The sequence below is a fragment of the Sprattus sprattus genome, assembly GCF_963457725.1.
Source record: "Sprattus sprattus genome assembly, chromosome: 5".
Taxonomy (NCBI): Eukaryota; Metazoa; Chordata; class Actinopteri; order Clupeiformes; family Clupeidae; genus Sprattus; species Sprattus sprattus.
The window spans coordinates 15,822,280-15,894,368 of NC_137924.1; the positions used below are offsets into that span (position 1 = coordinate 15,822,280).

The 72,089-nt window shown below is 44.1% G+C and overlaps 3 protein-coding genes across 3 annotated transcripts; 1 reads left to right on the forward strand and 2 right to left on the reverse strand.

The window, feature by feature from the left end:
• Nucleotides 1–291: 291 nt before the first annotated feature.
• On the reverse strand, nt 292–15,313 carry LOC308366051 (coagulation factor V-like; the record flags this gene model as incomplete). Its single annotated transcript, XM_080839686.1, has 22 exons — nt 292–438; nt 547–732; nt 4,380–4,531; nt 4,636–4,713; nt 5,001–5,117; nt 5,383–5,562; nt 5,793–6,009; nt 6,124–6,360; nt 7,470–7,635; nt 7,834–8,638; nt 8,824–9,036; nt 9,251–9,401; nt 9,651–9,856; nt 10,381–10,477; nt 10,962–11,142; nt 11,390–11,555; nt 11,950–12,171; nt 12,516–12,677; nt 13,313–13,525; nt 14,044–14,166; nt 14,399–14,484; nt 15,171–15,313. The coding sequence occupies 22 exons, from the start codon at nt 15,311–15,313 to the stop codon at nt 292–294; spliced, it is 4,248 nt and encodes a 1,415-aa protein (XP_080695812.1).
• A 3,150-nt stretch (nt 15,314–18,463) lies between these two features.
• Nucleotides 18,464–24,519, forward strand: slc35a5 (solute carrier family 35 member A5). Its single transcript, XM_080838864.1, has 7 exons — nt 18,464–18,532; nt 19,535–19,749; nt 19,934–20,032; nt 20,283–20,416; nt 20,613–20,680; nt 20,967–21,747; nt 23,740–24,519. The coding sequence occupies exons 2-7, from the start codon at nt 19,596–19,598 to the stop codon at nt 23,806–23,808; spliced, it is 1,305 nt and encodes a 434-aa protein (XP_080694990.1). The 5' UTR covers nt 18,464–18,532; nt 19,535–19,595; the 3' UTR covers nt 23,809–24,519.
• Nucleotides 24,520–26,706: 2,187 nt separating this feature from the next.
• Nucleotides 26,707–42,112, reverse strand: ccdc80 (coiled-coil domain containing 80). The gene is made up of 7 exons (XM_080838599.1): nt 39,662–42,112; nt 38,584–38,740; nt 34,657–34,793; nt 32,941–33,092; nt 32,371–32,474; nt 28,829–28,912; nt 26,707–27,477 (listed from the first exon to the last, which is right to left on the reverse strand). Exons 1-7 carry the CDS (start codon nt 41,372–41,374, stop codon nt 27,170–27,172), a joined length of 2,655 nt encoding a protein of 884 aa, XP_080694725.1. The 5' UTR covers nt 41,375–42,112; the 3' UTR covers nt 26,707–27,169.
• Between the last annotated feature and the right edge of the window lie 29,977 nt (nt 42,113–72,089).

The following is a 72,089-nucleotide window of genomic DNA, read 5'->3' on the forward strand; positions in this document are numbered from 1 at the left end:
GGTTACCAATAAAAGGTAAGCCTACTACTTCTTTGCTTTCAGCCAGCTGCCTGTTGACATTTTCAGACAACATTGAAGCTCGCTTCCTTTGCACAACACAACTTTTAAAAGTAAACTTTCCATTCAGAAGCTGTTTATCATCCATTTCGCCGTATTGCGCTCACCATTCACTCAAACCGTAACGTTAGCTTACTACACAGTTTGGAGGCCAAGAAAAACGTTAATCTAAAAAAAATTGTTTTGTTATTGACGCTGTTAAAATGGGTTAAACTGACAGCACTTCCTTTAATATTACTCAAAATCACACCCAAGAAGCTCAACTCTCATGGTAATGGAAGTCTGCCATTTGATGGGAACAATTCGGATGAATTTGGTGATTATGGGAGGGTATATATAATTTATCTTGTGGTTGTTGTTGTCCGTGTTCCCTTCAAATTCCTGCAGAAACAATCATTCAGAGGTTCAGATTCAGAGAACAAAAAAAATCGATTTCATCATTAAACAATAAACATTGCTGTGTAATCACACAGACCCATCAATACGTACCTTTACTTCATAATCCGGGTCATCGGTGTACTTGATCCACCTGAGTCCGTTATTGCTGTACTGCAGAGTGAAGGCGGAGACAAACATCTTCATGCCCATCTTCGACTTGGCCCCCTGGGTAATGATCCCTGTGATCTTCTTCACATCGCTCAACTGGATCTGCAGCCACTGGTTCCTGCTATTGTGCTGTGACAGATAGAGTCAGACAGACGGCTGGTGTCAAGAGGAAATGACTAGGTAATGTACCCAGGGACGCACTCCGTCATTGAGATCCGAGCTCCAAGAGATTAGTTCTGTTCTGCTATTCAAGCACTCTTAGTTAGTGTCAGATAGTGTATCCTATTAGCTTAAAGCAACATTATGTTCCCTATCGCAGTCCAACTGCGATATAACAGATGGGACATGACGTAGTCATGGGACCAATCGAAGCACTATTCACTCACGCCGGATGGCTGAGACGAGTCCAAACGCTCTCCTGAGCCTGCCCCCTCAGGCGACCGCCACCGCCGTTGCGTTGACTGCTTGGGCAGGGCCCACACTGAGGCGGTGCTAAGTGACGACGACCTGGCCTGCGACGTATGCGTTAGCATGAAGGTAGCCAAGGCCACGAAGGTGGCGCTGAGAGCGGCGAGCCCACTCGGTCTATCCCTCCCTCCCCCTCCCAGTCTGCCGACTTCGCTGCTGGACGGGGAGTTCTACACTGGCCCCCCCGTAGCAGCCCCCAGCCCCATCCCCTTCTTTGCGGAGGTGCATGGGGAGCTCACGACCACATGGGTCACCCCCTACTCAGGGCATGCCCCGGTCCCCGGGTTTGCGGCGTACCTCCACCTGGATCAGGCCAAGGAGAGCGGGTACCTCTCCCAGGATGCGCCTCGGCTAGAGATCTCTCCTGCCCACGCGAGTGGCCATGCACCAGGCGGCTCTGGCCGAGAAGGCCTATTTAGCAGCTAGGCTAACACTGCGGCGCTCCTACAGCGCTATCAGGCAAAGCTCTTGACGGAGCTGGCCGCATAGTTGGGCAGCGACTATGAGACAGTGGTGGAGCTTTGCCGAGCGATGGACTTGTCCCTCCGGCTCACCCGCTGCACCTCAAAGGGTCATGGGGGCCTCTGTAGCCACATAGAGGTCCCTTTGGTTGTCGCTGGCCAAACTCAGCGAACGAGAGAAGGCACCGCTGCTGGACGCTCTCGGCCAATATTAGATCTACGTGTACTGAACAGAGCGCTCATGACAATGAAGTTCAGAATGCTGACTCCCCGCCGGCTATTTCAGTTCACAAAGCCAGGAGACTGGTTTATAAAGGACACTTACTTCCATGTCACGATCCACCCCAGACATCAGAGATTTCTGCGGTTTGCGTTCGGAGGAATAGCGTACCAGTTCCGCGCACTCCTGTTCGGTCTGGCTCTGGCACCGAGGGTTTTCACAAAGTGCGTGGAAGCAGGCATTGCCCCGTTACGGCAGCAAGGGCTACAACTGTTCAATTATCTGGACGATTGGTTACTTTGTGCTCGTTCAAGGGAAGCAGTGATACTAGAATGTCACCTGGTGGTGTCACACTTACATCGCCTTGGCTTCATAGTAAGCAGGGAAAAAAGCGTTTTGTGCCCATGCCAAACCACAAATTTCCTGGGCATGACACTAGACCAGGGGTGGGCAAACTTTTTGACTCGCGGGCCACAATGGGTTCTAAAATTTGATAGAGGGGAAGGGGCCAGGAACAGATGGATGGAGTGTTTGTTTGAACTAATATAAATGACATGTAAAAATCATCACATGAAAGGATTTGGCCTTTAACAGGTAGCAAAGCATTAATTTGCAAGGCAATTGAACAAATTGCACGAACATGAACAATACAAAACATGTCGTAACGTGACTGATCAAACATCATGAAAACATCTGAGGCCTTCGCCCAAACCAATTACCTCACTTGAACTTCTTTATTATTCACATTAACAGGTTAGAGCAGCCACGCAGGCTCTGTGCGGCATAGAGCTGCAACGATAAGTCGACAATATCGTCGCCGTCGATTGTGAAAAATGGTCGACGTGGATTTTCATAGTTGACGCGTCATTTAATATTTTTTTTTTGGGGGGCCAGACGCTAGGGCCGGATTAAAAAGCCCAAGACTCTACCTCAATGAAGGTCAATCTGTCTCAAGAACGAATAAAGGTCATCAGGTCGTGCGTACATCAGTTCAAGCTGGGGCAAAGAGTCTCGTCTCTTCTCTGCCAAAGACTGCTGGGCATGATGGCGTCTGCCGCAATCGCCCTCTGGGGATGCTGCGTATGCGGCCTTTTCAAATGTGGTAAATCTCCTTGAAACTCCCGCTAGGAACAATCGCCACAGAATAACGGTAAACTCCAGATGCAGGAAGTCCCTGGCAATCTGGAGGACACTGCAGTTCTTCTCAGCGCCGGCCCCCATGGGCATAGTGACACGTGGCATAGTGGTAACCACAGACGCCTCCACAATGGGGTGGGGCACGGTCTGCAAAGGGAGATCTGTGACTGATCGCTGGTCCGCAGCGGAGGCCGAGTCACATAAAAATTTATTAGAACTGCCCACGTTAAGTGGTCATCATGTGCAGGTAAGGACAGACAACACTTCAGCCCTGGCGTACATAAACCTACAAGGAGGAGTGCGCTCTCTGTCGCTGTATCATTGGGCAAACCGCCTGCTCCTGTTTGGCGGCGGCTCACATCCGTTCCCTCAGATCAGTTCATATTCTAGGCCACCTCAACTGGGGGGCGGACCTGTTATCGAGGGGCAACCCTCAAGCTGGAGTTCTCTAGGTTCTATATATTAGATGTGGTTGAGCCTAGTTTCTTACAAGGTGTTCTACAGGCAGGCCATCTCTGAAACCCCAGAGCCTAAGAAAGGTTGAGTGATGTATGTGTTTATCAGCTTCTATATGTTAAAATGCAAATGGACCGATTTATGGGTTATCCCCTTGGCCTATGTGCAAAGTGAATGCCCTGTGATGTTCACCACCAGCTGCTGTATGAACCTCTGAGAGGGCAAAAGCAACATAAAGTTGGTGTGTGTTGGCTGCCACTGTATTTCACGCGTGAAGGGATACGGTCCCTTCTGTTATATCGCAGTCCAACTGTGATAGGGAACGTCTCGGTTACTTACGTAACCTCTGTTCCCTTAGCAGGGGCAAGATATAACAAGCCTGACGTTTACAGGGACTTGCGCTTGGATTTTGTTTCTACGCTCAGTTTCTTTTCCAACAAGGATGCGTCCTCCCTATTTAAGGGCTCCTGAGGGGGCGGGTTCAGGAGAGCGATTGGACGCATCTCAGCCTTCCGGCGTGATTGAATAGTGCTTCGATTGGTCCCATGTCTACGTCATGTCCCATCTGTTATACCTGGTCCCTGCTAAGGGAACCGAGGTTACGTAAGTAACCGAGACGTTTTTACTGCTTGTTAAGGTATGTTTTTGAAGCGAGTTTTGATAATGTCCTCAAATTCATTGTGATGGTATATGACCAAGTTAACGAGACAGAGATTCCTACTAGTTGCCCAGGCTTTTCATCATGTTGTTTTGTTCTCAGGGTAGCAAACCCCATTAAATTGCAAGAAATAAGCTTATAGAACAAACTTCCTAAATACATCACTGACATGCATTTCTTAGCCAGCTAGCTTTTATTGTTGTGAACTGTGACATTGTTGGGGTTCACAAGGCAAGGCTGTTGGATGTTAGTTGGTAGTTAGTTCATTAGTTTGAGACAAAAACGTTGCAATGCCTCTTAAAGCATTAATGAAATGTTACAGGCATGTGAAGGCCGTTAGAGGCATGACACTCCAGGCATGTAGAGCTAAAGCTACCTTTGCTTGCCAGGCGTTGTCATTCCCTTGTCTGTCCAAACGGGCAAGCCAGGCATCCCAGACCCCGGCATACCCGCTACTCGCCGTAGAGCTGGCGGTAATCTGCTGGTCTCGGATACCTCCACTCTTCATTCCCAGTGGTACAGAACAACCTTCAATCACACACACACACACACACACACACACACACACACAGGTGATGCACAATGTGAAGAGGACAATAGTGATGTCTGACTAGCTAAATAAAACAAAGCACTAATCAAAATGGTGTGGGAGGCTGTGATCTGTCGGTCCTGAACGCCGCCTGACACAAGACCCAGTGGATGGCCACAATCTGCCAAGTAATAGTAGATCAGATGAACAGATGAATACATTGATTAATTATATACACTTTGAAAAAATGTTAAAATAAATAGATTTCATGTTATTATTAAATTATTAGATTATTAGAGTGACCTCATGAACAATTTTGAATTCGCGGTTGTATGATTTGATACCACTGTCTGAAGAAGACTCCATTACATTGTACTTGAAACAATTCTCTTTCAGGAAGATTGTATTAACATTAGCTGGACAAAATGCAGTCGACAGTGAAATTGTGGTGGCCAGATGGTTTGATACCGTTGTCTATCACAAAGAACAATGTTTGCATTCCTCGTTGTTGAGAGAGTCCAACCTCAGACTCCAGAAGCCAAAGGCCTGGCTTAGACGGCCACATCTGTAGGGTGGCAAATCCTCCTGAGGAAATCAAAAACAAACACAAAAACCACATCAAATTTGTCTATGGTGGGGACGCAACATGTTTTCACAAATGAATTCCTATAAATAAATACAAATTGTCTTTAGAGTATAATATAATTACAAGAGTAATACGCTAGAACATGTGCATGTATCGCTTGGCCTACAAAGTAGATAGGGACAGGTGCATTGTCACAAAGCAAGTAGCTTTTCAAATCTACATTCTGCAATCTACACAGTGCAAGGAAATCCTGAGAAGACCGACCCGGCAGAAGAGGGAATACACCTTGCCGATGGAGTTTTCCTTGGTGGTTCAGGAACGTCTGCCCATGGAAATGGATGCTCTGCACATCGTTTGCCTCTCCCATATTGAGGAGGTGCCAGTTGGCGAGTTGATTGGTGTACATTCTCAGGCCTTTCAGGGCGTATATTATGCCATTGATGGCTTGGATTGGAGAGATCAGATTTTATCACTTAGTGTTCACAAACCTTATGGTTTATTAACATGGTTACAGCTTCTTATTTTACGAGAACACAAATTGAAACTTATGTAAATAAAAATACACAGTCATAATCACAGAGACACATATATACACATATAACACAGATATACATGTAGCCTACACATTGCACTGGCACACACGCTTAAAAAAGACATAAGTCTGGTATAAATACCTGGAAATTTAATGTTCTCTTTGAACAAAGGATCCATGACAGTGAGATTGTTCTTTCTTTGAATCCTCTCATAGTTTTTCTCATAATACCAGCTTTTGTTTTCATCAAATGTCATGAAAAGAAGCACAAACTCTCTGGTGTCCAGAGGCTTTTTACCGAGGGTGCCACTGCGACAGATCAAGAGAGGGCCAATAAGCCCCGAATGTATGTCTCTCTCCTGTGGAATATTCAAAGCAAACAAACAAACAAACAAATACCACATGGCCACTTGGTTAATAAAACAATATTTAATTTGAAAAATCATTCAATAGTGAGAAGCATCATTACTGACTGGATTCACTCCAGAGTAGTATGCCGAGGTCCGACAGTCAGGTTCGCCATCCTTTGGTCCCACTTTGTGGCTCACTTTCCACATGTAAGTGTAAGTCTGGTTGGTTCGCACTGCGTTGTCAGCTTGGTACCAGTATGGTGTTCCGTCCACGTAGCTTAGTCCCTCCATTTGCTTGCTGTATCTGACCCCTTTGGCATGAATGGAGTAGGGCCTGCTTCCCAGGTTTCTGAAGACTACCTGGCAAATGAATTACAGAGTGTATTTAAGCTTTTATCCACTGCCCGAAACGTTGTATTATTTCTATCAGAGACATACCCTATAGATTCAGAGAATAGTGGGCATCCCCAGATGTTTTTGTCAGGTTTCCTCTGACTAACAGCTAATCTTGAGGATAGTCTAGTTCAACCTTACTATGTGACTGGCTATGTGGAAGTGTTGTACTTCCATAGACATCCACCAATATTACCTCTGAACCTGGAACGGCCTAACTGCCAACTCTGAGGAATTTGGCCTTGTTCTAGGCTATGATTGGATAGGTTTTTTTACTTAGGAAGGTTTTGTAACTAAGTGGCAGCCATGATAAGAGCGTGTCGAATCCACTAAATGCTTAGTACGGTTACAGAGTACAGAGTTGTAAGCAAATGGAAGTGAATATTTCCAAACTACAGCCTACTCCTTCCAGTTTAGTCCATATTGAACTGTTTTATTTGTTTGTATTTTGGGCTACTTGGGGTGCAGTCAGTTCAAAAACCTTTCATTTAGCAGTCAATTCATTCCAGCGGTTTTAGTTCCAGGTGAGCACCACAGGATCCAAATTTAAACCCTTATTTCGGCCCCAATTTGTGATCTTCAGACCTTGTATTTTGATGTCTATTTCATTGTAATAGAGCAAACAGTAGATCAGCTAGAGAAAGGAAAGTGCTCCTTTCCAGGCTAATCAACATTGAGCTTCACTCTCAATGGGACCCCTACAGACCGTGACTCAACTCACTTAATTAGGATGGGTGCAGTCACCATTATGTCAAATAGTGGAGTTGGAGAGCTCCCTCAAATTCTCAGCTGGTGGTCCTCAGAAGCTGTCCTATTCATTAAAGCTGCACTCTTCCTTTTCTGAGCACTGTTTGCTGGTCTTGGTCAGGGAATCCCTTTCGCCCAATCCCTGAAAGGCCAGAGACCTTGCCTAACAAACTTTTTTTCTGGCATACTAAAAGCAAATTTGAATGAATGAGTAAAACTGGCTGGGTAAATCAATTATGAGAGCAAAAGGTAATATATGTATTCTCTTCTCGTGTATCTTTCATTTACAGCAGCATCTTGAATACTACAGTATTTCTTCATGAACATACCATGATTGTGTCGCCCACCTCGGCCCTGATGACAGGGCCAAGTATTCCCAGATGTTCATCAACCTCTCCTCCAATGTTGGGCGTTTTAAATTTGGGGTCCAGATACCCCCGATATACCACCTTAGTGAATGAGGTGGACCTCCCGTCAGATTTAATGTCAGATCGCCTAATTTATAAACAAGAGGGACAAGACGTAATGAAAAAGCCGTATGAAAGCTTTTCAACAGGACATTTGAAATGAATGTTGTGGAAGAATCATATTAAAAACTATATTGAGAATCACATTTCCCATGTTAACTGTACTCATTTAATACAAATGAGCAAATCTGTGATACTTTCCAATCCACTTCCTCTGTGACTTTACCTTTGTCCGTATCCGCCATATTCCCACTCGACTTCCTCTGCACTCAGGAAATACTGTCTCACGTTGGTGCCCTTTTCCACATGCTTCAGAAAATATTGTGTTGTCTCATCCAGTGTCATACCTTCCTCATGCACTGCTTGGCTGTATGGGTCCTTGTATTCAATGTTTTGAGAAGGCTGCGTGCCATTCTCTGTGTAATCTAGAACTTTTGATGAGTTTGAAAGCAACATATTAGGGTCCAAAAATGATAATGATTCATTGTATTCAGATCCAGCAGTGATGTTTGTTTGTGTGTCTGACGAATCAGAGGTGTTATTACTGGAAGCGTAGTTACTCGTTGCGTTCACTGAGGAGTGGACTGAAGAAACTGGATCACCTTGTACAGGTGCTTGGACATCTATCACAGCCTGGGAAGGGGTACTCGGCTCAGTATCAGAACCGTTTCTCACTTTCTTTGAGGATTCACCTGGTAAGTTGTCCACATAATCAAACTGGCTGAGGCCCACCAGCTCCATGCCAGTGGTGGACACGTTGCCCGACTCCTTATGTGATCTAATGTCGAGTAAGACATAGTCATAGTCTGTCTGTAGATCAGTTACCGGGTTCACCACTTCCTCTGTAACATCCTTCTCTTCTTTTGGAGTACCGTTGTATTCTTCCTGTTTCCACATATTGTATAGTCCTTCGTCCTTGTCCTCGTTCTCATATTCGTAAACATAATCCCGGAAGCACTCCACGATTTTAAATTTCACTCTCATGCCCTTGGTTGTGTCGTGAGAGTTCAGAGATGACAAAAGCCAATCACCTACAAATATTGAAAAAAATATAAACACACAATTTACCATTAAACAACATAAACGAATAGTAGTCGTATAGTAGTTCTGCGGATTTCAGATAGGAAGATTTTTTTTTAATAAATGTTATCACCATCAATAATCTGAAAGACTCTTGATCTGAAAGAGTAAGTTGGTTAGTGTCTGTCCTTTTTACCTTTACTGTCCATGTCCATACTGATGGTCTCCCCTGTCATTGGAAACAGTGTGAGAAAGTCCTCCTCCCTGTTGTTCAGTTCAAAAGTGTGGCCATAGAAAGTGACAGTCTGGATGCGGTTCTGTTCCCCAATACTGGAGACGTGCCAGGTGACAATTTCTCCGAAGCAGAAGCCCAGGTCTTGGCCGCTCTCATACATATAGCCGTTGATTGCTTTAGAAACGTGGAAATGGTAAATTAAATATGTCAAATTAAACTTTGGGTTGCAACATTTGGATTACATTATTAAAAAATTGTCAAATATTTGTATTATCATAACAACGGTAGTGTCTCATACATCTAGATCACTAAATTGTCACTTAATCTCTAACTGGAGACCTAATATTGTCAAGCTACAGTGTTGATGAGGAACAGGTTTGATACTGACTGTGCATAACATTCGATGCATAGAAGTCTGGGGCATCTTTTCTGACTCTTGGTGGGTCACCGCAATATTTCTGAATATTTTCATCCAAGTACCAACTTTTGTTTTCATCAAAAATTGCAAACATGGCATGCTGCTCCTTGCCTGCCTTCAACTGCAGCAAAAACAAAGTAAGAATATTTTTTGTACTGTTAATGTTTCAAATCAATGTCAAAGATCCCTATCATTACTAATCACTATTTTTTGTGACCAACCACCAGATAGACAGACATATACATTTATACATATATACAGTATATATAGAGAGAGAGACAAAGAGATGCATAGATAGATAGATATATGTATGGATGTATGCGTGGATGGATAGACAGATAGAGGAAAACAGAAAATCTCAGAGGGTTACCTGAACGTTCCTCTTGTTCAGAGACTGGCTCTTACAGATGAGCAGCGGGCCCACGAGGCCAGATGCGATGTCTCGCGGGGTGTTAACCGCGCTGTGGTACATCCTGGTCAGGCAGCGCGGGTCGCTGGGCAACGGCCCGTCCTCCTCAATCACATTCCACACATATGTGTACGTCTCTCCCGGCTGCACCGCGTGGGTCTGGTTTCCTGTGAGAGGACAGATGCATATCACGCTGTCTGTCTGCTGGAACCACACAGGCCTACTGCAACGTCTTATAATGGTTTTCTACAGTTACGAAAACAAGGGAGGGGTATGCGAACATCCTAACTGTTTATATCAACACACTGTTCTGTTGTTTCTTTATTGCATTTAAGCTTTTACCTCCCTTAACAGTGGCTCAACTGTGATTGATGCTCATCTTAAAAGGAGTGGGAGACTGGCTTGTGAAAGTGGATGGTTGTAATCTAATCAAAATTACAATGTAATTACAAATACAATTTGAAAGTCTGGCTTATTAACATGCACCAAAGAGAATAACATTTATGACAATCATAATAATAATAATAGACATAGGGATGGTTGATACGTTTTTAAGAGAGAAACAATATAGTTGAGGGTGCCAGAGAAATTCAACCAATATCCCAAGTGTCCATGTTTCTCAGCAGGTTGAGACAAGGTGGAGTTGATCCACAGCTGGGAGTTGTAAATTCAGAGTTAAAAGGTGCCTTACCTCCCTGTGGATAGTTCGCTCCCTCTCCTGCCTTGTCTATGGTCAGCCCGTGAGGGTAGATGCTGTATGGCTGGGTGGCTTTGTTGTTGAACACAATCTGTAATAACAGCATCGTAATTGTGTTTAGGAATAGGAGGCAAGCCTATCAGTCACAGGAAACCATAACCGGTCCTGTCTCAGGGATGGCAAAACTATGATAGTAGCAGCTGAAAAAAATTATACATTATATATTATGAATGATATATTATATTCGTTTTCAAAATCAGAATAGAATTTTTCGGTCAGGTGGAAGCTGTGATGGCTCAATCATGAAATCTATGAGGGCAACCTGTAAGCACCTGTATGAACATGTATGAAGAGGAAATCGTATTATACCACATCAGCCTCTTTGATGTGTAACTATTCCCACCTCGGCATTCATTTGTGTTCTATGTTGTCCTATGTGTCGTTACATAGAATGTAATTTCATACAAAAAAAACGATATCCAAACAAATAAAAAAGAGAACAAGCAACACAGCATAGCACCAAAGCAAAGATAAATGTATAAATAGGGAAGCATATCTGGTGAGTCTCAACACACCCTTATCTGATCTCTGATTTGTGCCCTAATGACAGGGCCGATGATGCCTAGTTCCATCTTCCTCTGTTTGTTCTCCGCCCGCTTCGTGAAGGTCTGGTCCGTATACTGTGTGAAGACGGCCTTCTTGTACTTTTTACCAACACGGTCGGGGCCCTGCTTCAAGTACTTGGATCTGAAATCCCTGGATAAGAAAGAAGGAAGCGAAGTATGGGAATGGAGAAGACCATGATTCTCCTCTGTGGATGATATTTAATTTCATTTTTTGTTTGTCTTTTGTCTTTGAATATCTATTGATAGGCACATAAACTGTGTTAAGCACAGTAATCTGACATAAAAAAAATTCTAAGCAAATCCCTAAACCGTTGCTTATACAGAGCTAACTGTGATGGTGGAAAGTGTTTATGAATTGTATGACGTTGAACACGAACGCATCAATGTAGTCAGGCATGTTCGGAGTGTAGTCCCAGATCACTTCCTCGGCGGCAATGAAGTAGGTCCACATCTGACTCTCTTGCCCCTGTTGGATCGTGAGATTGCGCTGAGGCTTGCTGAAGCCCTCGCATGTTTCCACCGTCAGAAAACCATGCATCCCCGCTGGAGGAAAGATAGGCAATAGAAACCTTGAAGGCCTTTATGACCCTCAAATAGGTATCTTCATGGCGCTAAAATATACTTTGTTTGTTTGTGTTTGTTTTAAGATCCAATATAAGATCCTATATAAGTGAAGGGAATTGTTAATAGTGAGATTAAGTTCAGTTCTATCATATCACATAAAAAAACATTGCTCTTGATGATTTCAGACAATATTCCTGACCTACAGTCACCAGGCCACTGGTTAAATAGCCATATATTTGTACCACTTTTGATGAATTTGAATTAAATAAAATTGCGAGGTCAGCACAACTTATCAACACTAAAACCACACCAAATGTATACGAGGGCATCACCAAGCGGCATCATGAATGCACTGTGCGCTTTGCCAGCTTACCCTCCAAGTGTTTGCTAATGTGAGACGAGACCAGCCAGCGACCGGTGTGAACGGCCGTCATGCTGGCACTGGTGGTGGAGCCACTTATGATCCCCACTGAGGAGACTCTGTGCCCATCCTGTGTTAACACCTGCCCGTTGAAGTGAATAGAAAACAGCTCTGGTGTGGAACTCATGCTCAGGAAATGCCAGCTGACAGAGCTATAGGCACAGACGTTCAAACCTGTGGAAGAAGGGGAAATGGGAAAGAGAGTGGGAGTGTGATTTAGACCGAATACTGATAACACTGCCAGAGATAAAAAATAATAATAAAAATAATAATAATAAATATATATACTAATATATAATAAATATAAATGTATATATATCAATTCTATGCTGCCAACAAAGGACATACCATTTCACCTTTTTTTTCTTTTCATGGTGGCATCATTTAACCCTTTCCCTCATCTGATTATTTTGATAAGTTTTGCAGAGGGGGGTACTTCAGGTAGATCTTGCAACACATTTAAGTTACACTAAATGATATAAAAAAAATCGCTGTTCTACGTAATATTATTGACTAACCTGGCACAGTGCCATTGGTATAGCCGTTGATGGTGTATTTCATGCGTTCGTCAGAGGGGGGGGCTCCTTTGCTGTACCAGCTGAAGCTCTCATCAAAAACGCCGAAGAGGAGAACACTCTCCTGGTGGAAGTGTTTCTGCTTTCCAGAATCATCTAGACTGCCTGTGAGGACAAAAGCACAGCAGGATGGGCTACGAAGGTGAGATGCCTATCAAGCAAGTTGAACTTAAAGCTCTGTTAGATTTCACATTTTCTTTGGCGACATGAACAGGACATTTGCTCTGTATAGAATGAGAAAGAACAAATGCAATGAAAATCGAACCAAGACAGTCAGCTGATTCATTTAAAAAATACTGCTAATAATATACATGTTAATGTTTTCTCCTCAATATTAGTGTTATGTGTACCATGGACTTTACGGTAAGGACAGCACTATTCCAGAACTGAGGGAGGTATGGAGATATAACCCATTCACAAACATTCTGAGCAAACGTGGTCCACAATTAAAAAATGTGAATCTGTAAGGTCGCAGCAAATGAGTGACATGGAATTGCTGACCTTTCTGTTCTGACTTCTAGGGAATGTACTACACCATATATATAACGCTATGTGCCCGTTGTGCAGATAGTCTGGAGACTTTCCAAAACAAAACTCAACTTAGGAGATTGTGTAACTACAGTGAGTGACCTACAAGAGTGTGGCCTCACGGTTCAAGTCGCTCAGGCCGTGATAAGTCCTAGGGAAATGAATGTCTCCTCCTCATATGAATTGATGGTCATGCCAATTCTTATTTTTACCCGGTTTGCAGATCAGCAGTGTGCCGATCAAGCCTGAGTTGTAGTCCTTGACCATGTCGACATGGGAAAAGTACGTGTATGTGAGGCAGGGGGGGTCATCAGCCGCCGGTGCCACCGCTGACGTCACCTCCCAGTGATACGTGTGGGATCCACCTGAGTGGATAATGTCGTCCTCCTTCTCTTTTTGTGAAGTTTTGTCGAAGTAGAGAGCTCCTGAGATAAAAACATATAACAACAAATATCATCAACATGTTAACATAACTGTTGCCTTAAACATACTGTATATGGGCAAATTCATACCTACATTGTAATTTGCTTTAGATTAGTGTGATGTAATAGAACGGAAATTTTTATTTAACATATTTCTAACTGTCAGTTTGTCAGTTTCAGGGACAACCAAAATGACACTTCTTTTGGGTTGGGCCTTTGGATATTGATATGGTGTTCTGTGGTGGAACCCACTGGCAGTTCCTGACACTGTTCCTTTTCAGTGGACTTCAGAACTGGCTGTGATTACACTCAGTCCATGTTGTTAAAGTATCCAGAAAAGTCAAACACAGCTGCTTGTGTAAACTAGTCTGTGTACTTAGCGGAATGAGTAACATCATCGTCTTTGGTGTCTCCTCTCTCTCTCTCTCTGGGCATCAGAAGCAGCTCAGACAACAGGCATTTCCCAACAGCTCTGAGGCTGGCATTACTGTAACCCACGGTGAAGATAAGCAGGAACACACCCTCTGACTGTTTGCCATAAACGACACCATGTGTGTGGATGTTGCAAGGCTGATCCACCATGTTCCGGAACGTCACCACGATCACATCGCCTTCCTGTCCACGTAATGTTGGCCCGAGCAGACCTAGAAAGACCCACCCACATAGAAATGTGTAATGTTATTCATATACAAGCATGCATTTGTACACATGAAGACTGCATAAACTGAGTGGCCGAACTGTTGTATCATAAGACAACGTTGTTGCGTGTAAACTGTAATTATTAGTCTGTGGCTATTGCACACAGCCTATTCACCAGCTGTTTTTGACATGTGTTTGTGTTAACATTATTGCTGAAATATTTTTAAGACTGTTTACCTAGCCTCGAAGGGTGGGGCTTGGCCTTTTTAAAGTTGGCATCCTCATATTCTCTGTATACCGCTTTCTTGTAGATGACTCCCGACCTGAAAGAGTAAGAGTATTTTGTTTACATACAAACACAATTAGAGTATTTGTTTACGTATGTAAATCCATTTCAATTACAGGCCAAAGTCTTTATATTTTTCTAAAACATATTCCGACCTGAATGTGTAATCATAGTACAAGTTCAAGTCCAATGAGAATAAAAATGAGAAAAATAAATGTACGCATCTTCAAATATACCTGTGATTATACATAACACTTTCAATAGGCTGAAAGTGTAAAATCCGTCAGAGGTCATGGAAAGGGCCTTGAAACATGTCCTCTCATGAAACAGTTGATTCACCCTCTTTTATTAGCATTTGTCTTAAAATGTAATTAAAACTTTTCAGCGCATGAATATAGTAGATGACATCAGACCAGAATTTTAAGGGATCGTGTTGGAATTTTCCTCTGTTGTCATGGAATCCTCATACTAAACACATATGACTTTTATAATATGGGATGTTCTGTTCTCTCACAAGTACATACTGTGTAGGGAACCATCATGGAAGTCATCTTCAAAACCACACTCTCTGACAACAACATCTAGAATCTTCCCTATCACAAAATAAATCCCAAAGACAAAACTGTCCAGCAGATCCATGACAGAGGGATGACAGCCAAAAGACTTGAAGTTTAAATGGTCTAGTTAATTGTCTAATTAATCTAGTTAAAATTCTAAATTTACCTTTGCTGTCCAGGAGAAGAATAATCCCAGTCAATGTTGACAGCGGCGATGTAATAGGGCCTCTCCACGGCTAGCGCAGCGTTGCTTAGAAGAGTGAGAACAAGCCAAGCAAATGAAGTCCCCTCCAAGGGACATAGCTTCATGTCTGTGTTGAGCACTGCAGGTACAGACCGTCTGTTCAGGAGAGAGCACAGAAAATGTGGTCTCCAGGTTACATGGGGCAGCACACTTTATCACTGCCACACACCCACACACCCATCCACACACACACACACACACACACACACACACACACACACACACACACACACACACACACACACACACACACCCACACTCACTCATGTCCCTCCAAACCCACGTATAAACACACACATAGACAGGGCCGGAGTGAGGCCACTTTTCAGCCCGAGAATTTCAGGCCCAAGACTGGCCCACTTTTTCCATGGTAGTGGAATTTGGACAAATGAAGCAACAGTTCAGCTCTTACTATCCTGTGTTTTTTTCATTTATACCATGATTCAACAAATAATGTAAAGGTTAAATATTAATCGATTTAAGCTGAGAAGTTAACAAAAAATATTCCACTATACCACAAGGATAGGTTGATAAATTAACAAAAGCAGAAATAAATAAATAAAGCATTTGAAATGTATCCCACTCTTCAACAAATAGGCATATTGAACTAATGTTCACAGTACAGTATACTGTTACATTGCGAATAGCACCTACAGCATCTACAGAATTAGTAACCGCCTAAGCAGTGCACTGGTTTCAGCCACTTAATCTATACTGTAACTGTGTCGTTGCTTTTAGAAATGAGGATTTCCTTCTCTCTGCACATTAACATGAAAGCCTCCAAGTTGTCCGGATTCAATGAGCTTCGTAGCCTATTCTTCACAAAGTTTAAGGTTGAGAAGCTTGTCTCACATGCAACCTGTGTAATGGACAAAGTCAACAGAAACTTATATGCTAACCCAATGACATGAATGATAAGCATATACGGAGGTTGTACTGTGAGAGTTTTAAATGGACACAAATGGCACCGTTTTTGTAGGAGGAACAGGTCCTGCTTTCAAGCTCCATCTCCTGACCTTCCTGTGCCACATCACTACATGCCCTGTATAACCTTCAAAAGAGGACTTTTTCAGTCTCTCCCACTGGTATGCCAGGCTAGACATCTCAGTTTGTTATGTGCTAACAGTAGCTCTGTCATCAAACTTGAAAACTATTTTGGAAAAGACACACACACACACACACACACGCAGACACACACACACAGACACACACACACAGACAAGTTTACACAATGTGAACACATTTACATTAAAAGTTAAAAGTTACACGTCATTGAAACCAAAAGAGGATTTCCCACAATCATGATGTAAGTGCATCTCTAATAATAGGCTACTGTGTTATGACAGTCATTTTGAAATTTCAGTTTACATCATCATCTCACTGTCAGTCCGTCATACTACATACATGCCTTACTTCATGCACTTCAATGTGGAAAACTGATTTTTTCATTCTACTACCACACAACATAAGATTGTCTGTTTTTTTTTACCAACATTTCCACAAATGACACTTGATGACATTTAATATCAGACATTCCTATACACATTCCTATACTGTAATTAATAATAATAATAATAAATGATTCATCATGACACTTTATAAAACAACCAACCACCTGCTGACATTTACCAGAACATATATTGTCAATACAGCTACCTTTGACGTGAGACATCAAATTTTGCCCTCATATTCAAACTAAATAAATAGGATTCAATAACCTTTGAAGGTGGGCTCATAGTGTACCCTCCAAGAATAATGTAATTGTGTCTGTCAGATGCAATCAGATGTTTGCCTCATAGGATTCTATTGTAATGTAAACAATTCCAAAGTGTTCCTTTAACGAGACTTGATACAGTCAATCATTACAACATACTTTGGGAGCACGCCAAATTCGTTGGAATTTCGTCAACAACACACAAACTTTAAATTTCTCAAGAACTGAACCTAAAAAAGTGAACATTTGGTGTGCTTATACTTGGGGACGATGCCCCACTGTGAGGTGGGGAAGCAGCTGCAGGACACGGTTCCTTCTCAGGAATGCGCGTCTGCAAAACAACAGTTATTAAAAATATAGCCGCAAGCAGTGATCATTGGGGTCCAAGAAGGCTACAGAGTATTTGGACATTTGCTCTGTATGAAATGTGAGCAAATGGGGCCAAGTATAAGCACACCAAATGTTCACGTTTTTAGGTTCAGTTCTTGAGAAATTTAAAGTATGTGTGTTGTTGACGAAATTCCACCGAATTTGGCGTGCTCCCAAAATATGTTTTCTAAAACTGAGTCAAATCCTTGATTGTGATTGGCTAAAAGCCGTTGTAAAATCCAGCATTACCTTACAATTTGACCTCATAACATTCTATGATAACATTCCACATTACTGCGCAGCGAGCGACTGGCAAGGCAAGGCTGTGTATTCATATAGCGCATTTCATACCCAGTGTTCCATGGCTGTTGCGTTGCTTAAAGAGTTGCGTAGCAACGATTTATTTAGGAACTATATTTTTTAGTGGCGGAAGAATGACGGTTTATCATTAAACTATTGTTTCTTAAATTGAATTGTCTTTATTTATGAAACCATATCAAATATTTGTGGTAACAGTTTTAGAAAAGCAATAAGCCCCGCTTCGCGTCGTGCCAAACAACTCCCCTTACCTGTTCTAAAATCAGCGCAAACAACGGCCTCTAGTAATGATGATGATGATGACTGTATCAAGTCTCGTTAAAGGAACACTTTGGAATTGTTTACAATACAATGGAATCCTATGAGACAAGCATCTGAGTCCAAATAAACCGGTTCTTTACGCTCGTAAATGCTCGTAAATGTTATTATAAATGTCTGACAACATGGCCAGGATCCCTACAGAGAAGCACCTGCGTCTGCTTACCTCAATAACTGTAAAGAAACGGTTCCCTTAAGATCCAGAACTTATTTTAGAACTCTTATTTTAGAAGACTGCAAGTATAATATTTGTCCGTTTCAGATTTAATTAGAAAAGAGCAGGGCAAATATTAACAGTAGTAACTGTGATCTAAGAACTGTTTCTCTTTAATTGTCTTTCTTTCAAACGAATCCATTTCAGAGATAACAAGTCTGTTTAGTTTGGCAATCAGCGCACACAAACGCACATTGTACTACTCTACGCTCTTGAACATTTCCCCGTGAAACGATGACGTTGCCATTACATTCCATACTGCGCATGTGTGTACAGCTTTCAGGAAGGTGGACCCGGTTGCAAATTAAATCAGTCTACCACAGCACTGTACAAAAAAACATGGCAAGACAGGTAATATGCATAATAAGATCTGTAACTTATTAATGTTCAAACTAAATCACCGTTCCTTCTTGTATTTTCTCGTCTGAGTGACAGTTAACTTGAGACTAATATTCTTTAACCCTCAAATTACACTGACTGCTGTGCCAGTTTACAAATCAGGCTAATTGAGATAGTTAGCTTGCCGATACTTCGTTTATAACATACTAGCGAGCATCTCTGTAAAAACAAAAAAACTAAATCGAAAAGAATATAGTTCTTTTCAGAGAAGAGACGTGTCTCTTTTGAGCAACGCTATACCACATTCCTTTCAGCTTGACACTCCTGAGGGAAAATGTTTACCATTGCGACATGGCAGCTGTTTGCCTGTAGTGTATCAATAAAGTAATTAAGCTTGTCCATATGATACATCTTGATTTGGGCTATCGGTGTTTTGAGATGCTTCTCTATTCTACGTCTAGATTCTCTTTTGGGATAGTCTGCCAGAAGTGTAGCTAGCTACCAGGAACCTGATTTCAATTGATGCAGCACTTCCCAGACCCTTGGAATGACATGTTTTGTTTGTGGTGGCTTGCAACTGGTAAACACTGCACGGTAGCAACAGTTAAAGATAACTCAATAATGCGTTTTCTACACAGAAGAGACTATGTAGCTTGTTCCGCTCCAAAGCGTTTGTCTGTTCATGACCCACATGATTCTCATTCCGCGCATCAAGGAAGCTAAACAGCACAAGTTGTCGCTTTTGTTCGTTACTTTTTGTTACAAAGATCAACATCTGTGGTTCAATGCTGTTAGCAGTACAGGACTAGGCACGACATAATGGAGCAAACAAGAAATAATCATTAGCTTGATTAATCGTTGCGTGGTATGTGCTTTGTTTGTTTTGACATAGAATTGACTACTACACACATGTCAGCGTTGACTGCATAGAGGATAGGGGATGTGTCCGAACAGTGCTAACAAAGTAAGTGAGCTAATTAAGAACGTGGTCTGTGTATGTTTGTTGTTTTTCAGTGAGTTGAACCGCTGTTGACCCAGGCTGCCCGTCGGGACAAGCAGGCTTTGCCCCATCATCATGGCTCCCTACTCATCCTCGCGCGCTCGCTGCAGCTGCTGTCCGAGGTCATTGCGTTGTTCCCGCTCCTCCGTCTGTACTCTGGGCCTCGGCTTGGGGTTTGTCGCACTGGGGACCAGTCGCATCATGCTGCTAAAGTTTTCGGCTAATGCAGGTATGATTACAGAGGGAGATGTCATTGCCTTTAAAAAGGCCACCTGTTTTCAGTCTGTTGGTTTGTCAGGGGATGTGTCCATTTAGGTGTAGTGTTGTGAAATTGAGAGAATAGCTGATACTGAAATCAATAAAAAGTTGTTTGCAGTTTGTTGTCAACTTGTTTTCACTGTTTTCATTCACAGATAACAACTATGACTTCCTTCCTGCCTCTGTAAATCTGTTGGCAGAGGCCATCAAGCTTCTCTTTTGCCTGGTCATGTCTATTAGGGTATTGATTCGAGGTGAGTGTGACACAGCCGCGTATAGCATTTCAGTGGTTGACTAGATTATAATGGATGTGTTGTATTTACATTTTAAAGGAACGTGTTGCATTGGATGCTCTTTCTTATGCTTACCCAGTTGTGGTTGTTACACACATACTTTGCTAAAGTCTGTATTGTTTGTTAATTAGCACCCACTTTCCCTCCTGTCGGTTGTGGCGTGGGCTCACTCTCAAACTCTATTGTGTTTGTCCCTGTTGGCTTCCCGTAGAGGGCAGATCGTACAAAGATCTGTGCTGCTCCTCGGGCTCCTCGTTCCTCAGCTGCATGAAGTGGTCTGTTCCAGCCTTCCTCTATTTCCTTGACAACCTTATCATCTTCTACGTGATGACCTACCTCCAGCCAGTACGGTTCTGTAAACACTAATCATGTTCTCATAAAGCCAGCAGACTTGTAACTGGCTAAAGACATAACTGTTGTTTTATGTTCATAAGGTAATGTGAACATTTGAAATTTGCTAAGTCATGTCAATAATGAGAGTGAGAACAGCGCTGATTATTGATTGTTAATTGATTGTTTATCTGTATGTTTGCTTCCGTAGGCCATGGCGGTGTTGTTTTCCAATGTTGTCATCCTGACTACAGCTGTGCTGTTTAGAGTTGTGCTGAAGTAAGTGCTTTTGTCATGATGGTTCATGTAGAGAAGAGACTTGGATGCTGTAAAAAATTATATCCGTTGGAGATTGTACGACAAAAAAATGTGTGTGAGGTTGGCTTTGCACTGGAATTTAGAGCCTGTTCAGTTGAATGTACCTCTGAAAGTCAAGAGTTAAAGATGCACATAACCGAGACTTAAAATAGACATGAGCTTCAATTTACTTGAAAATGTGAGAATTTTTTTTAATGTTGCATGTACACTGCAATATTATGTTGTTATTGCACTTCTCTGCCTGCAGGAGGCGCTTGTCCTGGGTGCAGTGGGCCGCCCTGGTCATCCTCTTCCTGTCCATCGTGTCCCTGACCATGAGCACGGGGGACAGCCAGCATGTGATTGCCGTGCCCGGCCTGCACGTGTCTCCCCTCTCCAGCCCCTCTAACAGCTGCCTGGCTTTCACCCAGCTACGACTGGAGCAGCGCAACCACACCCTTGGGGCCGCCGGCGGGGTGCCGGAACCGGCCTGGAGCGAGCCCATCGTCAGTAAGTTGCGGCACTTCGGCCTGGGCTACGTGTTCCTGCTGGTGCAGTGCTTCGTGTCGTCCATGGCCAACATCTACAACGAGAAAATCCTGAAAGAAGGCGAGCAGCTCACTGAGAGCATCTTCATCCAGAACAGCAAGCTGTACATGTTCGGCCTGCTGTTCAACGCGCTGGCGCTCAGTCTGCGGCCCACGGACCGTGCCCTCATCCTGCACTGCGGCCTCCTGTACGGACACAACGTCTTCTCAGCGGGGCTGGTGGTTGTCACGGCGGCACTGGGCCTGTCCGTGGCGTTCATCCTCAAGTTCCGCGACAACATGTTCCACGTGCTGACGGGTCAGATCACCACGGTGCTGGTCACCGCGCTCTCGCTGTTCCTCTTTGACTTCCGGCCCACAGCCGACTTCTTCCTGCAGGCGCCCGTGGTGCTGCTGGCCATCTTCATCTACCACGCCAGCCGCAAGGCCGACCCGGAGTACGCTCTGCAGCTGGAGAGGCTCCGCGTGCTCAACGGGGAAGTGCTGGAGAGGTCGCGAGGGGTGAGGAATGATGTGTTGGTTTTTAATAAAAGGCTGAGGAAGTGTTTGACAGGTCATTTAGGGTTAGGATTTATCTTGTGCAAACACAGTGGGAACATTAATTATGAGATGTCTCTCTCTTTCTCTCTCTCTCTCTCTCTCTCTCTCTCTTTCTCGCTCTCTCACACACCCACACACACACACACACACACACACACACACACACACAGAATATTTACACTGACGATTATGAGTGGTGATTGATGAAGGGGTCGAGAAGGGAAAATCACACATACACACACACATGACTCTTGACTAGTTCACCTAAAGAGAGCGGTGGGAGGATAAAATGGCCTCTCACACTGGATTTGAATGAGGTGGCAAAAGAACTGCAGACACACACACACACACATACACACACACACAAAACACAAGTGGCTCTCTGTAAGCGTCGCCAGGTCTCTTGACTAAATGTAATCTCATTTTGGGGAATGGCCGGAAAGAAACCTGAGTCCTTTAATGAAAACACAATTTAGCACCAGCCCCAGGTTACCATGAGTAATCTCATTATGCATATAGAAGGGATGCAGCCTAGCAGCCCGAGTGGTTTGAACTCTTCCTGCAGTCTTTGGTGTGCTTGTCTGTAGGGCCCTTGTTTAGTCACAGAGACCGAGACATGTTCATGACGTCCTCATACTGGAGGGAACTACAGGGGAACTTTGTAAAAAAAAAAAAAAAAAATCGAATGTGTGAATAGGACATGCCAGGGCCCTAAGGCCAGAGTTTGAACTATGAAGTGTGAAAACCTGCCAAACACTCTTTTTCTTTTCAAAGCTAGCAGGGTTTTCTGGGGGCTACTTTCTCTACTTGTTGAAATAGTGATTCACTGTTCGGATGGGAAAAGAGTCCACTTTGTATTCCAAGTGAATGAGGCTTCAATTAATTATGTTGGGTGGTGTGTGTGTGTGTGTCTGTGTGTCTGTGTGTCTGTGTGTGTGGGTGTGTGTGTGTGTGTGTGTGTGTGTGTGAGAGAAAGCCTCTGAAACTCAAACTGTAAAAGTCCTACCCTTATGATTTATATGTGGGTTTCCTGTTCTTTATCCTTGTGGCATGTTTGTATGTTTATCAGCCTGTGCTAAGTGCCAGGCCAGGGGGGCTTATAATATCATCATTGTTAAGTATGGGAGACTGGAGGGGTGAAAATGAAAGATTGGGTAAGATGTATGTCAACAGCAAGGGGAGCAGCCAAGGTCCTGGACAAAAGTGCTGAATTGAGTGTCACTCAGGTCACAAAGATCAGCTTTTAAGTTTAGTTTTTTGCACAACCATAACTACAAACAGGAGAGTCTCCAGAGTCTCACACACTCTGGATATGCAGCACTATTTAATATGGCCCCTCTGACCTTAGTGGCACCCACTCAACTCAGCACTTTTCTGCCTGACCACGGCCTCCCCCTCTTTCTTGGTATTGTGAAAGTTGGCCATGGAAGCAGATGGACTGATCCTCTCTGAGTGATATTAGGCTCCAGACAGGAAATTGGACTGGCTTTGAGATTATGCACGCATCGCTCTTCCTCAGTTAAAAACTTGTCAGGCACGGTCAGAGCTTGAGAGGAGAGATAAGTGGCATCCCACCGCCAGCTGTCCGGTCTGACAACACTGCTGCGCTAACAGCCATGAGCCTGCCTCAGCAGCACGCTGCTCTCACACACTCCTCTGGGCCTTCACACACTCCTGTGGGCCTCACACACACACACTCTCCCCCACATCTCACGCTGCTCTCACGCACACTCCTGTTGTCCCTCACACACTCTCTCCCACATCTCACGTTTTCTGTTTCAAATTCTGCAGAGGTGGAAATAAACAGCCCGTTGCATCAAAGGATGCAATGGTCTGTAATGTGCTTTCACCCAAACTATCCATGCCCTCTGACCTCTATAACTCTAAATGTGTTGGTGCTATCAGTAACCGCTACTCAATGATCCTAAAAACTGTGGTGTGTTTGTTGTCCAGGACGGCGAGGAGCTTGAGAGGCTGACGAAGCCCAACACAGACAGTGACACAGAGGAAGAGTCTCTCTAACAGAAGGGAAGCAGCAGCAGCTCTCTGTGGCAGCAGCTCTCCGCCTATGAGAGTTTCACTGGTAATCAAGCTTAACTGTAATTATTGTGTAAATTATTCAGAAATGTGCCTGTACATAATGCTCAATGCACTAAATTATAAGGACAGAAAGTAATTATGATGTGTGCGTCCGAAATGGGTTGTGTTTATTTGTCTGTGTGTGTGTGTGTCTGTATGTGTGAGTGTGTGTGTGCGTGTGTTTTTGTGCGTGCGCATAATAGGGGGCAACACTGCTTTTTCATTTGGCAGTGGATAACAGGCGAGTGGGTGTGCGAGTACAATAGACTTAATCAAATTTGATGTGATGGAGGCGAGTTAACAATGAAATCCACTGACCCCTAACGACCCCACGAAATGGTACAAAGGGAAGTTATCATTAATGTTTTAAAATTGCACAATGGTTGTGTGAAACATGCTATGATTATGCTTAATTATTTAAATGTAAAACGATGTGACATGAACAAGGTTTCAGTTGATTTAACAGTTTGGGAACAAATTGCCTTCACACCATTGCATATTAGCGCTACGCAGTGTGTGTTTGCTATGTGGGTGTGTGTTTTTTTTTTTTTTTAAAGAGCTATTACATTTCCGGTCCTCATGTTTGCGACACTCCTATTCAGTGCCTGACAAAGGTTCTGTTTATCTTAATGGAACTAGACATGTACTTGGTCGACAGCATCATTTATCTCTGTATCTCTGTATTTGTTTTCACGGTTTTCTTATTTTTGGTACCATAAAGCACAAAATAGACTGATGTACAGGCTAACTGTTGGTAATGCTGGTACTGCCTTCTGTGATATGTCTGGACATATTGTTACAATTGTACAGTTTCAATGACTGAAAGGCACAATAAAGGAATATTAAAAATGATAAACCTCTGCATGTGTTTACACACGTACACAATTTTAATTCTCGTACTAATTAATGTGTGAGGTTTGATATTATTCATTTTATACCATATATTGGAGACTAATATGAGTTATGATCAATTCAGGGACCAGGTTTAATCTTGTACAATGGTGGCCACAAAGGGAGAGACACAGACGTTTCACTCCTGCAGAGCTCAACCTAAGAATATTTTAACTTAGCCATTGGAACATTTCTGTGAAATGTATAGTCCAGGCAAAGTAGTGTTTTACAACAGAATTTTTTTCAGCATACATCATTTCTATGAGGTGTCCAGAACAACATGCTAAAAGTCCTAAGAAATCCCAGTTGAGGAAATATGTTTAATTCTCATCAATCTGAGATGTGTGCTTATAATGCATGGAAAAAATACACCTCAAAAATGTATTTTTTTCCTTTACTCCTATCATAATGAAACTTTACACAATGAAAGTACCCATGAAAAATACCATTTGTATTACAAGTTTCATTTTAAATTAATTTGAATATGCACATTACCTCTACACTCATGAAACACCAATCATATGTATGACATACATCGGCCCAATCTTCATCCAATCATCCTACTGCCAATGGGAGATGGCAATGCTGATTTTAGACTTGTCTCTTACCTGAAAACTGCCTGGATTGGTAGTACCTGCCAAGGGTATGGTGTTTCTGCCTATGCAATTAGGACATATTCAATAACTGTGACGCTCATGTGCATATTCAAATTCACTTCAAAAGAAACTTGTAATTCAAGAAAAGTTACTTTTCATGTATACTTTTACTATGTCAAGTTTTATTGCAGCAGGAGTAAAGGAAAAAATTAAGCCTATTTTGGTGTATTTTGGGCATATTCGATTAGTGTATAGCTCATTTGCATATTCAAATTCATTTTCAAAGAAACTTGTAAATCCAAAAATGTTACTTTCATTGTATAAAGTTTTATTTTGATTGGAGTAAAGGGGAAAAAATACATTTTTGAGGTGTATTTTTGACATGCATTATTAGTACACATCTCAGATTGATTAAACATATTTCCTCAACTAGGATTTCTGTTCTGTTCTGGACACCTTATAGAAATGATCTATGCTGAAAAAAATATATTTTACAAATAATTCTTTTTTTGGCCCCAAAATGGGTTACTTTGCTGGAGTGTCACCCTAGTTAATTTCCTGTATATGTGAATATACTTGGCCATTAAAATAATTCTTATTCTGATTCTCTGATTCATGAGGCCCAGGTCCATCAAGGCGCTTTGATTTGACCAAGAAGAAGGGAGTGAGACCACTTATCACACCTCACCCCTCACTCAGGTCAAACCATCATAAGTATATTCACCCAGAAATGCTTACGTTCTAGCCTTAATCCAAGTTATAACTAGATATAAGATGTATTGAATTATTGACTATGGTATATCATTATAAACTCTGGACTTTCAATTCTAATTCCTTCAGGTTGAACACATACAAATGGCAGACTGTTGGTTGTATATAAAACATTGTATACCCGTTGTATTTCATGTGTTTATACAAGAGTAGTCTGAACTCTGAAGACGTGTGTATTTCACATTTCACATTTCACATTTCACATTTCACATTTCACATTATTTACTAAGAGACCGCTCATAATCTTGCCAGAATGTCGGATACATTCTGTGTGACAATCAATTGCCAAAGACAGCAAATATCAGACGCTAGAGGGCACTAGAGATTAGCGAATGAATGATGAATCCCATGCACAGAAATGTCCTTTAAAATTTTAAATGGTCATTCTAATTGAGTATATTATAATTTTCCTCATAAAGTTTGGTAAGGTGCATGCATAATTTGTAACAAGCATAAATATGAGTGCTTAATCTGTACATACACGTAAAATGTGTAAATCAGTCACTCTAACACATCCTTGATGCAAGAAAAACAATCACAATAGGGGTGGTAATAAATTGACTTTATTGTCCTTATAGCGCAACTGCATATAAATAAGAACAAATGTGATCTTCAGAAATAGACAAAACAAAGATTTATGAGCCCTCCTCATGAGACAACTGATTGTGACCCTCAGAAACATCTCACATTGACGTCCAACAATAAATACAAAAAACAAAACATTACAACACATTACTTTTTAATATTTATTTTTGTTCTTATCTACAAAACGGAGACATCCATACCTGTGATATCATGGAAGAAACGGTTCTTAGGATGGAGACAAAGAAAAAGAACACAACCCTATGAGAGAATGAAGCAGTGTTCCAACGCAAGTCAGCCGTGACAGGACTTAAACCGCAGAAATAGGAAGTAACGTAACATGACGTGATGGTGGTGAGCATCAAAGTGGCACCCCGGCCCTGTTCACAGGCTTCATACACAACATGGAGAACGTTCACAGGCACCCGAACTCCCCCCTTTCCTCTCTTTACCGCACCCCTTTTTTAATAGCCATATCCTTGGTGATAGCCATCCTGGTAGCCGTGATGGTAACCGTAGCCATCATACTCGCCCTCTGGGCAGCGCATGCCCAGCGACTGCTGGATGGCCATCTCCTGCCGGCGCAGCTGCATGGAGTCAATCAGGTCGTAGATGATGGCCATGGACCACATGGGCGAGGGGTACCAGGACTTCACATTGCCGTCCTTTCCCACCAGGAGCATAGAAAAGTACTCCGGGCTGATCTGGAAGTAGTTGCGGATGTCCTTCACCAGCGAGGCAGACAGTCCCTCGCGCTCCACGGTGGCCGAGCCTGGGAACAAATGAAGGTTTGTGGATGATGAAAGGAAGTCGACTAAACAGATCTGTGCTAGGAACACTACGCTACGTGGAAACTACACGGGCCAGGGGAGCTAGCCCATCGCTTTATACCTCGAGGGCATTCTCACAAGATTCTCGGAAAAGAGGCCTCCTTGTAAAAGCATGGCGGGGTTGAGAGAATTTCTGGTAATGTTTAAAGACCTGTTGTGTCAACAGGATTTCTGGGCCTGAGTCTCTTTTGGGTGGAGAAGGAGATGAGAAAGGAGAAGGGTGGGGGAATGAAAGCTTTGGGTTTTTGCGGTGGCTACCTAGTCAGCACTCCTAATCCTGTTTCTTAGCTGTTTGATCTTAAAGTATAAGAAGGGGCGAGCTCAGAGACATTGCTGATACAGCCCCTGAAACACACACACACACACACACAGTCACACACACAGCAAGCCCCCACTTCACATATGTATTGGCAGCTGCACAAGCACACCCTGAGCGTCTGTGGTTTTTGACATCTTTGGAAAATATGTAAACTTCACCTCCTCTTTCAATGTTTTTTTATTTTATCGTTTTTTACATTTCATGTTCTTTTTTTTAGTACAACAAAATATTATTGCTACATGATCCTTCCAACTGCTTTCCCAAGGCTTCTGCTCAGAGCCAGAAGTGTGTGAGAGAGAAGGAGAGAGAGAGTGATGGAGAGAGATAGAGAGAGTGAGAGATGCCACCCATGTGATGTAGGTGGGGCAGAACATGCTGGCTACCGGCTGTAAAGGGGACGGACAGCTGGACGAGGCCAGCCAATGTCAACACTGCAGAAAGCTGGCCGCTCTAATTTTGCTCTCAACACAAGCATCTAATTTTTGAGGAGCACAAAGCTGCAGGAACACCTGGCTGGGTCGCCCATGTTTCTGCCCGAGCAGAGAAAAAAAAAAACTGTCCTCTGTTTATTTGAAGTGCTTATTGCTCAGGAACCTTCCCAGCATGCTTGGAGTCTGAAGCCTTTGCTCATTCATTACAGAGACATACAGGATGCTTTCTGCTTCAGATGTCTTGGACAGCTCTTCAGAAATGCGGGACACTCCACCTAACGGCTCTCTTTGTTTTTTTAGGGTGCTGAGCGGTTCTTAAAAAAGAGACCACAAACCACAGGAGGATCTATGGGGAGCCTTTGAAGCTGAGCGCGCTCTATCCTCAGAGGGATAGTTCTCTGACATAGAACACGGAAAACGCCGCCACTTGAGAGGAACTTTCCATACGGGTTTACCGTACAGGAATGATGTGTTTTTAGTACATGTGTTCTTACGGAGTCACTCCAGTGACCTTGGCATTGGATAGAGACTTAGCTAGCTTACCGTTGATTGGGTACAGCTCCAGGACTCCGCCCATGTCCGCCGCTTCGGTGCCGGCCAACTTAAGTATAGAGATGTGCCTCAGGCCTGATGGGAAAACAAAACAGACACAAAGTCCAATCAACACAGGTAAACACATCAGAGCCAGAACAAATAAAGCAAGCCTTTCGCCTCCCTCTCCATCCAAATTCATTTACAACCTTCTGCACTGTTTCTGATTTCATTGTGAGACCCAGCTGAACCTTACAGGTTACGGTAATCAGCAGGGAACGTTTCCATGTCGTTTGCCATGCAGCCAAGCACTGGTTCCCATCAGAGAAGACACGGCACAAGCTTGTGGGAAACAATGAATTTCACAAAGTGCGAGCCAGGCAACAAAACATTGTGGTGAACGTGCCGACCCAGCCAAAATGTCACCGAAAACTGAACCGAGGTCTGGCCAAACATAGCCTCTTTGACTCTGTAAGAATTCAGAAAAATGAAAATGCCTGAGAAATCACACAAACAAACAGTGGTTTTGATGGCATATGTAATGGTGGTTTGGAGGAACACCAATACCAGATGAAACGATAACAATGACTTTCAAACTTTCAAACCCCCTTTTTAAACAGCATGGTGACAGACAAAGGACGCACCCTAGCATGTTTTCACTTGTCAACCGGTGCAGGGAACTCACCCAAGGAGCTCTCTTTCTCTTGCTGAGCACAGCAACAAGGCAAGGTCATACACCTCCTCCACATCACTGTATTATTGTCTGTCTCTCTTTGTTTGAAACAAAAGCTCTCCAAACACATCAAAACCAGCAGTGGGAAAGACATTGGGCCTCATTCCGGAACGCAGTTAAGAACAAGTTAGGAAGAAATTTCTTCTGACCCCCACTTACGAGGTTTTCGTGACAAATTTGGCATTCTTGAAAGTTTTCTCATTTGGGATTCGTTCTGAACTTAGACCAGAATTTAAGAACGCTAAATAGCAGTCGTAAATCCCCCAGATTTTTTCGCAATGGCTGAATTTGTGAGAAATCGTTGCTGATTGCATTCACATCAACTCTACAGACATCCTTTGATTTAAATCTATAATAACAATAATAATAATAATAATAAATACGAGAATATTTGTTTCATTAACAATTACGTTTCACTTTTATAGTCATGATTCTACGAGACATCATGATGTCCAAAAAATAAATAAAAGTACTACTCCAACAATGAAAATGTAAGTGAAGAAATAAATAAGCACTTAACTCAATTGCGTGGATATAGTCATAGTGGAATAGAATGGACCCATCTACATTCTGCAACAGTACCTCCACCTCTGCACCTGTGAAGTTAGGTCTACGTTTACTCGACCGGTGCTTGCTTTCCGCTTTGACATGACTGTCGCTTTCAAGTTGCTTTCGCATGGATTCTGTCGATTCTGACTGCACACTACAGTTGCGTGTCCTTATGAGTAGCTGGCGGGGCATGAATGTATGCAAATCCAGGTGCACTAGAATGCGCGTTCAATTTAAAGAATTCGATGGAGCACAGCTGAGAACACTTTGGCTGCGTAAGAACCCATTTCCAGGCGTTCATGAATCTGGCGCATATCTTTTCTTACTTTGGTCTTTCAAGGTAGAGAAGAAGATATTTAAGAAGACACTGAATAAATTGTTCCTCCAATGAGGGTTTTAGACACCTCATGTTCCTCAAATAGCATCTGCCTTGCTGCTTTTGGTCCAGGCCATTGGCCAGCCTTCAGGATGCTAGACCTCAGCCTTCGCTGGCCCACTGTAAAACCGCACAGACTCAGGTCACTGTGTGCAGACGTGTGATTGAGAGGGTGTGGATCCTTCAGTGCAGAGGGGAGGTAAAAAAAGAGCAAAACATAAGAAGAAAACTAAAAGAAAAGGGACATGTAGACAGCCTCAAGCTGTGTGTTTGACACAGAGCTGGTCCCCGGTGTCCTCATCATCTGTCAAGCACATGATTTTTATTAGAAATGTACTACTATTGAGATTTACTATGTCATTTGGGCTAATTTAGTCATGCTCATTTTGAGTTATGTGTCTGTCTGGAGTGCTAAGGGAAGAAAAAAGAAAAAAAACACACGCAACACTGGCTGAGTGTCACTGCAAGTGCGTGCAGTGCTGACAGACACCTGCTTTTGCATTAGTGTTGCAGAGGCCGTCATCTACATGGAAAACCCCTGGGTCTTTTATTGAGACGAAAAAATGCCTGGTCCTGTGTGAACCGTGATTATTATAGCCAGGTTTCAATTATCACTAGATTATATTTGTCCAGTTTGACTGACAATGGAATAGGGCCGTCTGTTCTGGGAAATTATATAATACACTAGTATTAGTGTGGCACACACAGAAAGGTATACAAAGTACCATATGCACAGATGTGTGGGTGTATGCATGCACTGGTGTGTTAGAGAGTGTGTGTGCTTTTTTGTGCATGATGTGTGTGTGTGGGTGTACTTAGCTTTTACTGGGGTCAAATTTGTTCAAATGCAAATGATTTATGATTACTATTGTAATATTTTCAGTCAAAACCATGAAACATTTGAACTAAAATGAATTCCATATACTTATAGTAAAACCATTCAAAGGTATCTCTTGTGTCACTGCGGATAGACTGTGAGAGCAGCCAGTTCTTATTGGTTTTGCTGGTTTGGGGCTTGTTAAGACACCGTGACATTCAACCACATTAATGCACTATTCTGAGTTTGCACTAGGAATCTGATGACATAGACTCCCAGTCCCTGGTGTTTACGGCTTAAGTTTCATTCACGGTGGTCTTGGTGCAACTCGTCTCCCTCCATTATTGTTCCAAGGCCATCAAACTGAAAAGAGGATTTGGGAGGAACAATAGTGCAACTCAGAGAAAATAATGGGTTTGACCTGAAAACCATATTACATGCCCGTTGGTATTTTTGTGGGTGTTCTCTGATGGTCTGTAGACCCACAGGGCAGAGCTGCTTATTGGTGACAAACACAAGTCCAGATGGCTGAAATTCACACCCAGTGGCCAATACTGTCTCGGTCTGTCTTGAGGTTGCATTTCTAGCAGTTCATTGGTGGTGAGTGTTCTGAGTCAGGTCATGCTCTCGTCTGGTCACTGCTCAGGGGATCCTGCCAATGTGCTTCACCTGCCTGGTCATTGGTTAAGACTACTTTATCAGTTTCTATGGTGTGGAACTTGTTGGACACTGCATGGTCACTGGTGGACAGTACTCAACCAGACTTTGTATCTTTACTTTAATTGATGGAAAGTACTCCGGATCTGGATTGTCATTGGTGGGGACAACTCTATGACTGGGTGTTTGTTTGTGGGAGGCTGTCTGAATCGGAATGTTCATGGGTGGAAAATACTCAACCAAGTTATTCGTCAGCATGGTCATTGGTGGACAGTACTATGCATGTGGATTGTCATAGTCTAGAGAACTTGTGGTTACTGGTCACTCCTCTCTAACAAGGTGTTCATTGGTGGAAAGTCCTCTGGATTGCAATTAGTGTAGGCTATTCCCTATCTGGTAGTTGATTGGCAGAGTGTTCTTACCCAGGTTGCAGGCTTGGCTGGTCAGTGCATACAGCTGCTGCTGGTAGGACCATTCCTCATCATTAGGAGCTGAAATGACAAATAGTCTTCTCCTCCACCGGAATCTACAGACCCACAGACCAAGCGCATGGGTTAGGACAAAATGACCTGTTGTTGACATTGCCCCTGCTGACTTTCTCTAAAGTTTGAGCAGTTTATTGCATTAATAAATGACTACTAGTTACAGTATAGTACATGCAGTATGAGTTAAAGATTTGTTGAATCAAGGGGAAATTCAGTTTTTGACATTTTAGAGGGGAAAAAATGTATCTGATTAATCAAAATCCCAGACAAAGGTCACAGCTGTTGGACGAGCGTCTGCATTGTGTTCCTCCAACCACTCACGCCAAACAAAAGCCATAAAACGCCTTTAACAACCGTCAAGACAATGAATAAGAACAATATAACAGATGTATGGAGAATTCGAAAAAATTATGCGATGGACTATAAATTTGGGGGTTTGCATATTTATTTTTCCTTTCACATATTTTTTCAGTAAAAGTCTCCAGTTGGACAACGCCTCTATCTTACCGTGAAAGGAAGTTCTCTAATGATCTGGGCTTGTCCTCTTTCTTGCAAACCACGCCGTCCCGTTTCTGTTGCTCCATCTCCCGGATCCGTGAACCAAACGTATCGCAGTAGTCAAACACTGCCTTCATGGCTATTGGCACCTCATAGGATTGCTGGAAGAACAAGTTATGTGAAAGTTGTTAAGACACTAAAACACACAAAGACTATGAGCAACCATGTCATCCACATTTGCTGAACATGGTTTTTACACACTGTTCAAAAAATAAACTCTGGAACCAAATCTTATGCTATGTGTGACTTGGCGGCTAGTCACAAGAATGCTAAACATCTTTTTTTTTTTGCTCACACACAAACCTCAACAAACATGGCACTTCAGTAAAATTTCCAAAGCAACTGCAGTAGTCTGAGTTGCTCAGAGTTGCTGAAGCATTCCTGTAGCTTACAGCGTGACCCAGTCGAGTCATGACTTTGAATCAGTCCTTTATGAGATGCTAAAACACATCAGAGCAGTGGATGAATACTCGCATGCTGTTAAGGCTGTGGTCAGATGGGACAATGTTTTGGACTGTGGACGGATTGCCAGCTTAAAGAGGAAGAGATGGAGAGAGAGGGAGAGGGGGAGAGAAAAATGGCGACAGATAGACAGACATGGGGAAGTCAGATGTATGAAAAGCAAGATAAATTGATGGAGAAAGAGAGAATCTGTGTGAGACATACAGCGAGACAGACAGACAGAAAGAGGGAGGGAGGCAGAGAGAAAGAGACAGTGAGACAGGACGGGAAGAGGGAGGGAGAGAGGGAAAGAGGAATAGAGGCAAGCAAAGAGAGAGACGGAGTGAGAGAAGTTGGCCTGAACTGGGCCCTGGGCGAGTTTTAATAGACTTTACTCTCTGTCCTGTGCTGAGCGCGGACTGCACAGTGGCCTCTTTGTTTACACCATCTGTCTGCAAACAGGGCCTGGCCTTACTCCTGGTGCTCACATCATAACATGCCGCCATTTCCAAACCAGCGCCCATGAGGACCAAACAGGGGGCACCGGCACGGAAAATGTGCAAAAATGGGATGTGTGACCCATGGGTTTGTGCTGGGCCGCTGCCTGCCTTCACCCATTTTCTCTCTCTCTATCTCTCTCTCTCTCTTACTCTCTCTCTCTCTCCCTCTCTCTCTCTCTCTTTTAGAGTCCCTGATCTCCCTCTCTGTCTCCCTGCTCGCTATCTCTTGAGCTCCTTGTCTCTTTTTATTGCCTTCTGGTTCTTTCACTTTTCTGTCAACTCTCTCTCTCTCTCTCTCTGTCTCTTGTTAGGTTGGAGGGTGCAGCCAAAGCTGGATTCCCTGTTGTTCTCTACACTGCTGTCGGTTTGTAGGTGTCGCTAGTACTCCCCTCTTCCAAATGTGTGTGGGTTGGAGCATGTATGCTGCAGCCACTGACTCCGTAAATGGAATCCGTTATTACATATTCAGAGACAGAATTATTCTCAGAATTATGTTTTCACCCCCCCCCCCCCCCACACACACACACACGGACACACACACACACAAACATACACACACACATACACACACACACACACACACACACACACACACACACACACACACACACACACACACACAGACACACACAGACACACACAGACACACACACACACACACACACACACACACACACACACACACACACACACAGTTTTAAAGCTCCATAGTCCACTCTCTTACCTTCACTCTCATGTCAAAGTCAGTGAGCACCATGTGGAAGTCATTGTAGGTCATGCCCAGCTCATTCCTCAGCTCAGAGATCAGCTCCTGGTTCACCAGGTCCTCCTGCCGCAAACCCTTCATAGCTCTGTCCTTCTCTGTGGAAGAACAAAGCAAAGAGGTCAACTGAATGCAACAATAGAACAGAATATAAACAGTATATTAAACAGTACATTTACACTGCATGGAACAATATAACATACAATAGAAGACTATATTATGTATGTATATTTAACTGTACATTTACACCGAATCCAACAATATGACATAGAAATTGAAGAGTATATTGTGTTTATATTATACAGGAAATATATCACGTATGCTTATTATGTACATTATGTCTCTCAGCTCTTTTCAAGTTCAGAAGGTGAACGCTCGACTAAAGAGAGGAACCCTATGAAGGGCAGACTCTGGAGTTGGTATTTCATGGGATCTTCCTAAACCCAGTTCAAGTTGGGGCCTCAATGGAAAATCCCCAAAACCTGCTATCTTGGGAGTGTTGTGCCCTGACCCTGAAGGAAAGCCTCCTGTGTGTGAGAGTGAGTGTGTGTGTGTGTGTGTGTGTGTGTGTGTGTGAGAGAGAGAGTGAGTGTATGTGTAAATGTGTGTGTGAGAGAGAGAGAGTGTATGTGTGTGAGTGTGTGTGAGAGAGAGAGAGTGTATGTGTGAATCTGTGTGTGAGAGAGAGTGTATGTGTGTGTGTGTGTGTGTGTGAGAGAGAGAGAGTGTATGTGTGAATCTGTGTGTGAGAGAGAGTGTATGTGTGAGTGTGTGTGTGTATTTACACTGGGCCCACAGCTTCCTCTTTCCACTACGGAGCAAGAAGAAGTAAAACATGGCCACTCTTCTGTGAGGTGAGGTGAGCAAAAGACAAGACAGCAGGACAGGTGATGTGTGTGTGTGTGTGTGTGTGTGTGTGTGTGTGTGTGTTTGTTTGTGTATGTGTGTTTGTGTGTGTGTGTGTGTGTGTGTGTGTGTGTGTGTGTGTGTGTGTGTGTGTGTGTGTGTCTGTGTGTGTGTGTGTGTATGTGTATGTGTGTGTGTAGTGTGTGCGTGTGTGTGTGCATGTGGTGCATATGTGTATTGAGGGGGGAAATCAGGCATGCCTACATTTTTGTTTGTTTTCCCTCTGCAGAAATCTCACAAGGAATCTCTCTCTCAGGTTTCCAATGCACATTCTTAGTTTGAAAGATAATAATGGGGTTGGGGTGGTGGGGGTGGGATGGGGTTGCCGGATAAGGGATTAGGGACAGGGGGAAAGGTGGGGGGGGGGGCAGCAACTTCAATGTGCCATTTCTTTTCATTCCTTAATTTTGTGTCCTGTCCCGCTGGTCGAGATGGCTTATCTAACTGCATACTGGTGCCGCATGTATTTATGCTTGAAATGGAAACTGCGTAGAGCTACAACCCCTCACGCCTCACCTCTCTCTCTCACACACACACACACACACACACATACACAAACTCATAGACACACACACACACACACACACACACACACACACACACACACACACACACACACACACACACACACACACCCACCCTTCTCCCTTCCTGAGGCCTAGCCATGTTCCTGGCTTCCCTTAATTAAAAAAATACTGACGTGACGTCAGCCTTGAACCCTGAATCCAGCCAGTTGTGCTATATATTTAAGAAGCGTTTCCAGAGGATGGGGGGAAAAAAACTGCCATTTTATCCTTTATGGGACCCTTGAGGGTCTCCTCTGCCGCTGTTCCAGAACGATGGATAGGAGAGAGTCCTCTAATTGCTGCCCAGCTCGCTCGGCCAGCTGGAGACATGACTCTCTCTCTCTCTCTCTCTCTCTCTCTCTCGGAAGTGGGCCCGATCACGCAGGGCTAACAGCTGGAGGTGTATGAGGTTTCACAAGCAGCAGCACCACGTGGAGATGGGCGGCATCCCCTCTGGAGCAGGCTGGATGTGTGTGTGCTGGGGAGGGTGAGGTCATGTATGCCGGCAAGCCTGAGTCACTGCCACTCTTTCCAGTGGTGTGGTGGTGGTGGTGAAATAGTGTATGTGGTGGTGTGTATTTGTGTGTGTGTGTGTGTGTGTATGTGTGTGTGTGTGTGTGTCTGTGTCTGTGCACGTGACTGTGTGTGTGTGTGTGTGTGCTGACTTGGAGGTGTGTGTAGTAAAAACTGCTTAACCTCTGTCTGACTTTGAGGTTAGTCTGCGAGTGACATCATCTTAGAGCCACTTCCTGTCATTCACTCATGATGTCTGTGTGTCTGAACCCTCTTTTGTTTTCAAATACTCTTGGTCCCTCTCTCTCTCTCTCTCTCTCTCTCGTTCTCTCTCTCTCTCACCCACACCCACCCCACACACACACACACACACACACACACACACACTTATAACCTAGTGTTATACTCCTTTGACCCTAAAATCAGAACTACAGTGGAACGTTGGGACTCATAGGGAAACCCAAAAGGACCAAAACCTCTATTTTCTCCTCCTTTCAAAGCCCTGGCAGGACTGGGCAATGACTTTTTATGTGGAAGTCCCCATTTGAAACTATACAATTACTGGTTTACCTACTCCTTAAAATAGAAATAAAATCTCTCCCCGGTCTCTGCTGAAGGCATGTTGATCAAACCCTCACTCGCACATGTTACTGCAGCGGACGACGCCAGCCACTTTTCCCACGTCTGGGAATCCTGAAATGGGAATACCCAAAGCACCAGGCTTCAAGAGACTTGCTTTCCACCACACAATTTCCTGCCTGTCCCCAGTCGCCCTAAACTTCCTCTATTTTGTCCCCTTTCCCATCCCGCACCTTTTCACTCCATAAGCTACTTTTCCTCTGCAGAGTGTCGCCTTTTCCATACCTGCAATACCGAAATGGGAATAACCAATCTTGCCAAGCTAAACTTGGCCGGTCCCCAGTACTCAGGAACCCTTGCCATACCTCTCGCACCTCTATCCCTTCCCCCATCCCAGTCCTCCATCATATGACTCATCAGACAGCTCTCCGTAGCCACTGGCGCGAGCCTTCCCCGTTTACTCTGCTCTTTACTCTCAAAGCTAAACTGCAGGCACTCCTGTGCTGTCAGCTCCCAGTCCCCCCCCCCCCCCCCCCCCCCAGCCCCCACCTGTCTGTGGTCTGTGTCATATGAGGTCACTGTCTGGAAAAGTGCTGCTCTTAGTCATGGGCTGATGCGAGCTGTCAAGATGAAAGTGGTCTGCTGTTTTGGGGCCATCACGATAAAACACCCTAATCTGTGACACGGAAGAGGAAGAAAGGTGAAAGAAAACAGAAAATGTCTCCTCTGACTGGCCCCCTCTCCCTCCCCACACCTTGTCTCCTTCCCCCTCATCCCCTCAAACATAAAGGGTACACCAATCGCAGTCAGACGAAACTGAGCCTGTAGAAGAGAGAGAGAGTGTGGGTGCCATCGGATGTGTTTTGTAAATGTCGGGGACTTTCATGTCTGATGACACAGACGCTGCACGGTCTAGCAGGCTAGGGACGTGGATGGCTGAATCAGACGTGGTTCTCATTGTTAGGCACATCTAAATACCTCTTACTCTAATATGCTACAGAGCAGGTTTCATCTAAAAAGGAGGGGTGGGGTGTTATACTGAGAGTGCAGGATGGGTAAAGTGAGGATTACACAGAGTGAAGAGAGATCAGATGAAAGAAAAAGTGAGGGAGTTATGAGAGACAGAGGTGAAGAGATCAAGGATAGATCACACCACGCTTTTCCCTCCCCCATTGCCACATATAACTCACAATGGGAACAGGCAAATGTTATTTTTCTCCTAATTTTCTTTCTTTCTTTCTTTGTCAACCTAGTCTGAAATTCAAAACAAACTCACAAGAACAGTCAGCAGAATTCCAAATGGAAGCTATTAGGCTGGCCTTACCCAGCTGGTAGTGGTCTATCTTCATGCTGCTGTTGGTGAGGCTTCCGAAGATGGTGATGATGGAGACTTTACGGACGGCCATCTCACACACGTGCTCCAGGTACTCGTCCCGTTGCTGCGCATACATTTTGTGCTCTTCTGTGGGAGCGGTGATCACCTGGTGAAGGAGACATTCGAAAGATGGGGGGGGGGGGGGGGGGGGACATTTAAAAGATCACAAACTCACTGTGCCATGGTCGCCTGTAGAGTGACATTTAAAACAGCATGTACAAGGACAAGCACAAATTTAGTATGAATTTCCACACTGCAGAGCAGTTCAGAGAGAAGACAAATATTTCTACAGCTTATCCCCAAAACAAGCTTTAAATATTCTACAGAGTTCTCAGTTGAGAAGTGCTTAAATATTATTTTTTAAGCCGTTTTGGTTCCCAGTTTCATAGTGTAAACCCACTCTGAAAACTCTACCTAAAACCCTCTTTGGCCAGAGACCTCTAGTATGGAAAAAGTTCCCCCTGTTGAATGTTCAAATTTGAAAGTATCCATTAAGAACCTTCGGGAGTTCTAAATTCCATTTTTCCCAGAGATCATGCTTTCGATAAAACTGTCTTATGTATAATACTGCAGCTGGTTGGATTTACTTGACTGTTTTATCATGCTCCAAAATCATCAGCTGTACTTACAAATATAAGTCAAATTACAGTTCAGGATACAGTTCTGTCTCACAGGTGGTTTGGGCTATAATGATAATCATATTGCAAAATTCACGGCACAGAGAGTCCAGCGCATGATTATAGCCAGTCATGAAGTGAGAGCCGAAACTTGTGTTCCTCCCTATTCTAAATCCAAGCTGTTTTTTTTTTTTTTATGGATATGAACTCAGCAGTAATGGGGAAAAACATTAAGCCTACAAAGTTGTAAACAGGACTTTGAAAGAACCATGGGACAATTTCTGTTAGATAAATGACCTCTCATTTTGGCAGGGTCTTAAACAACACAATAAGAAAGCCACCCACCACATGATGTCATTTTTTTGTGTTGTTGTTTTTTAGTGCAGTGCAATGCAATTTTCTGGACTTACAATGAGACGTCTTCTGTTCTCAAAGTAGTCCAGGAAGGTCTCCAGCATTCCCTTGGGTGGAGCTGGTCTCTTTGTGGGCTTGTGGTACTCTTCCTTATCTTGACTCTTGGACACTTTCTTCCCATTCTTTTTATGACCCTTCGACGTCTTGGACCTCCTCTCTGACTTCTTGGCCAGCTTGTCGGATTTGTCCTTTTTCTTCTTCTTCTCGTTCTTGTCTTGTTTGACTCTGCTCTTTTTGGTGGGAACAACCTCCACCTCTTGCTCCTCCAGGACCGTCTCTGTGGGCCTGCCAACGTCATACTTGTCCACATTTATAACCACTTTGCCTCCATGTTTCTTCTTGGATGGCCTTGAAGGCTTTGTAGGCTTATTCTGTGTTGGTGTCACACCAGTGTGTTTGCGCCCATAGTCCTTTCTGTCAGTGCGATTGTCCCCATATCTGCTCGTGTAGGGCTTGGTGTAATACGCATTTGGGGTGGTTGGGGCAGTTGTTGTCTTGGTGTGGTGCCTGCCTCTACGGTTGTTATAGTACGGGTCCACTGTGGTCTTCGAGGGAGGCGGGTGAGCTCTGGTGGTTCTCTGGGTTGAGGTGGTCGTAGCACGTGTGGTTGTAGTTGTGGCCCGTGTTGTTGTAGTAGCTCGAGTGGTGGTCGTAGGACGTGTAGTGGTGGTGGGTTTGGGTGTGGTGGTGGTGGTCGTAGGCTTGGTTGTCCTGGTAGTGGTGGGTCTGGTGGTGGTGGTTGTCGTGCTGGCCTGGGTGGGCCTCCTGAACGGTTTACGCACCTCTTTCCTCTCTGGCTTTCTCTCCGCGGGCGGTTCCACACTCTGCGTATCCGTGAGGCCGCCATCCCCTTCCTCCACCTGCCCCTCTACGCCGGCACCCTTGCATTTCTGCACGAACCCCTTCTGCCTCATCTTCTCTATCTTCCTCATGGGCGTCTGGTCTATCACCTCGTACACAGCCTCTAGCCTGACGGGGTAGGGGTAGCGCTCCTCCACCTGCAGGGTCTTCTTCAGGAGCACCATGCCGAACTTACCCTTCTCCAGCTTCATGAAGCTCATCAGCCTGGGGATGAGAGACACGTCCAGGGGCTCCTCCATCACTTTGCCCTCATTGGTGATGCGCCGCACTTTGCCACCCTGCTCCCCCTCTTGGTGGAACATCACAATCTGGTGAACGTGGCGCTCGGCCAGCTCGCAGTACACGTCAGCCTTCAGCAGGCTCATCATCAGACGGTAGTAGCCGTCAGATTCGTGAGGCGCTGAGATCACCAGCAGCCGGTTCTTGCCAGCGAAGGTGGCCAGGAGGTTGGGTGACCCGGCGCTACTTGGCATTCGGGACACCCTGGCGCGTGCCCCCGGTGTCCCCTCGTCCTGTACCATGGTGTGACTGAGGGGTTTGGCCCCTTGCAGGGGTCTCCTGCGTGCCATAACCCTCCGTGCTGCCCCATGGTTGGGTGGGCTGGTGCTCTCATCCAACTGCATTTCCTCACGCCTTCCTCTCAGCTCTGAGGGCGCCGCAGCCGCTTCAGATTGCATCACAGCGCCAGTGCTGCCGTGCGCCCGGACGCCGGGATGCAGGCGCGGTTTGTTTGGTCTGGCGCGTCTTAAAGGAACCCGTCTGATGGCTGGTTTGGTGTCGGACGCGTCTCCAAGCCATGTCAGCAGAAGGATCAGTGCAAAAGATCCGGGTATCAGTACTTTTCTCATTTTTCGTGGCTTAGTCAGTCAAACTTTCTCCAGTAGAAAAAAGAAAACCCAAATAAAGTGTCATAGGGTAGCGCGTCCTTTGTTGGATTTGCTTGTAAAAAAAGTTGTTGTCCGGATGTTAGAACGGAGAGAAGTGCTTAAAAAAGATGTGTGCTTTACAGCATGCCCCGGTCATCAGAGCCTGGCTTCATTCCAACCCTCAAGCTCAACGTATTCTTATTCTGCGACTCACAAAATAAGTTTGAAAATAATATTTCAAGAGCACCTTATTTTTTTTGTCCAGAAACGGTGTAATGAGAAGGCGTCCGCCTACATTTATATCCTCAGGTGTTCATTCCAGTTTATCCAGAAATAACAACACTGTCATTTAAGAACATCGCCTTTTCACGCGATTTACGTGGCATTTGTTAAATCTCTGTGATGTGTCATCGGAGCAACTGCACATTTACAAATCTTGCAGAATTCAAAAAGGAAACACGTACAAACCAGCCTTCAAACTGAACACCGTCCTTTCCCTCCGACTCAGCTGCAACACACGCATACATACATTCAAATGTTGTATCTTCGTTCAACACGTGAAACTTTCTCCCCTTAATCGCGAAGTCGACACAAAGTCTCAAACAGCACCAAAGATTGAAAAAGTGAAGTTAGTTCTTCAAAAATCCGAACGAAGCAAGAATGAAATGAAGTCCTGTCCAGAACAGTGCTGAGAGTCAGCAGTGTGGTGGTAGCGTCTCCCTTCCCCGTCCCCCTATCACTGGCAGCTATCCTAGACATGTCAAGTAAAACCTCAGCCTCCGTGTTCCCCACCAGCGCAGAGCAGGACCAGCCCCCGGCGAGAGTGGTTGCCAGTCCAGTGCGTTAGTAAATCCCCACAACTGAATGGAGCCACATCGACCACTGAAATGATTGGTCATGTGCTTATATATAGGCTATTTTTTCATTTATAAACATTAAATACAAATCAGGTAAGGTCCAGAATAACCTAAAGTAGGCTAGCTTATATCCTTAGCACCATAGACAGCTGAATTGGTCTTATCATCCTTAAATTAAACAAAGAGAGGACAGGAGTGATTTTGAACCGATATCTTAGTTGTATTGGACTAAACACAGGAAAACACATAAATACCTGATTTCCACTACATGCACTGGGTTAACTTAGGGATCTTAAAATCGAGGCAACCCCACAGAGGACCAGAAACCGTGGCCGAGCCCAAAGTGAAGTTACTTCCAACAACATGCCTTCTGCCCATGAAGTCCATTCTCATGTATTAATTCATTCCCATTCAGTAGGCATTTTCTTTGAGCCACACTAAATGTTATTTAATAAACACTTTCATAAAATCGAACTCTTTCTGTGTTGATGTGGCCACAACACAAGGTCACCATTTACTTACTTTAACGTTGACTCAGCCTTGAGATACAGCATTCTCTATATCATGCACAAAAGGCGTTGCTAAGGCAATGTAAAGTTCCTGTTTAAACCGCATTGCAAAATTAAATCCAAACTGTTTTCACATTGCAGCCAAGCACCTTCATTTTTTTTTTAGCTATCCCAACCACTTTAAAAGAAAGCATTCTAGATGAGTAAACAGACAAAACGCTCTTGTGGTCAGCATAGCAAAAGCCTCCTCTTTATTAAAATATCTCTAATAATATTTATATAAGGGAGTGAATCCTAGAGCAGTTCTCTCAGGGTAGAATTTGCAACTGTGTTTCTCGTTTAGTTTCTTATGGTGTCCCAATGGTGTTAATATAATAGAACCCATAAACTACTTTTGGCCTTTCTTAGGAAGCTGTTACCATGGCAAAGAACCTCCAAATTACTCTCAAAAGAGGATCTGCAATAAAGACAGCAGCTGGAAATGATGAAAATTCCACTGCCATGCCTGTCACTGATGCTGGACTAATTAAAGTGATCCCTACGGTAACCTGTTCATCCACTGCCTAGGCTTGGCCTACAGTCAGCCTGAGAAGAAATCATGCACTTCATCAAAATACACACGCACACAGATGCGAACACGCACATGCGTGCGCACACACTCACGCACACAATTATACACACACACACAAACACACACCCACATACACACCTACCCAACCCACATACACACACTCAGAGACATATACAAACATGCACACATACACACACACAGAAACACGTACACGCACACGCACACACACACGCAGACACACACACTGTGTATTCTAGCCCAGAAACAACCATGTGGAGACAACCCTTTATTTTGTGAGGTAAATAGAGGTAAATAGTAAATAGTACATACATACATACTGTACATACATACATACACACACACACACACACACACACACACACACACACACACACACACACACACACACACACACACACACACACACACACACACACACACACACACACACACACACACACACACACACACACAGATACATACATACATAACTGATCCTAGATAGCTGGACATGGAAACGGTGAATTCTGCTGCCCTGGTAAAGACGGGCGTGTGCAAATGTTTGTTGAGTTTCATAAGAGAGGCCCCCCAAACATGCTGTGTTTGCATGAGCTTCCCAGATAACTGCTCCTGGAGAGAGGCTGGGGGCAAGAAGGGCAAGAAGGGCATGAAGGGGGGGGTTTGGGCCATGTGCCAAATATACCGCTGCTCGGATGATATATCTGGTGATGAATCTGTACAATCTCTCATATATCACCCATACATCTACTACTGTTCTGTACAGTGAGCGAGACCTGCCCCTGCGTCACTTTCTCTGGGAGACTGCCATATCTGTATCATGTAAACATGAAAATGTACACATTCCAGATGGCTGGGAACAAGCCCCTGCGTCCCAAAGTCCCCAGAGGGGAAGATTTAGTGCTCATGCCACCCCTCACTACTGCAGTTCAGAACATGAACATGGTGGCGTGAGAGAGATCGTCACCTCCACCAGAGGCTAAGGCACATTTAAGAGGAGGAGAGTTTTACAGGCGGCGTTTAGGACTATAATCAATGTCTTTTTTTACTGCTCGGGCTGTGGTGCAGATGACTGGGAGATTCACGACTGGGAGAGTCAGGCCGGAGTTGGAGTGTAAAATAATGGAGAAGACATGCGAACAAAAATAACGTCACACACAGACACACACACACATACACTCCTTTCACTCCTACCCTAGACCCCACATCTAACTTCTTAAACAGAGCAGGCGGAAGCAGAGAACATCTCAGAGGAAACAATTTGAAGGAAATCATTTGGATTTTTTAACGTGCTCCAGATTTGTTCATGGTCAATCGTGAGCTGAGTGTCTTCTCATTTACTGCTTTGGATATCTTCAATGTCAGCTCTGTTATAGTAATTACTAGGCAGTGGTGGAAGAAGCCTTCCTTACATACTGGTGAGCCTTACAGTTAGCCAGTTATTCCTTGCAACCTTTTGACCTTGAACGCACTTTGACCCCAATGTGCCCTGGAAGTGAAGGCATCAGTGATACATGTCTTGGACGCTGCCGCAGGAAAATCCCTCAAGCACACTTTGTTCCCTCTACAACTTACCTTGCCATCTCACACATCTGCTCTGAGTTTATCCAGACGTATGATACATGCACACTCTCTCATGAGCGATTAGGTGATTTAGAGTCGCGGTGATGTCCATTTTGCCTTGATGCCAATAACGCCACTCCACTACTCCTCTCCACTTCTCTCCTCCTTTGTCCAGTAAAAAAAAAGTCAAGGCCTCCCCTCAACCTGCAATGCTTTTTTGTTTACATCCCCTGGACAGACGTGTAAATGGGAGCGCCACATAGGCTGCTTGTGGAGCGGCCCATAACCCTCTTTTATCCAGCTGTTTCCTGCCGTGAGGCTCTGTCTCTTCATACAGTACACCAGCCGATAATAAAAACCTTTTGGCGGGGGGGGGAGGGTGGCGAGAGGAGGAGGGAGGACATCCAACCATCAAGAAGGGGGAGAGAAAAGTTTCCACATGGTTCAAATGGATTCCTGTGAATAATTTAAATCCTGGGGGATGATTCTAGTGTTCAGTTATGTTGGGTGAGCTAAAAGGGTGAAATAGCCCTTTGCAATTGCATGTTTGCTGTAATCACACCTCATCACACACACGCACGCACACACACACCCCGGCTCTTTGCATAAGGGTGTCCGTGCCTTTTGATGTGAGTGCTGGAAGGGCTGGTTTGATACTGGGTGGGCAGACATGCCATATGAGGGCCATGAGGGGTAACAGTGGTGCTGAAAAAGAGGGGGGGGGGGGGGGGGGGACTGCTGTAACGAATTTTTTAACTTAGGGATGCAAAAACCTAAATAGAAATGTATGACATATTGTTTTTCCCAAGAAGACAGGGGTCTGCTGTCGACATTCCAGAACACTACTCTGTAAACACAGGACTAATAACATTAAGCTAACTTAGGTTGAGAGGAGCAGAGGCATCCCTTTAGGCAGGGACTGTCTGTGAAGTTAATATACCATCATTGCCTCAGACTGACACAATTTCCTACATTTTAATATCCTCTCAGCGTCTAATGTCCTGCCGTTGTCATGGCAACACGCTGACCTCTGTCAGTCACCACGTGCACTGAGGTGACCCCACAGCCCCCAGATGCCATCAGATGGAGTAACATAAGAATGTCACCGACCCCTGGGCTTGTCTTACCAGTATATAGATGTATTGAGTCACCACCTGTGACTTCATCCCTGGTCCCTGCTCTGCTGGGATACCCGCACTGACCTTTGAACTCTCAGATTATACAGAACATCTATGGCGAGCTCCTGTCCATGGACATTGTAGAGAGCAAGTCAAGAGCCTTTGGATAATATGTTTTTTTTTAAGAGAATATGCGAAACTAAGGAATATTTTAATACATAAATAATAACAACAAAAAGCTAGTTGTCTTTGGTATTGAGGGGTGGTGCCCTGAAGGTTGATGTCTGAGTGAGCACGTGAGCTGGTGATCATGAGCTCTGGGCAGTGTTGACGACAAAAATGAGAGCGGGTGTGCTTTTTCTGGCATGACGCCACTGGGCGAAAACATTTGGCACTGTTATACTTTCACACACACACACACACACACACACACACACACACACACACACACAAACCCTCCCCCTCACACCTTTGCTTGCAAACTGAGAAATGTAGAAATACTCCACAATGTTCCCTCAGTTTAACATGACTATTATTGGAACACAGGCTAATAGTGTAATGTGCCCAAAGACCACAGTGTCCTGTAATTAAATATGTGGTAGAGTGTGTTTGTGTGTGTGTGTGTGTGTGTGTGTGTGTGTGTGTGTGTGGCCGGTGTGTGTGTGTGTGTGTGTCTGAGTGTGTGTTTGTGTTTGTGTGTGTGTATGTGTGTTAGACAGAGAAAGAGCGAGACAGAGAGAGAGAGAGGGTGGCTGAAAGGCCTGTGTTACCATCACACATAGTACAAGCCTCTCTACTGACAATATAAACTTAAATAACACCAGATCATCTCATAAAATGATAATGGCTTAATTGGGGGACTAATGGTTATGATTAACTTAAATCACTGACTGCGAGTAACATTTAAAACATTCCTGCGTAATGTTTAAAGCTCACCTTACCTCATCGCATAAAAGACTCTTTCACTCTAAATTAAACTCTGAGTCAGACGCAGGGCCTAGCAGGGTGCCAGACAAACAGGTATAGACTCCGGCACACAGATCTGCATGCACTAGAGCTTTAGCTCATGGACCAGCGGTCTCAGACATATGTGCATTGTTTGTATAAGGTGGGCTGAGAAGCCAGAGTGAGGCTGTGCATCTAGCCAAGCGGGCTCTTGCCTGATGAGCTACGCCCACGCCAGCGTTAACAGAACTCTTTTAATCGAGCAGCACACAGCTGAGCCTGTTTCCAGATGTGAGGTCATTTCCAGTCGAAATGGAAAGAAAAAAGAAAGGAAAGAAAAATGGGAAAAAATTGAAAAATCTCAGGTCAAAGGCAGGGACCGGATTGAAAATACAAGGGCGGACGCTTGAGTCAAACAATGGAAATGTCGACCAATGGGACAACCACAATGGGACGTTTTTTTCCCCAGTCTTACGAAATGAAAGCTGGTGTCTGGCTGAAGACTGCATCAAATATTCCTCTCAGTTAATTTTAACCCAGATACCTCCAGACCAAGATATGCAGTGTTTGTATGAAGCTGGAGCCACTGATTGTTATGCTCTGCATACATCAGTGCCTTTGAAAGAAAGGATTTATGTATAAGAAAACAATTAAATGCCTGAATGAAGGCACAACCCTGCTCTATTGTATAGGAATTATTCTGTCTTTTTTGTCGTATTGTATGCAGACCAAGCACCTAGCAAATGTAACAGTTCACAAAGAGGGTGAGACAATATCAGCTAGTCTCATGCTCGCATTTTTCCCTTTGAATCAGAATACAATTGAGTGGTCCAACACACCAACAAAGGATGGTCGGTAGCTAGGGGATAAAGGAGAGTTTTCTTTGGATGGTTTAATAGTTGGACGCAGTATCTATTAACAGCTTGATACAAGGGGGGCTGGCGCCAGTAAAAAGTGTACGATCCAGGGTTTGATAATTTGATGGTGTCATGCCCAGCTGCTCAGCCCAAAGCAACTTTACTGGGAGAGTGGGCTTTGAAACTGCCAGTGTGTGTGTGTGTGTGTGTGTGTGTGTGTGTGTTAGTGTGTGTGTGTGTGTGTGTGTGTGTGTGTGTGTGTGTGTGTGTGTGTGTATGTGTGTGTGTGTGTGTGTGTGTGTGTCTGTGTGTGGAGAGAGCGTACATGTGGGTGTATTTTGCAGCTCTTAATGTGAAGTCTGGGACGCATACCAAATCAACCTTGGCATATACTTTTTAAGAGTGTTAGAAGTTTACGGTGGCCTAGCTGTGTCCTCTTTGATTTCCTCCATGAGGAGTGACATTAAAAGACGACAACTGTTGAGAGATGTGTCAAAAGTTTATGCCAGCGTTTGGAACCATACTTCTGTACCCACTCACTAATCATTGTGTTTATATAGCACACAGGCCTTTTTACCCAGTTTACCCAAACTCTCCGAGTGTGACACCATGAAACCCTTTTACCTCTCTCTCTCTCTCTCTCTCTCTCTTTCGCCTCTTTACTTTTTCTGGCAGACACTTCTTCGGAGTGGTCCATTCCTTAGCTGACATATTCACTCACTCCCTCTCCCTCTCCCCTTCTCTCTCATTCTTTCTCACTCTCACAATCTCTCTCACAATATCTCTCTCTCTCTCTCTCTTTCTCTCTCTCTCCCTGAAGTGGCTCTGTAAAACACTCCACCGCCAGATGAGCCTACCACTGATGGAAAATGTCAACGGTCCCCTCTCTCACGGCAGCGGAGTGTGTGTGTGCGCAGCAGCCAATGATGACTCAGTCAGTCTCCATGTTACACATACGGCCGCGCTGCATCACACCCAGCGCTAACGACCTTAGCATGTGTCTCCATAAACTCCCCCTAACAGGCCAGCGCTTAAGGAGAGAGCGTGGGACACTCTCTCTCTCACACATGCTCACAGCACTGCCATTGTGCAAGCGAGGCCTGCCTACTTGAACACTGAATACCGCCGTTAGCGTGACTCACGTTTTCGGCCCGTCAGCGTGAGTTTGTCGGCGTGGCCGCTGGAAGAGTCAGAAGGGGGAGTGTGTAATGCATTCCAGCGGAGGACCAGGCATTTGGTCACGGGCTGTTAATTCCTCTCTCTATCCCTCCGCTTCACCCTGTCAGCCTTACCGCACAGCCCCATAACCTGTAGCCATTAAGCCTGGCTACCAGCATCATCATGTTCCCTACGGTGCTCCGCAAGAGAGCCAGACATCACCGGGCAATGGGGCCTAAAACCCCTCACAGATGTAGGGCGTCTCGTGTCAACAGATTGGTATGAGTTCTTCAGATGGAATGATTCCTCTCTTGTAATCATCCATGCTCTGTCATGTCATGATAATTCAACTGGCAGAAGAGTCTTTGTGTTGATAGCAACCATAGTAAGACAATAAGTCAGTATTTTCATTGGAGCGTTAGTGAGGCTCACTCTATGGGGGACCCACTGGGAGCTTTGGGATCTCTCCCCCTATGGGTGAGCTGATCACACAACAGAGGGAATGAAGGGGATTATAAATATCGGATGAGAGTAATCAATATGTGGCGAAACAGGGAAAGTCCTCAAACTGAAACATGGAGCTAAGGAGAGGCCTTGGAGCCATGATGAGGAAACTGTCAAAACAACAAAACCCTGGGGTTAGATCCTGTAGCCAGCAGAAGTCCAAGGCCTCCTGAAAAGCCTGACGTGGCTTTCAGTCGAAGCACGAAGGCGTTTTAAACAATATATATATATATATTTTACTGTGTGGTCATCGGTGAGGTATTTCCTGTCTCCAGTGGGCGATGGAGGAGGCTTGAGCCCCACAGCCAGGAGACAAAGGCCAGCCCAGGACAGTGCAGTGCAGTGAATCACCGTCTGCCTTCTAATACAGCAGACAGCATTGCACAGGTAGCCCCCTCATTAACACACAGCGTAATAAAACCAGGTGGCCGAGACACACAAGTATGTGACAGGCTGGCCAACAGTCAAAGTCAAGGCTGGCCTGTACTTTTCCTTTTGTCTGGCAAATTAGCTGCAAAATGTTTAATAACTTTCCTTATGTAACTGTTCAGTTTCATAATGATTTTATAATTGATGTGAATTAATTTAAATTAGTTTTATGATCTAATCAATATAATTTTTCGGGTTTTAAAATAATTTGTGTGTTTATTTGTAAAAAAAATGGTTAATGTCAGGGACAGTAGAATTCTTTTGTTTGAGAGGGGAAGAAAAGTGGACACCAGGCACGTACAAACAGTATTGGCAAATGAGGCAAAGCACGGGATCGTTAATAGCTAGATCGTGATGAGGAAACTTCAAGTTCCAGAGTGTATTGTTGTTACTGCTATGAGACCGGACATGGTGTTGTGTTCTGAGTGTGAGCACATTGTTTACTTTATTGAGTTTCCCTGACGATTCCCTTTGAAGATGTGATTTAGGAAGCCTTTGGAAGGAAGAGGCCAAAGTAAGCAGAACTGGATGAGGAAGCAAGGCAACGAGGTTGGCAAGCACATACAAGACCAGTGGAGATACGTAGGTGTTAGAGGCTTTGTAGCTAAATCAACCACAACACTTCTGTTGGATTTGGGTTTTTGTGGATGGTTACTAAAAGGAGGTTTGAAGGAGTTGTCTGAGAATGGTGAAAAAGCGAGTAAGTGGTTGTGGCTATGGTTGCTCGCAGACTACTTGGGGTCGTGAATAAACCTGAACACTGTCATATGTGAAATCTTATCGAGATCTATCTTCAGGTGTATTAGTTGTCGTCTCAGGTAGTGGCATGTGTCCTAACCCATAGTGAGTATAGAGGAGGGTGGGTCTGGGATGCCAGACTCCATTGATGAGCCATCTGGAGGTGCCGTGGGCCTAATTCAACAAAACAGTGATGAAGGAAAACCCCAGTGAAATGCTCACAAAGACAGCTTTGTTGTGGTTGTTGTATCCCGCTGCTCAGATTCTAGGGTTGGGCAGTCATGATGTTGTTGTGTTAATCTGTTGTGGGCTACAGACGGTGCATGTTGTGCTGTGAAGGACAGCCTTTATGGATCCTGGATGCAACATGCGGCGCATGTTGTGGCTGTCACTAGCCAGCTGTGTGCTGTTGTTGTATCCTATTGCTCAGGATCTATGGTTGGGCAATTGTTTTATTGTTTAGGTTGGATTGTTGGACATGAGTACTTGCATGTGACAGTGAGAGGATTGGTCGCTATCCCCAACCAATATCGCAAGGAATGTAACATCTTTTTCTGTGTTTAACTACAATTGCCAATTCAAACAAATGTATATGTAGCAATTAGTAACTTCAGGTCTGTATATGTTATTTTGTCTCCAGACCCCATTATTATCTAGCGGCCCCCATGTGATATCCTGCTGTACTGTATCACAGGCCAACTTTCTCATTCCAATAGCATGATGGAGGGAACTCCTGCATTCCTCTAAACATATATCAGAGCCCTGGGCAAATCTCCAGGCCTCGCTTCAGCTGCTGCTGCTGTACTTGGGTAATCGCTTACAGGTTCCATTAATCTCTCTACACTGTAGCTATTAACCTTGCAGTCCTTCTGTGATTGAGAGCCAGGAAAGACGGCCTGTGTCGAATTTTGAACATTAATCCCAGCTTACAACAGAGATGTGATATTGCACATGGAACTCTGCGAGATACTCGATACAGATAATAACAAGGTTTTTTTGGCTTGCTCTATGCGCCAATTAGGGCTTATCGTTTTGGTGTTGAAAATCATACTTTTTACAAATGAGTGGAAAATGTACTCACTTATTCCATTAGGGTCACATATTGAGCCATACTTATCCGCAGCGGACACTGAAGCCAAGTACAGATTTCTTAGGGGGAGTGAGAAGGGGGAGGCAAATTGAGAGAAAGTTGTGTGCGGTTTGTATGAAAACCAGTCATATTCAATTCTCCAGTATAATAACAGTTGACCTGTTGAACTGCGTTTCACGATGGAGAGAAGCCCCCGTGGTGACAGCCATTTGCGTGGCTCCCTGGTGTAATCACTTACACATGTGGGTCCAGAGCCAGAGATGAACTGTACTGCGAGAGGTCATTGCCAATTCACAGCATACAGTGTGAAGATAATAGAGAGGAGATGAGAGAGAGAGAGAGGGAGAAAGTGTGTGTGTGTGTGTGTGTGTGTGTGTGTGTGTGTGTGTGTGTGTGTGTGTGTGTGTGAGTGAGAGAGAGAGAGAGAGAGCGAGAGAGAGAGAAGGAGGGAGAAAGTGTGTGTGTGTGTGTGTGTGTGTGTGTGTGAGTGAGAGAGAGAGAGAGAGAAAAAAAACTGTGTGTGTGTCTGCGTGAGAGAGAGTGTGTGTATGTGTGTCTCTCTGTGTGTGTGTTTGTGAGAGAGAGAGAAAGATAGTGTGTGTATATGTGTGTGTGTGTGTGTGTGTGTGTGTGTGTGTTTGTGAGATAGAGAGAGAGAGTGTATGTGTGTCTGTGTGTGTGTCTGAGAGAGAGAAAGGGTGTTTGTGGGTGTGTGTGACACAGAGAGATGGGGGGCTTACTCCTGCCTTTCGCTTTTCTCAACATCAATACTCGGGTGACAAACTCAGTCAAAGACCCCAGCATTCAGGGAGGTCCAGTTTGAAAACATACACGAAGAAACCCGATGGGCTTCCAAATACATAAAATGTGTTAATGATTGAAACCACCTTGAACTGGTGCCTCTGGCTCCCCCCACACATCGAAGAGACCAGCCTCCATTCTTTGCGTGACACGATGTGAGAAGGAATGCCTGCTGTGTACAAGGACGAGCAGGAGTGTGCCGGCATAAATGGACCTACCGGAGCAAAATAGGTCAAGAGGTTAGGGGTCTTACAGTCTGTCAGTCACAAAAAAAAACACCACCAACACCATCGCTGGTAAACAGTCAGCAAAGCCCTCCACTTGAAGGTCACTGTTCTGCATCTACAGCCCTCAGCCTTCAGCTAACAGGGAGGAGGCTGAAAATAACAGGGAGCAGAAGGAAATGAATTGACTGATTTGACCTTTGACCTTTGGGTTGGAGCTGTGCTGCTGCTTCTGAATGTGGAATGTTTGACCTTGGGTCAGCTCCATCAATCTATCCGATTTCTTCTGAAAGTACTGTAAGAAAAAATACAAGAGGGTTTTTGTTCCATGATTTACTGCTGGTTGCGGTTCCATGGGTCAATGCTGCTATTCTGTGTAGTGGTGAACTTCCCCTTTTGGACTTTTCTCTATACATCTGTCTAGTGTTGTTGGGTAGCTTGGTTTATGTTCATGTTATATACCTTCCCCGATATCCATCTATGTCAGACAGAGTCCTGCCTATGAAAACTTTAATAACCTACAATGAAAAGTTTCTTCACTGCTCATGGGTTGCATGTCTCTGGGCTGGATTTCTGTTCCCCTGCATCTCAACTTTCTAACCAAGAAGATAACCAGAGATGATGGTCTCATAACGTTCATGTGGGTTAATGACTGTGATTAATGGGAGGAGAGATCTACTCTGAGGAGAGATCTGCTCTGAATCAGTAGGCTCACCCCATTAGAGAAATGAATGCCTTTTCTCAAAGAGAACTGTTTAGCACTAATGGCCCATGTGTGTTGTTCAGCATTGAGCAACAGTGTCTGTTTCATTCTCGGAGCACGAAAAGCAGACGGGAAGTTAAAAAAAAAAAATACAATACAATTATCTTACTGAAGTCTGTGCCAGTCTTGGCTCAGAAAGAACATTTCTGTTTTCAGAATATGTTCCAGACTACATATGTATGTCTCTGTGTGGATAGGTGGGTGGGTGGAAGGCCGACCAGTCCAACAGAATGCAAGAACAAGAAGTTCTCAATTACAAAATGATAACTGCACTTGTGGTTCTGAAAGTAAAATGTTATTCACTTCGCTTTGAGGCATTGATCTGTGTGTGTGTGTGTGTGTGTGTGTGTGTGTGTGTGTGTGTGTGTGTGTGTGTGTGTGTGTGTGTGTGTGTGTGTGTGTGTGTGTGTGTGTGTGTGTATGTGTGAGTGTGAGTGTGAGAGAGAGAGATAGGGGTAGAAAGAGAGAGAGGAAAGGTGGGAGACTGAAAGAGAGAGAGAGTGAGAGAAAGAAAGAAAGTGAGGTAGATCTATCCTGTATCCATTTGTATTTCCTAATTAAAAGTGCTGCCTTCACAGCTGGAGATGCAGCACTGGTGGGACAGCTCAAGCAGCCGCTCACTCTGTCACCAGATCGGGCCAGATGTCCACTCTCCAGAATCAGCTGTCATGCACGTGTGTCTGCGTGTGTGTCAGCTTGAAGGAGCACATGCAAGAGCTAAATAAAGAGAGGAGTTTGTTCCCAGACATCTTTGTTTTGAGTCAGAGGATGCTGAGTCAGCTCCCCTCAGACCTCCTGCACCACACTGCTTGGGTAAGACGGGCAGACTGTGAATCGCTTTCACCATGGAAAAACAGATGGAAACAAGAGGGGGATTTCTAAAGCGTATCTATGATCTAGTTCATCTATCTACGTATATATACACACACACACACACAAGCACACACACACACACACACACACACATTTGCCATATAGGAGAGTTTGACAAATGTACACATTTTATTGGATAGGGTGTCCATTTCTGTAACCCATGTTGTGATTAAGCACAGGCCCACACTAGGATGGTACTATCTCAAGCAAGGGAGGCAGATGAGTTAGCATAGAGGCTAAAAGTCATGGTTTCTAGCATCAGTTGCTAAAGCACATAGCATGTCAGGTTGTTAGGCACTGTGATTTACTCACCAGGCCCACCAGGCCTCCATTCAGCTTTGCACACACATCCGCTTCACTCATACCATTCATCTTTCAGACAAGGAAAGCTACAAAAAAAATCCCTTGGCGTTCTCTGAAATCAATTTTACCATGTAAAATATCTTGCTGTAATAAAAACCTCACTTGTTGCAATAAAAAACTCTCAGAGACAAAAGATCTTTCCAGGTTCTTTAAGCTCATTCCCATACTTCCTTTGCATGTGAGTGGAAAAGATTTGCCCTCAAAAAAAGCAATAAATGGTCACAAGGAATTTCACGACTTTCGAAACTTCAGCAATGCAGGCCACGGTTGAATGTGGTTAATCCAAAGACAACTGCGGGTGATGTCACTTGAATGCCAAGTTTTCTCCAGTAATCCCCTCTGGGATTGGCTCTTGGAGCTGGTTTGATATTTTATATCGGACTTGAATAGGCGCTGATGTTGATGGACTTGGCGGTGTTTGGACAAGGCATTCCTGGTCCAGGCACTAAGACAACATTCCGCACCGAGCCTGCAGAGAGAACTGAGGATGTGGATCAGCGCACTGCTGTCCGGCTCTCTGAGTGCCTCTGCTTGGGCACTCACACGCACCTGTGAACACACACACACACACACACACACACACGCACACACACACACGCGCACACACACACACACACACACACACACACACACACACACACACATGTAGTCTTGCACACAAGCAGAGACATACACATTGTTCACTTATACACATATGTCAACACACACACACAGTCACAAACACACACACACACACACACAGAGACACACAAAGATACACACACGCTACCCCCCACCCCATTGCTGCACACACACACATACACAGCATACACGGTGTAATTGTACACGGCATATATATGGTAAATGTACATACAAAAATCATATGGTACATACATGACACATACAAAACAGCTCAGTGGGTATTGCTATTACAAGGGTAAGTAGAGTAGGAACAGAAAACATGTCGATGGTGGCAGTTATATACATAACAGCAAAATGCTAGCATGTATGTTGTAGAAGAATGTATGTATGTATGTTGTTGAATGAATGTATTTATGTATGTATGTTGTAGAAGAAGTGTATGACAGTATGGTGGGGTTGCTTACATGTGGGCTGAGGGTATCTACTAGTAGACCGGGAGGAGATATTACAGCAGCATCCCACAGCGAGGAGAGTGTAGATCTAGGAGGGGAAGAATGAAACAAAGTGCGTAGAGTTCGGCTGCCAATATGCCCAGATGTACTTGATGGATATGGTGATGAGGAACAATGTTTCCACATCCACCAGTATTTGAGAGCAATGTTAAAACTTGTTTAAACCTGCCAAGTAAGACATTTGTTTTGTAACCCCCCCCACACACACACACATCACCATTTTCTGTCTGAACCCTGAACTCAATGCAAGTCGTCCTCTCCATCACTCTAAGAGCCCAACGCGATGACAACAAATGCATTTCTGCATGACAGGAAAGTCCAGAGGAAACCAAGACAGCACGGAATAACATATGCCTTTACAGGCAGTGCGGTTCCTTTGGGGCGATACTAAAGTTGGGAAACATCTTCAAATGGAACCATTGTATTAAATTAAATCATTTTAGTGGTTGCCGGCTGACATTTGATACACAACCTGCTTAAGCATATTTTGGATCAGGAAAAGGGAGTGGGTTTTTTTTATAGAAAATAAATATATAAAATATTTCACGGTTGCATCAAATCAAGCTGCAAGCCATGAAGGCTGTGAAAACAAGTTTGGTGTAATTATAATTAAATGCTCCAAGCCAACATAATCTGGCATGAGATTGAGATATGAGATTGATATCTCACAGGGTGAGGGAAACTTCTAGATTTTTCAGCCTGGGCCCTATTTTTAGATAATTTTGGGTCCAAAGTTTTGCTAAGGACAATTAATGAAATAATCCAATCGAAATTGTCCCAGTATTACGTTAGTTTACCTCAATAACTGTAAAGAAACTGTAGAACATTACTTGTATTGTCAGTGTTTTAGCATTACCTTCTTGCAAAATCTGACATAGCGCCCCATTCAATGAGTGTTGTAGTGATTTTCTACAGTAGACCAACGCAGGTAAATCTCTGTATGGATCCTTTCTATGTCGTCCTTATAATAATATTTACGAGCCTGGGTGAAAACAAGCGATGTACTTGCGAGGTGCTGGCTCGCCTCATAGGATTCCATTGTATAGCCGCTTTGCAGTTGCTGGTTTTAGCGTTTTAACTCAGTACTGGACCGATTTCAATCGTTCAATGTCCTTAGTAAAAAGTTGGACCCAAAAAGCTTTTAAAATAGGGACCAGGTTGAAAAATCCATTTAAGAAAAAAATCCTTTAGAGTTCCAGCATGGACGACAGACTGGTGTCTTATAGGGACAAAGCGTGTTCTGCAGGGCCACCGCCTGGGAAAACTAGTTATGTGTGTGAGGCTTTCTAAACACCAGTGTCTGAAAAACAACATATTTATACCATTCACATTTCTGTCTCAAAAACTAGATGTTCAGCCAACAGTTACAGGGCAACACTGTGTGGCTGGTATGGTGCATAGTTTATAAGGCAGCGCCAGACATTTAAATATTTAGTTTAAATCTCTACTCATTCGCTTAATATTTGAATTTGTACAATAGCTTTTGATGGGAGTATCTGTGGGGGATCTGCAAACCTGAGTGAACTCTCTGTGTGTTTTGGGATACTCCCACAAGTCAAATACTTTAATACTCTAAAAACACTCTCCGTAGTCTCTAATGTCATATTTACATACTCCGCATTGGTCATGGGCTCCTACCAAAGTGCAGATGCCGTTGGTGTTCATAATTAAAGCACCAAAAGGAGGAATTTACAGCACCCCTAAGGAGACAGGCATCCCAGACACAAGTTGTTTCTGGAAAGGGATCTGGCTCGGACCTGCGGCAGGTCTGTCAAGACCAACACCAGAACTACTCAACAGTCTACATCTATCTGGGTTTTCACATGTGTGCATGCGTTGGCCTGTGTGTGTTTTCTGTTCTGGAGCAGGAGTGTTAGAAACATGTGCTGCCCTCCTCTCCTCTCTGTCTGTGTAGCAGGTTTGAGCCGCCGCAGATAAATCATCCTCCCCTTTCACTACCTGAGCTTCTCTCCCTTTTCATCCTCCCTCCCTCTCTTTCTCATTCTTCTTCACTACCTCTCTCTCTGTCTGTCTTTCTCTATCCACCTCTCTCTCTTTCCCCCTTACTATCTTTTTCAGCCTCACGCTTCCTCGTCCTTCTTGATGCCATACGGGCACCATGTGTTTTATTTGAAGCATGTGGGTCATCATGGATCTCTGTGTTTGAACAGGCGCTGCATTAACACTTGACCTTGTGGTCCATGAAGGCTCCAGAGGCTTGTCTGGACCCACTTGGCTGAACATTTGTCTTCAGTATCGTCCCTGAGGGTTCACAATAAAATCATTGAACTGTCACTGCGACAGTGAAGTCCTGTAGAACAATTTATTGAATTCTGATTGGGCAAGAGGCATTCCATAATTAGGGATATCCTGGCACAAACCCACTCAGACTCTTCACTGCTAGTAATTTTATCTACTTTAACAATTGAGTTGTACAAGTCATCATTCCATTCATTCCATTTGTCGGTAGTGGACCTGTTGCATGAAGGCCATATGACAGGCGTGTCTGTGGGGCTGGTGAAGTCTACCCCCATGGCTGTGATTACCTGCAACACAGACATGGGGGATAACAGCAGGAGAAAAGCGTCTCCGTATCCAACTGTCGGTTTCAGCCCCCTTTATCTAACAGGCTGAGTAAATGGATGGCATACAGATTAACTTGCTGATAATGCTAATGCTAATGTGCTGATATGCCGATCAGTTTCTGCAGTTCACTGAAATTTCATCACATGTAGGTAGTGGACCTGCATGTCATCATTTAATTGAAGCACTAATGGGTGTGGGTGTGTGTGTGTATGTGAGACTGAGTGAAAGCTTTCACTACAAAACCATACCAACCAGGGACGTGCAGTGAGGTTCGGAGCTGGTGAGGCACAGAAACCGGAAGTGATTACGTCATTTTGAGCTCTAGTTTAAACTATATATATAATGTATATATACATGTATATATGTCTATGGTTTTAAAATTGTCATCTGATCAGAACTGAAAAAACGTTGTTTTATTGTCTAATACCATTATTTTCAAACGATTGTTTTTTTATTGTATTATGATGAGTTATTAATAAGATATTAATAGTTGCAAGCTAGTGTATGTAGCCCTCCCACCAATGATATGGCTCATTTAATTTTGTCTGGAGAAAATATAACTACGGTGGTGGGATGCTAATTTAAATGACCATTTAACCAACTCGGACAGCTTCGAAAAAACAATTCCATATTTATTTACACAACATATTAACATGTAAACGGTTAAACACCGCATACATAGCACACAATACCAAAATGTTCTACTGGCCAGTATAATTTAAAGTTGGTGCACTTTCGTTGGAGCTCATAACCGTCAGTTTGAGGTGAAACAAAATTAATCCACTCACGATTATCAGTATAGATCAGTGGAAATCCGTTGTCCTCTTCTTGAGTGAATGCAGTCAGTGGCTAGTTTAGCTCAGGATTAGCACCTACCTAGTCTGCTCACAACTTCAAGGCAACTTTCCTGCATCAACAGCCTTTAGCTTCTTTAGGTTCGTGTTGCGCATGAATATGTAGTCCCGTTGGGAAACGTGAAATACTCCAATCCAATACTCCAATACTACTGTGTTAACTTAAAATACTTAAACGTTCTTAGTTAATTCAACATGCCTCAGGTTAGCAATGCAATCTTCCATTTTCGCTGTCAAACTCAAGTAGAGAAGTGAAGAAGAAAATCCAACGTCAGATTATATACCCAACAAGTGCCCTCTCGCTCGCCACCCTTCTTGAATCCGTGGTAGTGCGTGCCTCCCTTGCAATATTTTTCAATGCGTTTTCAGCTCAACTCAAAAGGTTCTACGCTTGCGCACGCATGCGTAAAATCCAGTTTGGAGTGATTTCGCAATCCTAGGGGAGGTGTCAAGCTAAGAAGGCACCGGATGCCTAAAAGAGCCCGGGTGACGTAATGTTGATTCTTGAGTGACAGTTTCTATGCCAACGTTAGCATTACGTACCCGGTCACCGGGTACCCCGCATCTATATTGCTAATAGCACTGATCTCAAAAAGAAATAGCTTGAAGCTATTCATCTGTTGTTGTGCTTAAATTAAGAAAGTCCTTAATGTGTTGTGATTTTAAGACATATCTGACGGCACCCACAATTAAATTTGAACAAAACAGGGCATTGTTTGCACAACATTTTACTAAAGAACAACGGGGGCTTGCTAGCTTTGACATGCTAGCGGACATTGCTAACTTACAGGTTACCAGCAGGCAGGTGTAGCTAAAACTTTTTATTCGCTTAATATTGTGCCTAAACGGATACTATGTACCCCGACACTTTTTGGCTATCAGTCAGAGAGTCTCAAGAGTAGTTCGAAAGCCATCAGCTACGTTTTGGTCGCTTAATATTGTCGCACAAAAGGAGGAATTGCTATTAGCAATATAGATGCTAGCGCGCGAAACCTGTTGATGTGTGCTTACTTACAAAAGACCGGCAGCCAATATTAAGCGTGTAAAAAGTACCTGATGGCTTTCGAACAACTCTTGAGACTCTCTGACTGATAGCTAAAAAGTGTCCGGGTGCGTAGTGTCCGTTAAGGCACAATATTAAGCGACTAAAAAGTAGCTGATGGCTTTCGAACGACTCTGAGACTTAAAGCTAATAAGCGCCCGGCCTACGTGGTGACCGGATTACGTAATGCTAACGTTGGCATAGAAACTGTCACTCAAGAGGCGTTCGAAAGTTTACATTACGTCACCCGGGCTCTTTTTGGCATCCGGTGCCTTTTTAGCTTGACAGCGGCACTGCCTACCCTGCCCATAGACTGCAATGCATCTGCCTCCCTTGACCGCACGTCCAATGTTCATTGGCTGATCACTGGGAACCGGAAATGCTCAAATTCAGCGATTTTGATAATAAAAATGCTCGAAATGATCGGAATCATGCAGAAATGACACTCGTAACACAGATAACTAGAGAAATATGAATATTAATTTTATAATACATAAATATATATGATTATTATACAAAACAAAAAAATATATATTTTTTTACTTTTCAAAATGACAGGGGAGGCCTCCTATGACTGCACGTCCCTGATACCAACTCAGTGCAGTACTTCTACATTCAAAAGTTATAGGGTGGGACTGTTAGTTGTTCTTTCACCACTGTTTCTCACACTGACTCTTGTGGGCCTCCCCCTCTCTGCAGAACATGTCACGCAAGCCTCGGCCATGGGCACACACCCTTGTACATGTTGTTACTTCATCGAGGACAATGATTGGCCTCCCGTGGTCTTTAATGGAAAACAGCGGTGGTGGTTTCTTTGCAGTCATCGAATCTGCAGTAAAGCCGGTCCAGATCAAGGCCTGTGCCCATTGGATTGGGTTTGTTCTGATTCAGCAGGGAGGTATTCCATATATGTGGATTAGTGACAAGCGTGGCTAAGTTAACTCAAAGTAAGTGGTCAACCTCCTAATAGAAGAGCCTTTGGCTTTGTTTTGCAGGGAGAATAATGGGCTCTTCCATTAGGAGGTTTACCACTTACTCTGAGTTACCTTAGCCAGGCTTGTTACTAATCAATGTTCTGATCTGATTCCTACCTTGCTGCTATCTGTGTTGACATGGAGGATAAACCTCATGCTCTTGAAAAAGCGGGTGGGAGTCCACATGGTGTCTGCGGTGAGCCTCACAGATGGGTGCTGTCATGTGCATGAAGCTCAAAGCAACACAGCACAGATTTACAGGCCAAGGGAGAGGATAGAGTGTTGTTATGTTACAGAGAAAGGAGGCCTATGTGGTACAGTAAAAATGGAATAATAAAAAACACATACAGTCCATACAGGACAGTATTTGTGGGATGCAGATGGGTGATAAACTTCAACTTGAGTGGAGATTTATCCTAAGAGACTAATTTTAAACAGACAGACCACATGGCAAATGACAGGCCCTTTGTGAGAGAGTGCATAGGGGACTTCATGGTACTGACATCATCAAAGCTCAGTGTGTCTTTACATACATTCCCAATACCCATGTTTACTTGAAAAAACTGGAGAAGAACCGGAAAAGAGAACTATTTATTGAAGCATGTCTTCGAGACTTAATTGCATTTGTAAACCAAGGACATTAAGTACCCTGTGTTTGTGTGCGAAGGCATGAGTCATCCGATCTCGATCACTCATTCAGACATTCAGATCCAGATGCGAGGGCACAATGTGGGATTACTTAATTGCGTGATTTGCGAATCATGTTAATTGTTCCTTTGAGGAGGATATCTTGCCCTATATCATAATGAGTGTAAAAAGGGCATGAAATTGCAGTATTAAAGAGGGATATTGCTTCGTGCCCAAGGGATGACAATTGGATTCAACATCTGGCCTTGAGGACATTTGCGGTAACACAGACCACCTCTGGGATTAAGAACTGGCAAACACTCCACTCAGCTTTACAGGCATCTCTCTCTTTGTGTCCCTGCCAAGCCAAGCATGTTGAGGATAGCAGAGCAAAACACCAGAGCCATCTACGATCTCTGATCCTCTGGGTAGGGTTTCAGGTTGTGTTTTTTTTGTTAATGCTTCGCCAAAAAGGGAAATGGAAATCAGTCGCATGGTTATCAATGAAGCATGAATCAATCGCACCCCAGAATGCCGCAAACCCCGGAACATCCGAAACCCCATTTGGTCCTGATCAGTCCCGATCGGATCGAGCTGATTCGTTTTGGAGTCAGAGACTGTACTGTAACGTGTTTCAAAATTATAGAGCAATCCTATCTCCTTCTGCTGAATTCCCATCCACATGCTCACAACGTTGTTGGAAAACGAACAAAACGAATTCCGATGGTCAGATTCCAGGGGCAGGGCAGAGGCTGGTTGTTCTCGTTTCGGATTGTTTCCTGTGCTTTTATCTTTGGCTTCCAGTCAGCAGTATCTACTTCTGTAGCTAACATGTGGGACGTGAGAGAGGATGTTGTTCTCTTTGGACATGGTGCTATAAGCAATGTGTTCCACATTTTGTTTAGATCAGAAGCTCAAAGAAAAGAGTTGGCGGCCTCCAAAACAAACATAACAAAAATATTGCATTCTCAGCTCTTGGAGTCCCACCACCCCTGGAGATATTCTGATTGAGTTGTTTTTGTTGATATTTCTTTTATACGTGGTAAAGTACTGTCGTGACCAATAGCTTTTAAGAATCCAGCCAGGGACCTACGGACAGAGTGGAAAGGAAAAAGGATGAAGTGTAGAAGTGTATGCTAAGCATTGACAAGGCAAAAGAGAACAAAACAGATACTATGTCCTCCTAACCATCCCAAACAAACACAAGATGAAATGTCCATTTAGTCACTCATTACTTAACCAAAGGCGAAGACTTGAGCCCCCTGTAGTGAAGCCAACATTAGCATCAGCACTTTCGGTTCATAGTAGACTTCCTTAGTGGACTAGGGTCTCCAGTGCTATCCTCCCCATCTCTGGTAGTAACCTAAAGGTCTCGAAAACCCACGGAAATTGTATTTGTTCAGGATGTGACAGTGATTGAGGACTGAGTCACTCATTTCTTAACCAAAAGCAAAGACTTGAACTGAACAAAGCCCCAGATGCACTGAAGTAAAAAAAAGAACTTCTCTCCAGACGCAACTGAACTATCGTCCAATCAGCCAACATGGTGGCCTCTGCAGACTCCAATTGACAAACAAGCCAATCATTACTCACCGAAGCAATCTATTAGTAGCGCTACAGCACTGGCTTAGCCTCGGGCATCCCCACCGTGGCATTAGCGCTTTCCCCCCATCACAGTGAACTGCCTCTGTGAACTAGGGTCTTTCACGCTATCCTCCCCAAGTGTCTGGCAGTAACCTGTAGGCCTAAAAACCCCACAGAAACTTGACTGCCTCAGAATGTGACAATGATTGAAGACTGTGTGACATTTCTGGCCAAAGTTAATGCCAAGACACGAGTTTTATAGTCCCAGATAAATCTGCGTTTTATTGCTGGAGTGTGAAGGGGGAGGCCAGGGCTGAACATTGTCTTGGGTGATTTAAATGGCCACTCAAGCGGACTCATGCAAGCCTTTTGAAGAAATATATAACCGTGTCCTTTGGGGGGTAGTTGCGCAACTCGACACCACACCTAACAGCCAATCAATAGTGTGTATTTCATAAATAATATTCTGTAGGGCAACCTATCCGCTTTTTCTCTTCAAGGTATGAACAGAGCAAATCAGATAGAAGGCAGCTTCAAAGCCTAACGAGCTGACTGAGGCCGTGCACTGAGACAGGTTAAATATAGCTCAGGCTATATGTGTAAAACAAACACAGGGTCAGAATGTAAAAGCCCTATTGTAAGTTTAGACAGGCTTCTGTCCAAAAATGCCTTCAGTACTTTTCCAAGGTCTTGTCTTGTTTTAGGATCTTAGAATCTTGTGTAGATTTCACTGTAGTTTTATACTGAACTGTCCAATAACTGTTCTGTTTTTGGACAGGTTTACAGAGTGATTAATGAAGGGCAGTCTCAGAGATGGGAGTTGCCTTCAAGATGTTTTTTTTTCTGATACCAGAATGTTTTTGAAGCCGTGTGAGAGGAGAAATATGCTTAGTAATCACCACAGCGAAGCAGGCGTATCATTCTTCTCAAGTAGAGAGGTTGCTGCTGCTTGTGTTATGAAAGTCAGTCCTCTCCTCTTGGTAATCAAAAAATCCTGTTTAATAGGCAGTCCAAAAGTGTGCCCTCAGCTTACAGACTGTACACACCCACAAAAAAAATGTTCTATGAAGTAGCTTTCCCTCTTCTCTTCTCTTTTCCATATCCTGCATCTTGCTTGATTTATTCTTTCTGGTGTTCCCTTTGCTGCCCTCTCTTGTTCGTTTGATCCCACCCTCTTCCTGTCTGCCTCTCCCTTTTCCTACCCTAACATCCTCACCTTGCAGCCCTGCAACTGAGAGCCCTCCATGCTTTAAACATTAGATCATTGACTCAGAGTTAACACAAATTAACAAATGCTGTTTTTTAAAACCCTCCTCCGCCGACATCACCTTAGTTAGTGGAAAAAAGACCATTCGGTCTTTACCACATTGGACTGACACTGAATGCATTTTCTGGAAGACAGTGTTAACTGTTTGTAAATATGGCTCTTAAAAATATCAGTCTTATCAGAATACTTGTGACAACATCTTCATTATCTTCAATGGCCCAGTTGTCTTAACAGGTATGCTGTGACCTAATAATTTGAACTACTGCTCGAAGCATTGCTTCATTTTAGCCAGTGGTCTGATCTAAAGTGGGTCAGTCACACAGATTTCACCTTTACAGCGGATGCAAGGAAAGAGGAGGGAGGAACAGTGGAAACAGATCATCCAGATCCTTTCCATCGTCCCTTTCATCTGGTTCTCCTAAACCTTGACCAGAACCAAAGCACAATGGAACCGCTTCTCCCAAATCAGTCCCTTCCCCGCAAACAGGGAACGTCCCCAGGACGTTAACAGGACATTCGCAAGGTCCCCAATCGTCCCCAATTGGTCCCCACCACAACGTTCGCTAGAGGACGTTACCAGAACGTTTTTGACGTTCGTAGCAAGTCTACGTTTGGTCCTTCTGTGACGTTCGCATGAGTCTTAAATCGGACTTTTAGGGAACCTTATAATTTGGTCTGTCAGCACACCTCCCCAGGACGTCATTTAAAAACGTCCCCGTAACCTTTACCTGCAGGTCCTCTGCGTGACGTTCGCATGAGCCTTAAAACGGACTATTAAGGAACGTTATAATTTGGTCACTCAGCACACGTCCCCAGGACGTCATTTAAAAACGTCCCCATAACCTTTACCTGCAGGTCCTCTGCGTGACGTTCGCATGAGCCTTAAAACGGACTATTAAGGAACGTTATAATTTGGTCACTCAGCACACGTCCCCAGGACGTCATTTAAAAACGTCCCGTAACCTTTACCTGCAGGTCCTCTGCGTGACGTTCGCATGAGCCTTAAAACGGACTATTAAGGAACGTTATAATTTGGTCACTCAGAACACGTCCCCAGGACGTCATTTAAAAACGTCCCGTAACCTTTACCTGCAGGTCCTCTGCGTGACGTTCGCATGAGCCTTAAATCGGACTTTTAGGGAACCTTATAATTTGGTCTGTCAGCACACGTCCCCAGGACGTCCTCTGATGGTCCTCTCTGAACCAGAAGTTCCGCTAGAGAAAAATGTTTTTCATTTGCCCGACATTTTAATGATAAGCCGGCCAAATATCTAGCCTATTTCTGCTTCTAAATTAGCCTATTGAAGAAAACTGACGGCCTGCATAGCTTAAATAATAACATAATCAGGTAGTTTAGAATGCAACATGTTTATTTTCCTAAGTTTACAATGGGAAACAAAAACATTTATGTCTGATGCGCGTCAATAAGTGGCCTTTAAGCGCAACCTGCTGTGGCTTCAGGTATTCAGTGTTTGGAAAGTTCACTCTCTACATGAACTTGCTCAGTTCATTGTTCATAATTCAACATTTTGAACGAAGTTCACAGCTCCAATTTTCAATATGCTGCGAGTGCTATCATTTTTCAAAATCTCTGTCTGCAATACCGCTCTCGGCTCTTCGTCGCGCTCACGCACGGTAATAAAAGGAAACACGCAACACTGCAGGTATTGCAGGTTCATCCTGGTCAGAAGGTTTACCCTCATCAGATGTGTTTGGCCTCTGAAAAAAAGCTTTTAAGGCTAGTCTGCTTGGCCATGTTGGATCCTTCTCACTCAGTTCGCTCCTCGTTTGAAACCGAGGGTTTGCGCTTTATTTAAAATGCAGCATATGCGTGTTGTTAAATAACTTTCTAACGGCAGATTAGCCTGTTCCTTTTAAACATAATAAGGGCAGTGCACGTTTGCTTTATAGGCCTTAATATTAGGATTGTTGTCAAATCCAGATTGTGTTTGCGAGACGGGATTTTTAAAGAAATTCCAATCAGACAATTTGACCGGTGAGCTCTTCGTTCTGTTGCAGCATCTTTGAAGGCCTGTGGAAAGCTCAATATGTTAAAGCTAGACACTTGGTCACCTTCCTATGTATGCATTGTATTGGAATCATGCAGACATTACATTTATAGCACAGATCAGTAAAGAAGTATTCATATTTATTTTATTTCATCATTCTTAGTTTGGCTAGTTATTCTGCCTCCCTGCCCGCACGTCCGTGATGTGCCATGGATGTTAATTAAAAAAGGAATCATTACGGAAAACCCTCAATGCGTAGTGACTGAGATTGCTACAATATGCTTTTCCTCAAACCCTCGGAAAAAAAGACTAAGTTTGTTGGCTGTCTCACACTGTGATAAACCTGTTAAAGTGGCACAACAGTCATCAGACAGTGTTAGGACAGTAGGTAGCGATCTGGTTTAGTAGTAGGAAGGTTTACGGTTCAATTCCCATGCCCGCAATAAAGTTTGTAATCGTGTGTGTGTGTCTATGCATATCATATGAAATGTGCAATATAAATGAACTTGAACTTGTGTGTGTGTGCGCACTGTAAGCAAAATGACGGCTCCGCGATCTATTATTATTTTATTTTCTTCATTTAGCTCAGCAAAAACGGTCGTGCCTGCTATGTCCGCGGTGCATCCTTGAATAACGTACCGAGGACGTCTAAAACAGGTTTTCCAGATGTCACCACAATGCCCTCAGGACGTTCTTGCAACCTCCTGCAGAACGTCCCCAGGACCTATAGAAACACGTTCCCCAGACGTAACCACAATGCCCTCGGGAGGTGCTTGCAACGTCCTGCATAACGTCCCCAGGACCTATAGAAAACGTTTCCCAGTTGTCACCGCAACGTCCTCGGGACGGTCTTGGAACGTCGTGCAAAACGTCCTAAAGTTGTCACGGGAACCATACACATTTACGTTTTTAGAACGTTCAGAGAGACCATTACAGGACGTCTAGGGGACGTCATTTTGCTTACAGGGTTGTCATATTTAATTAACATTTTTGAGAGGAAAAGTAAGTCCTTATGTAAATTCAGGCCCCAATGACCTCCTTTGTGTGTTATCTAAGGACAGTGGACCAGAAAGAATGCTAAGTATGTAGTTGGAATGAATGTAAGGGCTATAGTTTTTTTTCCTCTTCCATTTTTGGTCTCCTGTGCTCAATTGAGTTTTGCATGCAATGTTCCTCTTGTAAAAAAAAAAAAAAACAAGCTCAGATATTTCATAAAGTTCACGACCTGGGCGCTAGCTTGGAGTTAGTGGGGTCTTTCAGGGTTTTTCATCAACTTACTCTGAGACTGCGTGAAGAGGACATGACTAACAGAAGGGGGGGGGGGCTTTCTGGAATCTCCCTGCAGTGTTATCATACTTAGAGAAAATGACAGGACAAGGATAATGAGCGAAACAGACTTATGGTAACTTTTACAGTGGCCGACAGAAAGCGTTTCACCTATGATGAAACTGAATGGGAATGCACTTCACAAAGAGGGGATTGAATCATTACTCTCCCTCTCCTCTACGCATACTTTCCAAATGGACGAAGTAATGTGTGAATGTGTCTCACACATGCAGACATACATAAGCAAGTGTTCTCATGTACACACACACACACACACACACACACACACACACACACACACACACACACACACATACACACACAGGAAAAAGGGAAACACCACACAGACATAAACATACCATGACTGGCTCCCCAATAAAAAGACCCTGATGTGCAAGTTCCCCTATTAAATAGTGCCAATTGTGTCTGCCCAAAGGCCACATCTAAAATTAGCTTTATGGCAGACTTAAAGAGAGTAAACAAGTGTTTGCCAGAATCACATTCACAATTAAGTCTCTCAATATATCTGAGCCACTCACCACTTTATTTATTTACAAAAGAACCATACAAAAAAAGAAAGAACCCTTGTTAGTGTAACAGGTCATAGCCTATGTGTTTTCTACCTGCTGGCTACCGTTATATTAGCATTTTATGACAGTAATTATCAGAGGAACTGAGTTGTCCGAACGAAAAAGTCAGAGTGTGTAAAATGCAAAACCTTAACAAGGGTGAGAGAAAACAAAGCCTGGCTTTAGTGAGACCAAAAACAATCACTGTGACCTTCCTCTCACGCAGGTGATGCTGGCAACACACTCCTCCGGATAAGCATCCCCACGCGATCCCTCAACCAAGATGTAAGCGATAAACGCCTCTCACAGACCTTGATATCTCAGAGCCAAACTAGCCAACCGCTTACAAACACAAGGATGACATTCAAAATAAGCCTAGACAACAACAATCTTGTGTAAACAAAAAAGACATAAACAGTTACTTGAGATGGATGTTTACTTCCTTCAGTAAATGTGTTCCTAGAAAATCTGAACCTACGTTACCAAGACAAAACTCAGCAGACGGACGTGATACGAAGTGTCGACAGTAACATTGAGAAGGCCTGTAAACAGGCCTTTGGCTACGTCAGTGGATATCAGAAGCATGGCTGGGACTGTGGAAAAGCTTGTGTGATAATGCTACCAGATGTTCTCAGCAGTACAGTCCTCCCGCACAGACTCAGTCTCTTGATGCAGGCACTGCAAGTAATACCCAAATCAACAGATACATGGGAAACACCGTAGAAAACAGATCGCCTAGTCGGGAAACCGAGAACTGCTTTGGCAAAAGGACTGACAAGTCCTGGAAGAAATGTGTGTGCCAGACAGACGTCAATCGCCGACATCGGTCACTCGAGGAAAAAGAGAGTAGGACTAAATGTTTTTCATTTAACTACAAATGTATTTGCTTCTTGGGCTGCAGAGCTTTTAACTTCAGCCACGTCGTGGTTAATGTCTTCCAGGGGGCTTGGCGGAAACTTTCAGCAGTTTTTTTGTTATGCTTTGAGAGTAAAGAAGTTCCTCAGCTTGCTCATACAGGAGACCATTCTCTTTAAATCCTCTGGTGATCAGCTGTAGAGCAAATGTCTGCTTTGAAGGACCCTCCCTCGCCCTGGGTAGCCCCTTTTAAAAAGGTTTACCAGAACACATCTTTTGATCTGGTGTTAAACCTTAGAGAAGGAGATGATGAGGTGTATAGGTGATGAATAATGAGCTGGTATGGCATGCTGATAGCACTGCTTCTTTTACATGACACAAAACATTCCGGAGGGCTGGTTCGTCTTATAAAGCGCTGACAAGATGCCCTGTGACACACACACACACACACACACACACACACACACACACACACACACACACACACACACTGTTTCCCCTCTAAGGCTGTGTGATTGATGTGTGAAGGCTTCTGTCTGCCTCCCTGGCACAGGTCTGGTAAACGTGCCGCCAACGCTGTGTGCCTGTCAGTCAGTTTCCAGGAAGTTGCCTGTAGGGGATTACCTCAAACTGCAAATAAACTGCTGGCTGGAGGCATAAACACACACACTGACACACACACACACTCTCAGAAACACACACAGAAACACATACACACACACACACACACTTAGGAACACACACACACACCATCAGGAAAGCACACGTACACACACACACACACACACACACACACACGATGAGGAACACACACAGACTTGTATTCCCACCCATGCACTGATGGACACGTGTAGGTGTTTCCTCTCACAAGCACCTCTCTTTCTATCGCTCTTACTCTCTCTCTTTCTCTGTCAAACACACAAGCACAAACAGCCATGGCGCACTGTGTGGTAAGCCCTACCAGCCCAGCCCAGCCAAACCACAGGCCAGCTAAGCCCCTGTTGTACCCCTGGAGAGGATATGAGGAGGCCGGAGGGCAACCATCTAATTCTGCAGGTCACATGTACTGCCCATCCACAGCCGCCATCCCATCATAAACATGGCATCCAACACAGACGCCAGTTTGACTGTGTTCACAGCCCACACAGTGCTGTAGAGGATATTGTTTTGAGGGTTTTTGGGAAACAAAATCCCAAATGCCAAAGACCTGAAGTGGGTAAACACATCGTTTTGACATCTTTTGATCTGCAACTAAAAGTATCAGTGTCCCCCCCACCTAAACCCTCCAAGTGTAACAGCGCTGGCAGAAGCCCCCGTCTCTGATCGATGGCACGCACCTCTGAGAAGTGAGGGGCCATCTGTGGCCGAGGGTGGCCTGTTTCTGGAGCGTCTCAACGCCACGGCGAGCGATCGGAGTGATTTGGCAGCCGTGGTCATGTGAGTCACTCTGTTGGAAGGCTGTGGTCTCAGCAGATGGGTCGAATGTGCATGTGTATGTGTGCGTGTGTGTGTGTGCAGGCTCAGAGTGGCAATCTGGCAAACCTGGCAAACGCCAGATGGGCTGCAAGGATCAATGTAGGGAAAAAATTGCGGGGAAATATTCGACTTGATGGTTACCCATCAGACTGGGGGTGTCACGGTCCTATGTCGGCTACCTACTGTAAGGCAGATGCAGGAAGTGCTGCCGTTGTCACCTCCCCCCCCCCCACCCCCTCAAGTGGAACCGTCCCTCCATATGATGTCAGAGGTCAGGTGGGAAATGATCAAAATCTAGACAGAAAGATGCTATTATGAAGATAGAGATACAAAAAAAACAAATGGATAAAAGTCTCAAAAAGAGAAAAAAGATGGAGCAGAAGAGTCCAGAAAGAATAAGAAAACAAATCTTTTGGCTGATGCTGCAAAATGTCTTCAGTTAAAAAAGTCAAAAAAAACATTAGGCCTACCAATGCCAGTGCCAGGCAAACTGAAGCATACTGGTGCCAAATAAAGAGGAGGTGGAAAGAGTCTGGACACAGGTTTACCCCTGCAGAGAGCAGGGCCAAGAAGAGGAGGCCACTTACCAGGACGAGCGACATAACAACTCCGCAGGTGATGCTGCATGTAGAGACAGTGTGAGCGGGGATAGCAGAGCCAGACCAGGGTGGAGTCATCATGTGGAGCCTGGCATGACTTATTTTGTGCATCCAAAACCAAATGGGATTTGTTCTGTAAATACCATCCAAACGTGAACGCAAAAAAATACACTTCTAAAGAAATCGTTTCAATGCAAGAGTTACATGTTCCATGCTGACACAACAACAGCACTGCCAACTTGATATCTATTGCTAAGCCAATGTATTATAAATAGTTTGATATTGTAGTGCACATGTTGGGGGGAAATGGTGCCAGTTTTCAGTCCGACACTGCGCGTGTGTGTGTGTGTGTGTGTGTGTGTGTGTGTGTGTGTGTATGTGTGTGTGTGTGTGTGTGTGTGTGTGTGTGTGTGTG

Excerpts from the sequence above, each read along its gene's own strand:
- slc35a5 (XM_080838864.1), top strand. The coding sequence starts at position 19,596 with ATGGCTCCCTACTCATCCTCGCGCGCTCGCTGCAGCTGCTGTCCGAGG. Across the intron at positions 19,750-19,933 it reads AAAGTTTTCGGCTAATGCAG|ATAACAACTATGACTTCCTT; the intron begins GTATGATTACAG and ends TTTCATTCACAG. Across the intron at positions 20,681-20,966 it reads CTGTTTAGAGTTGTGCTGAA|GAGGCGCTTGTCCTGGGTGC; the intron begins GTAAGTGCTTTT and ends CTCTGCCTGCAG.
- ccdc80 (XM_080838599.1), bottom strand. The coding sequence starts at position 41,374 with ATGAGAAAAGTACTGATACCCGGATCTTTTGCACTGATCCTTCTGCTG. Across the intron at positions 38,741-39,661 it reads AGAACAGAAGACGTCTCATT|GTGATCACCGCTCCCACAGA; the intron begins GTAAGTCCAGAA and ends CTCCTTCACCAG. Across the intron at positions 34,794-38,583 it reads GATAGACCACTACCAGCTGG|AGAAGGACAGAGCTATGAAG; the intron begins GTAAGGCCAGCC and ends GTTCTTCCACAG.